Source organism: Triticum urartu, chromosome 3, assembly GCF_003073215.2.
Source record: "Triticum urartu cultivar G1812 chromosome 3, Tu2.1, whole genome shotgun sequence".
NCBI lineage: Eukaryota > Viridiplantae > Streptophyta > Magnoliopsida > Poales > Poaceae > Triticum > Triticum urartu.
Window position 1 is genome coordinate 68,366,714 of NC_053024.1, and position 72,089 is coordinate 68,438,802.

Below are 72,089 nucleotides of genomic sequence, written 5' to 3' on the forward strand. Positions count from 1 at the left end.
GTCTCGGGTCCGTCGATCGATGGCGTAGGGCTCATGACCGCTCTCGCCTCTTCGTCTAGCGTTTGGACTTTGCGTCGTTTCCCACATTCGTTCCCATGACCGTACCGCGACGCAGCGGTGATCCATCTTTCTGCCAAGTTTGCATGAGCTTTTACCGAGACAGTGATCAGATGATCGTGAGACCGAATGCCTCGGTGCCTTATTGGAGATGCAATCACTGCATGCATAATGCATTGCATGTATCCATTCATGCATGCATTCATCCACTGATGTACTAATATGGATCGATCATGGTCGCACATGCACATAAAGCTATGTGAAACGTAGACATGTCCGGGCCGGCTCAGGTCTCGAGCCACCCCCAGCACGACCCAGCAGCCGCGCCCGAACCGAGGGGGTCGCTACTGGCCAAGGAGGAGGAACAGTGGCGTCGCATACAAAACACGCTCGCATGGAAACCCGGACCGCGGGAAGAAGACACGCGAAAACAAGAACCGCCGGGCAAAAGCGCAGCGGCGCGCCGGGCGCCGGCCATATCCGCCGCTGTGGGTGCCTACGTCGACGCCGAAGCGACGCGGCCCTGTCCCCGTCTGCCACCCGCTGGCGCCGCATGCGACGACGGTGCCGGTCATGCCATGCATGCACACGTCGCGTCGATCGGGCGAGTCTCGCCCGTACGTACGTACGTGACGCGCTGACGTCCCCTCCCTGCCTAGCTCGCTAGCTCCGTAGTATCCATGCGGTCATTGGTCCGCGCGCGCGAACGTACGTAGGAGCGTCTTTATTCTCCGGCGAGCCCGGCGGTGCATGCATGCATGCAAACGCAGCGGGAGAAGCAGAATCAGCCAAGCGGCCGCTCCGGCCAGCCAGCCGGTGAACTCGGCCAGCAGGCAGGACGCGCCTCGGTCCAACCCTCTCACAACGCAACGCGACCTGCCGACCTGTGATCATATCCGACTTGACCGGCCATGGCTGCACACTGACATGTATACACACGCACGTTTCTCGAAGATACATGTACATCCCATTTGCCTCACCCGTGCCCAATGGCCTTGGCCTGGATACCCGCCGGCCTCTGCCTGCAATGCAAGACAGACCTACTCCTACTGGTACGTTCGTATTCCGCCGTATGCATGCATGCCACTGATACGCAGCAAGTTGGCGGGCGAGCACTAGTGGAGGAGTAGTAGGACGAAAGAACCCTGAGGCCGATGGGCATATTCCCTCCGCCCGTTCCTTCCCGATCCCATCGGCATCATTAAACAACAGACCCTATCTGCTGCTGCGGATGCCGCTTGTCTCTCTCGTACTACACGCATCCAACGGTCCTATCCACGGGATTCCAATTCGTCGCCCAACCACACCACACCTGCCTACCTGTCTACCTGGAAATTCCTAGATCGCATCTCCTTTCAAATTTCAAAAAGCTACCGGTATAGTACCCCCTCCGGGTCACATGCAAATTTTTAAATGAAATCACAGTGTCCCTGGATCGTAGTACCGTCTACTACTACTAAAATCTATCTATTGCCAACACCCTGGATCATCATGGTACAAACAAACAAAACGAAGGAGCCTTCCGCTCCCGATTTCTCAACGGCGCCACGATCGCGCCGCTGAATGATTTGCGGCATATGGTTCGAATTTTTGCCTTTGCGTGCTGCGTGGTTTCGTCGTATGTTACACCTGGTTTCGTCGTATTGGACCCTGTTTCTTCGTAAATCACGGCCCATGCATCTGGCGTCGCGTGCAAAGGGGTAAATTAATTAATTAACGCCACCTAAACCCTGCATCCGGGACCTGTTGAGTACAGGTTACGTACAGTAGTTTTTTCAAACAGGGGAACAGACGGACAAATGTTCTCAGAGTTGGATGCTGCCGTGCATCGAGCCCAACAATGGTTCCATCGATGAGATGTTTTTTGATGTCATGTTACGCACGCGATTCAAGCCACTGGAAGAGACACAACTAAATACACTACTCAATCAGGTGATGTTTATACTCCTGATTCAAAACTCCGATTTGATAACGTATAGTTTTCGAAATACCACATATACTCCTACTACAAATTACATCATCTACAACCGAGCGTCCCAAACCCACCACAAACACCTAGATGAACGTCCCGGTCACAAAAATACAACCCAAACTCCTTAAACAGCCTCAACCGCTCTGGCCAACCGACGCCTCTCATATCCAGCTCAAATATGAGATGGATATAGGGGCGGCCGGGCGCGTCCTTCACGTCGAACTGACGCTGAGGTCCAACAGGTAAACAGTCCGAAAGCCGACGGTCCGAAGCTCATCTCCTCTGCCGGATCAATGGCGCCGCGTGGCGCCCTTCCGGTGGGCCGTGTAAATAAGCCTAGCTCGACTATTTAAGCCGACCGCCGACACTGAAACCCTACATGTCCACATTCCCCCCTCCCAGTCCGCCGTCGTCGTCACTTTCCACTCGCCACCCGCCATCACTAGTAGCCATGCCCCCAAGTCGCCGGGTAATGAGCTACCCATACCTAACGTCGGAGCGTCAGCTGCAGCTCCTTGAGTAGATCCGGGCAAGGCGTGAAGCCCGGATCGCCGCGGGGCTACCTCTTGATGCGGTGGATCCGAAGGAGGATATGGGGGACGCCAGGGACACGGATCTGCAGGTGGAGCAGTAGGCCATCCTAAATTCCCTCTGCTCGAAGTCGGAAGTGGAGGCCAGACATCGTTGTCGGCATGAGAGCACTACTAAGGAAAACCTTATACACAGAATCTTAGCAGCAGCGCGGCACAAAAAAAAGCGCTACTGCTAATTAGCAGTAGCGCGGGGTTTTAACCCTCGCTACTACTAAGTTGATAGTAGTAGCGCGGGTTTTTAACCCTCGCTACTACTAAGCGGTCTCTATCGTGCCCCCCGACACATGCCATAGTAGTAGCGAGGGGTATAAACCCGCGCTACTACTAAGTTGATAGTAGTAGCGCGGTTTTATACCCCTCGCTACTACTAGGTAGGTGAAGTCGCCATATGCTCGGCCGAATCCCCATCTCCTCCCCCAAATCCCTCCTCTCTTCCACCACTCCCTCCTCTCACTTTCCATACGCTCTCACATGGACCTCTTGCCCATGCACCCATCCTCCTCCATGGCGCCGAAAGAGGCCGCCGCCTCGCGCCACCGGCGTCTAGGAGCTCGCCGGTCTTCCACCGACGTCTAGGAGGCCGCCGCCCCGCGCCACCACACCGGAGAACCTCGCCACCGGTGACTAGCTCCGCTGCTCCCTACATCACCTTCCTCTCTCCCTCGGTTTTCCTTTTCTCTCTCTCCCTCTGGTTTGACTCACCCTCCCATGTCCATGCCCGTGCAGGTCGTCGCCATGGATGACACGGAGCTATCTGGCATGGTTGGGAAGAGGAGCCCCACGCCGCGGCCTGGCTCTGCCATAGAAACGGGCCCTCTCCAACAGCCACTGCTAGATCTGGTCTTCCGCTGTCCGTTCATGCCTCCGGCGACGCCAATCATCGCTAGATCTTACCATTGCTGCCATTGACAGCACGCACGGGATCGAGATTTTTTTTGTTTTTGAAAGTAATAGCAGTAGCGCGGGGTATAAGACCCGCTACAGCTAATTAGCAGTAGCGTTGTTTGCAACGCACACTACAGCTAACCATGTATAGCAGTAGCGTGTGTCAACACGCGCTACTGCTACAAGTTAGCTGTGGCGCCGTATCACCCAAAACCCGCGCTGCTGCTAGGCTTTTTCCTAGTAGTGGAGGGAGGCGGAGCACGCCGTGGAAGTCGATGGCATGCTCGCGTACATGGATGATGACGACGACGATGAGGAGGATGAGGACGAGCCGGAGCCCTCCTCCGTGCCCGTCCACCCAGCGCCCGGCACCGACGTCGTAAACATTTCTGACGACGAATTGTAGCTATCGTGTCGTAATAAGTAGGTTTCTTTTGTATGCTTTGTATGGATCTAGAAGATGAAATATAAGAGGCTCGAAATGTAGAGGAACAAATTTAAGGCGTAACCGGTCACTATCCGCGGACGCGCCTGGTCGGGTATGCCGGCATTTGAGGGGTTCGATTTGTCAAGTCCGGCTCTAGATGCTCTTACCACGTTCGGTTTGTTCAATCAGCTGCCGTACATTTGCCCTGAGTTAATTGTGAAAACTGCCTGCTACTGCTACCACGTACAACTCCTCCAATTTGAAAATCTCAAGCATGTTATTGCTCCCGATCCCCTCCATGACCTCACGCTAACAAGCGCGCTTCACGAGACACGTCTTTACGCGTAGCTTCTGTAGCCGTTTGTCATTAGTCACTGCTCATCTTATCTGTGTCCTACAGTAAACACCACACTACGGCTACACCCTGCACTAATTAAACAATTAGGTAGTTGTACTGAACTCTCAGAAAGTTTGAATGCTTTTGGGTCTAGTGCACGTCCCATTAGTTTAAGTCCGATGAAGTAGCATCGGCTATATATTACTCTGATCTCATGACAGGACCGTCTACGATTTGAAATTTTGAAGTTGGCGTGTGATCCTTCTCGATACCTCTGCGCTTAGCTAACTACTTAGGTTTATTTTATTATGTCAACAACAGTGACAGAGGCGGAAATAATATTCAGGTTTGGTGGAGTTTATGAACGAGAAAACCATGTGTGATTCAACTCTGCAAGACTTTACTAGAATACTAAATGCATCTGAATTGGTAACTAGTAGGATAGAATGGTAGAAACTACATTATGCAGGTGAGGATAGTTAGAAATAATACATTACCCATAATGAAGCTTTACTTTCATTAAGTAGAACACGAACCAACGTCTGGTTGTATAGTTAGGAGCACTGTGGTATCCTTAGCCCACCATGGGTCAAGTCCTAGGCTTGAAATTGATGCTCGCATTTTTTTTTGATTTATTCCAGACCTTTTGGCGATGCGCATTCCGTGGGAGAAGATGTCCTTGTCGACTACAAAGGTGTTCGCTGCGGTTTTGTCAATCTCAAGATGATGTACCAGTTCAGTCTTTTAGAGGTGCTCATAGGGGTAGTGTGTGCACGTGTGCATTCATATAGGTGACTGTATGTTTTTATGTATGAGCGTCTGCGTCTGTACCGTGTTAAAAAAATAAGTACAACGTCGCAACGACATTCTTCTACTTGTTTTGTAATTCTTTTTTAATTTCAGTAAGTTCAATTCCTTTAAGTATCTCTCTCTCAACGTAGCACACCATCAAGTTATCAAGCCAACAACTGGACATCTTGATGCACACTCGGCCTTGATAATCTTCTTGGTTGAGAAGGCCCTTTCAACTGATGATGTGGCCGCCGGTAGAAACAACCCTAACTCAATAAGGCGAGAAACTAGTGGGAACACAATATTTCTTTCAAGTTCAAACTTTTTTTTGGCTAGGCTTGCAAGATCATAACAAACTCTAAAGTCATCATGTCTTCTCATGTCATTGGAGCTCAATTTTTACACACTTACGGTCATCATTGGAGAAATTTGCATCATAGATGTCTGTAAGCTTAGCAATTATGTCCGAATCAAACTTGGAAAATGAGTCTCTTGGGTCAAGACAAGGAAATCCAGAAAGTTGTTCTGAAGTCATGTCATTAAAGCGATGATCTAGCTCGATGGTGATATCATCTACAACCGCATAGAAGGTATCTATCTACATGAAAAAATGGTCTTGAGTAAAGCTAACCCCCCCTCCCCCCCCACCCCCCCCCCCCCCCCCCCCCCCCGCCCCTTCCTTTGTGATAGGACCCATGTTGGTACAACTTCATCCATATTCAGTAGTTTAATATCATTAGCATTATCAAAGGTTGTGACATCTTCAAATAGTAGTTCCCAACCATTGTTTATCAAGTTGGCCAAGTATGATGTCGCATCCATAAAAAAATACATGGCTTGAACAATATTGTGATTCTTCCTTTGTCAGAGAAGTGACAACTCATCTGTAATTCGAAGGATTTGTAGCATCAACCTCTTGATGAACACAAAGCTAAAATACTCCATTAACTGCACCAAACCTCCTTCCCTCGACGGATTACGCTCATCCTCATGCACAATAGCTAGCACTTATATGACTGCATCCCACATTGATTCAACACGAGCTAAAGTCTTATAATGAGAGCCCCATCTTCTATCTCTTGGTCTAGCCAATGATGTTTCTTGATTTTTTCCCCTTTCCTAAAAAATATCTCCACTCTCCAACTTAGACAACAAATTTTTGCATTGCTTATCAAGCAATAAGTCCATCCTCTTGCAAAATGAGCCAAGGTGTTCACAATCAAGGTCACACATTCGAACAAATCCTCAACAAAACAACAACATTTTGAGATAGGAACAGTACTAGCTACAACCGATGGGAAAAACAATCACTAGTGCAGAAGCACCTGGTAGGATTTTCCTAGTAGCAGCGTGTGCACAAAACCAAATGTTGTGGCTATTATGGCTAAGTACTAGTTGCGTGTGCATATATTGAAGGAAATATGCCCTAGAGGCAATAATAAAGTTATTATTTATTTCCTTATATCATGATAAATGTTTATTATTCATGCTAGAATTGTATTAAACGGAAACTTAGTACATGTGTGAATACATAGACAAACAGAGTGTCACTAGTATGCCTCTACTTGACTAGCTCGTTGAATCAAAGATGGTTAATTTTCTTAGCCATAGACATGAGTTGTCATTTGATTAACGGGATCACATCATTAGAGAATGATATGATTCACTTGACCCAATCCGTTAGCTTAGCACGATGATCGTTTAGTTTGTTGCTACTGCTTTCTTCATGACTTATGCATGTTCCTCTGACTATGAGATTATGCAACTCCCGAATACCGGAGGAACACTTTGTGTGCTACCAAACATCACAACGTAACTGGGTGATTATAAAGGTGCTCTACAGGTGTCTCCGATGGTACTTGTTGAGTTGGCATAGATCGAGATTAGGATTTGTCACTCCGATTGTCGGAGAGGTATCTCTGGGCCCTCTCGGTAATGCACATCACTATAAGCCTTGCAAGCAATGTGACTAATGAGTTAGTTGCAGGATGATGCATTACGGAACGAGTAAAGAGACTAGCCGGTAACGAAATTGAACTAGGTATTGAGATACCGACGATCGAATCTCGGGAAGTAACATACGATGACAAAGGGAACAACGTATGTTGTTATGCGGTTTGACCGATAAAGATCTTCGTAGAATATGTAGGAGCCAATATGAACATCCAGGTTCCGCTATTGGTTATTGACCGGAGACGTGTCTCGGTCATGTCTACATAGTTCTCGAACCCATAGGGTCCGCACGCTTAACGTTCGCTGACGATCAGTATTACGAGTTTATGTGATTTGATGTACCGAATGTAGTTCGGAGTCCCGGATGAGATCGGGCACATGACGAGGATTCCCGAAATGGTTGAGATGTAAAGATCGATATATTGGACGACTATATTCGGACATCGGAAAGGTTCCGAGTGATTCGGGTATTTTTCGGAGTACCGGGGAGTTACGAAAATATGGGGAAGAAGTATTGGGCCTCATGGGCCAAGTGGTGGAAGAGAGGAGGCAGGGCGCGCGGCTCCCCTAGCCCAAACCGAATTGGACTAGGGGGCCGGCCCCCCTTTCCTCCTTTCATCCCTCTCCTTCCTTCTCCCCTTCCCCCTTCCTTTCCTCCTCTTAGTAGGAGTAGGAAAGGGGAGTCCTACTCCTACTACGAGGAGGACTCCTCCTCCTGGCGCGCCCTAGGAGGGCCGGCCGGCCTCCCCCTTGCTCCTTTATATACGAGGGCGGGGGGCACCCTAGAACACACAAGTTGATCATTGATCCCTTAGCCGTGTGCGGCGCCCCTCTCCACCATAATCCACCTCGATCATATTGTAGCGGTGCTTAGGAGAATCCCTGCGTCGGTAGCAACATCATCACCGTCATCACGCCGTCGTGCTGACCGAACTCTCCCGTGAAGCTCTGCTGGATCGCAGTTCATGGGACGTCATCGAGCTGAACGTGTGCTGAATTCGGAGGTGCCGTACGTTCGGTACTTGGATCGGTCGGATCGTGAAGACGTACGACTACATCAACCGCGTTCTCATAACGCTTCCACTTACGGTTTACGAGGGTACATGGACAACACTCTCCCCTCTCGTTGCTATGCATCACCTTGATCTTGCGTGTGCGTAGGAATTTTTTTGAAATTACTACGTTCCCCAACATATATGACGAACGCTACAAATCCGTGACCGCTTGTAGCGTGCGGCACTTTGTGCGTCACAAGTGTACAGTGCCTAGAAGATTCCTTCGCTGAAAGTACTACTCGCGTGCAGAAGTTCAGAACGTTGTAGGTATCTTAAGTACTAGGAGCGTTCAGCCCCTCGGCAAGCGTCACTAGAGTTTATTTCGTGACACAAGTGTCGGGCCCGAGCGTTAGAAGCATGCATATTGTGGGCACGCGTCAACATTCTTTTCCTCGGCACGCCTCTAATATGTATGATAGGGACAACCATTGTGCCCCACTTAGAGAGTGGTCTCTCCCACTTTCTTCTCCCCCTCCCCCATCCCTCACTTTTTCTCCTCTCTCACTTCTTCTTCCTCTCCCACTTCTTTGTAGATAGCTATCTATTCTCTCTCTCTCTCTCTCTCTCTCTCTCTGTCACTCCACACGCATAGAGATGTAAGATTACTTAGTATCTTTCGTACCCTCTCCATACAATAAATTAAGTAGACCTCTCTCTCTTCCTCCACATTAGTGCATGATTACCTACCCCTCCCCCAAGTCCTCTTGAGGGACCTCCCTCTTCATTAGTAACTATGTCGCACTATATTTATGCATAGGGTTGGCCTCGACCTATCTCTTTGTCGAGCTATACACGTCAAGCTCGGACCGTCTCTTTTTTGGTGAGTTCCATCACTCTTGAATGTAACTAAATGTATGGAAATTCTTGCGGAAATATTTATCATCGATTTAAGAAACAATGTACTATACATAGAGTGTGGTACAATGCATTTTTTTAGGTATATATGCATGAGTGGCCAATATTTTGACAAAATTTTGATTCTTCATGATTTTGTCAAATTTCTGGCAAACTCAATTGTGTCGTTTACTCGTTTATTAGCAAAGGTCATGCAAAAAAATTATATGAATCATATGCTTCAATGTACGTTGGTTTTAAATGTCTTCCTTACATAATGCAAGTTAGGGATCGAGGGATATAATGGATCGAAGATTAAAGGTTATTTGTGTTTACACATGAATCAAAGGTGCCGCAAAGATTTATCTTGTCCGTGTCGTAAATGCGAAGACATGTATCTATATAAGGCCAGTTATGGCAAAGTGTGGGCTCATCTGCTAAGTATGGTTTCACGAAGAATTGTACATGGTGGAAATGTCATGGAGAGGAGGATGTTGGTGACGTGAATTGTGAAGAAGAGGGAAAATAAAAAGAAGGGATAAGTCCTGATCAGTCCGGACATGATGAAGAGGACCGACACAATGAGGAGGCCGAACTGGAGGGCACACAAGAGACGATTGCCACAATGTTGCAGAACCCGCCGTTTGTCGCGGTGCTTCGCAGGAAGACGACTAAAGAAGTAGAGGTTCATCGAAAAGAAGAAAAGTTGGCCGAATTGGAGGAAGCCTCCAAAACTCCATTATATCACCACTAATGCAAAAATGGGCCTAAGATGCAGCATTTCCATCTTTTAAAGGCCAGTGGTGGTCAACCGTGTGCCATGCCTAACTCGCGGTAACCTCTCCATGTCGATGGCAGCTAGCATAGAAGGTATGGCGGGCCTCTGTCAAATATCACTTTCATCCATCCAACAATGGTCGCTGACATTGTCTCGTCGAACCCGGATGTCTGACTCCCACAAATCGGATCAAATGGGGGAAGGGTTGGGGAAGCTCGGGCCTTCCTCCATCCGCGTAGTCGAATTTCCTAGGATAGTTGGTCGACTACACATAGTCTTTATAAGCTAGATGTCGGGCACGTGATAATTTACCCGATATGGCACCTTTTCCTTTGTCCTACCATACCGGTTTCCTGGCTATTGTATGTCAATGTCATCTATTTGATCATGATTCTCTTGTCCGTGTCTTCGATTGGGAGCCTGGTCTTTGAGCACTGCGGTCTGGATGCATAGTGTGCTCTAGGGTGTCTACCCGGACCTTCATGATGACCCACAAGTATAGGGGATCTATCGTAGTCCTTTCGATAAGTAAGAGTGTCGAACCCAACGTGGAGCAGAAGGAAATGATAAGCAGTTTTCAATAAGATATTCTCTGCAAGCACTGAAATTATCGGTAACAGATAGTTTTGTGATAAGGTGATTTGTAACGGGTAACAAGTAATAAAAGTAAATAAGGTGCAGCAATATGGCCCAATCCTTTTTGTAGCAAAGGACAAGCCTGGACAAACACTTATATAAAGGAAAATGCTCCCGAGGACATATGAGAATTATCGTCAAACTAGTTTTCATCACGCTCATATGATTCGCGTTCGTTACTTTGATAATTTGATATGTGGGTGGACCGGTGCTTGGGTACTGCCCTTCCTTGGACAAGCATCCCACTTATGATTAACCCCTCTTGCAAGCATCCGCAACTACATAAGAAGTATTAAGGTAAACTTAACCGTAGCATGAAAAATATGGATCCAAATCAGCCACTTACGAAGCAATGCATAAACTACGATTTAAGCTTCTGTCACTCTAGCAACCCATCATCTACTTATTACTTCCCAATGCCTTCCCCTAGGCCTAAATAATGGTGAAGTGTCATGTAGTCGACGTTCACATGACACCAATAGAGGAGAGACAACATACATCTCATCAAAATATCGAACGAATACCAAATTCACATGACTACTTATAGCAAGACTTCTCCCATGTCCTCAGGAACAAACGTAACTAGTCACAAATCATATTCATGTTCATAATCAGAGGGGTATTAATATGCATAAAGGATCTGAACATATGATCTTCCACCAAATAAACCAACTAGCATCAACTACAAGGAGTAATCAACACTACTAGCAACCCACAGGTACCAATCTGAGGTTTTGAGACAAAGATTGGATACAAGAGATGAACTAGGGTTTGAGATGAGACGGTGCTGGTAAAGATGTTGATGGAGATTGACCCCTTCCCGATGAGAGGATCGATGGTGATGACTTCCCCCTCCCGGAGGGATGTTTTCCCAGCAGAACCGCTCCGTCGGAGCCCTAGATTGGTTCCGCCTCGTGGTGGCGGAGTTTCATCCCGAGAGCTTGCTTATGATTTTTTCCAGGGCAAAAGACCTCATATAGCCAAAGATGGGCACCGGAGGCCTGCCAGGAGGCCCACGAGGCAGGGGGCGCGCCCAGGGGGGTAGGGCGCGCCCCGCACCCTCGTGGATGGCGGGTGGCCCCCCTCTGGTGCTTCCTTCTCCCAATATTTTTATATATTCTGAAACTGACTTCCGTGGAGTTTCAGGACTTCTGGAGTTGTGCAGAATAGGTCTCTAATATTTGCTCCTTTTCCAGCCCAGAATTCCAGCTGCCGGTATTCTCCCTCTTCGTGTAAACCTTGTAAAATAAGAGAGAATAGGCATAAGTATTATGACATAATATGTAATAACAGCCCATAATGCTATAAATATCGATATAAAAGCATGATGCAAAATGGACGTATCAATTCCCCCAAGCTTAGACCTCGCTTGTCCTCAAGCGGAAACCGATATCGAAAAATGTGTCCACTTGTTTAGAGATAGAGGTGTCGATAAAATAAAATACGGACATGAGGGCATCATGATCATTCTGATAATAGCAACACACACACACACACACATATATATATATTGTCATATGATTTCTTATGCTAAAGTAACAATTCATTCACAATTTCAAGTATGAATCAGAAACTTCATTGAAAACTAACAAACTATAATCTCAGTCACTGAAGCAATTGCAATTTATCATAACATCGGAAAGAGTCAATATAAGAACTTTTCAGCAAGTCCACATACTCAACTATCATTTAGTCTTTCACAATTGCTAACACTCACGCAATATTTATGGGTATGAAGTTTTAATCGGACACACAGAAAGATAGGGGCTTATAGTTTTGCCTCCCAACCTTTTACCTCAAGGGTAATTTCAACAATAATAGTTCATGAAAACTCACATCCAATTAGCTATATATATCAGGATCTTTCCAACACACAGTGCTTGCCAAAGGATAAAATGTAAAAAGAAAAGGTGAAGATCACCATGACTCTGGTGAAAGAACATGCGGTGCCCCCATGTTTGGTTTTGGTAATTGATGACAATCTCTATGGACTAATGGTTGCTTTGAGTTATTTGAAGGTTTTGTCCATAGGCTTTTCTTGGAGTACATGTGTTAGTTTCAAGGAGAGTTGGTGTCGAGCAAGGTGCTATTCAAGGAATTATCCAAAGAATGGTCATGTGAGTGTTGAGCATATTGCAAGCATGTCTTGAAGAAGAATATTGTGTGATCATTCATGTCTACCTTCAAGACATCATCCAAATGAAGAGAATTGGAAAGATTCAAGGTTGATCAAGATTAAGTCAAAAATGAATCAAGTTGATCAACACACAAAGCATACAAGATGTACTGAGGGATCAAGTGATCCCATGGAATGGTAAGCATTGTCCATTACGCTTTGTTTGCTAACCCATGGTTTTCATGAGAGTTCTTTGTGGGGTTAGGTTGCGATGTGCAAGTTCAAGTGGAGCATCACGAAGAGATCAAATGCTTGAAGCTTGCCGTCCATTATGGTAACAATGGATTTATGACGATGTGCCGAAGAGTGGCTCACCCATAGTGGAGTATGGGGGAGCAATCAACTAGTCTTCATCGAGACAACACAATCAAGAAAGGTGGTCCAACTTGAGGAAGTCAAGATCGTCATCATCTAGCTCAAGTGGACTATGTGCAAGACAAAGGTTTGCCCTTGATAGGTTTTCTATTTTACCGGTCTCATAGTGGTGGTTGGGAGACCGGGTTATAGGATCGGTTGCAGTACTATCAAGGGGGGCTCTCGATGAGTAGCTTGATCGTATCGTTCGTAGAGAGCTCAAACCATTACATCCTTGCATCATCTTTATTGGTTCTTGTTTGGTTCTTCTCTTTGTGAGTTTTGGAGCTTATGGTCATCTTGGTGACAAGCTCAAGTTCATGGAAAACGGAGTTCACTCGCATCTTCTATGATGTTTTCGATGTTGGAGGTCATGCTGTTTTGATGCTACTCGTCGTCTTGTATCCAACAAGCTTAAGTTTGCTCAATTCAGAGCTCGTATGAAGAAGTTATGGCAGTTCTGATTTTCTCCTTGCGGTAGTACCGCTTATAGCGTCAAGTGGTAGTACCGCTCCAGTACCGCTCTACTACCGCCTCGATTTTGGGTCCTGCACTTTTCGTGTCGGGTTTAGCAGTAGTTGCACGGCATTAAGGCACGGTAGCACCGCCTATAAGCGGTAGTACCGCTCCGGTCGGGCGGTGGTACCGCTACTGCATTACTGCCGTCGTACTCTGCTCTGCCCTGCCTCTTTTGGTCCCGTGTTCTGCTCCTCTAGCGGTAGTACCGCTGGGGTGAGCAGTAGTACCGCTTATATGCAGTACTACCGCCCCAAGGCTCATGTTTTGTTTCTCCATTTCCCTGCCTCTTCCGCCCGAGCGGTAGTACCGCTCGTGTGTGGGCTGAGCACATAACGGTTGGATTTTTCCCTTCCTATAAAAGGGGGTCTTCTTCTCCAATGAACCTTATCCTTTGAGCTCGTGTTCTTCCCCCATTGTTGACCTTCTTCGAGCTTTCTAACTCTCAATCCCTCCATGGATTCTTGCTTGTTTTTGAGGGAAAAGACAGAGGAGATCTAGATCCACATTTCCACCAATCACTTTCTCCTCTATCTGAGGGAAACCCCTTGGATCTAGATCTTGTAGTTCTTCGTGTTTTCTTCTTCGTTCTTCCTCTCATTTTCCTCCCTAGCATTTGTTGCTTCGGTGGGATTTGGGAGAGAAGGACTTGGGCACTCCGTGTGCCCTTGCCATTGCATTTGGTGCATCGGTTTGAGTTCTCCACGGTGATACGTGGAAGTTACAAGTTGAGAAGCTTATTAATCTTGGGTGCTTGGTACCCTTGAGCTTGTTCCTCTTGGGTGCTTGGGCTCCCTAGACGGTTGAGGTCACCTCGGAGCCATATTCCAATGCGGTGAAGCTTCGTGGTGTCGTTGGGGAGTTAACCCGAACCTTGGTGGTGTTCGGAGCTCAATCATTGTGGTGTAAAGCTCCGGGCAAGCGTCGGGGTCTCCAATTAGGTTGTGGAGATCGCCCCGAGCAATTTGACGGGTACCGGTGACCGCCCCCAAGGGTTGCCAAAGTGTACGGGTTCGGTGACCGCCCCCAAGGGTTGCCATTTGTATGGGTTCGGTGACCGCCCTCAAGGGTCCCTTAGTGGAATCATGACATCTTGCATTGTGCGAGGGCATGAGGAGATTACGGTGGCCCTAGTGGCTTCTTGGGGAGCATTGTGCCTCCACACCGCTCCAAACGGATATTAGCATCTGCAAGGGTGTGAACTTCGGGATACATCGTCGTCTCCGCGTGCCTCGGTTATCTCTTACCCGAGCTCTTTAGTTATGCACTTTACTTTGTGATAGCCATATTGTTTCTTGTCATATATCTTGCTATCACCTAGTAGTTTATCTTGCTTGGCATAAGTTGTTGGTGCACATAGGTGAGCCTAGTTGTTGTAGGTTTTGTGCTTGACAAATTAACCGCTAGGTTTATTCCGCATTTGTTCAAGCCTAAACCGTAATTATTTTAAAACGCCTATTGACCCCCCCCCCTCTAGGCGACATCCACGATCTTTCATCTAGTATGAAGTATAAGACAAGAATAAAAGATAGGCCCTTCGCGGAGGGAAGCAGAGGTTGTCATACGTTTTTATGGTTGGATGCACGAAATCTTAATGCAAAAGAAAATCACTTTATATTGCCACTTGTGATATGGACCTTTATTATGCAGTCCGTCGCTTTTATTTCTTCCACATCACAAGATCATATAAAACTTATTTTCTCCACACTAATAAATCATACATATTTAGAGAGCAATTTTTATTGCTTGCAACAATGACAACTTAGTTGAAGGATCTTACTCAATCCATAGGTAGATATGGTGGACTCTCATGGCAAAACTGGGTTTAAGGATATTTGGAAGCACAAGTAGTATCTCTACTTGGTGCAAAGAATTTGGCTAGCATGAGAGGGAAAGGCAAGCTCAACATATCGGATGATCCATGACAATATAATTTATTTCGAATATAAGAAAGCATAACCCATTACGTTGTCTTCCTTGTCCAACATAAACTCTTTAGCATGTCATATTTTAATGAGTGCTCACAATCATAAAAGATGTCCAAGATAGTGTATTTATATGTGAAAACCTCTCTTTCTTTATTACTTCCTATTAATTGCAACGATGACCAAAACTATGTTTGTCAACTCTCAACAACTTTTATTCATCATACTCTTTATATGTGAAGTCATTACTCTCCATAAGATCCATATGATCTCTTTATTTCTTTTTATTCTTTCTCTTCTCTTTTATTTTTATTCCCTCAAGATCATAGCAAGATAACCAAGCCCTTGACTCAAAACTAATCTTTACTATATATATATATATAGCTCACGGACTCGATTACATAGAAGGATCATAAAGCGAAACTCAAAAGTAGATCATACTAAAACTTTATTCTACTAGATCAAGATATAACCAAAAGATCGAACTAAGAAAAACGGTAAAGATAAAAGGTGTGATGGTGATACGATACCGGGGCACTCCCCCAAGCTTGGCAGTTGCCAAGGGGAGTGCCCATACCCATGTATTTATGTCTCCTTCCTCGGAGGTGGTGATGATGGAGTTGTTGATGATGTAGGCTTGTTGTCCATCTTCCAAGGCATAGGCTCACCATCATAGAAGGATGATCGAGTCTCCGGGATCCTCGAATCTGCAGCCAAACTCATCCTCTTGAATCTATATTCGTACTCACAGTTTTGGTTTTGCAGGTCATAGATCTAGGCTTGGAGATGCTCGATTTTCTCGTGAAGCTTGAAGATGGTCTCCCCGATGTTCCTGGCATCTAGCTTGGTGTTGTTGATGAACTCCGTGATCATTATGTGGTTGGCGTCGAGTCCACGTTCCACCATCTCCTGGCACTTGAAAACGTGTTGCTCCATTGATTCGAGTCTTGTCTCCACGCTTCCGGTCCTCCTTGGTCCCTCCGCATCTCAATGGTTTGAGGGTGTTGCAGCACCTCCGCGAGGTAGGGGTTGATGACGTTCTCGAAGAACTTGTCCTTGGGGGCACTTGAAGACGTCATAGCGATCTAGATCTGTCAAAAAAACAGCTCAAAACAAAGACAGGAGATATTTGCGTGATACGGTGATCAAAACCTTCGGGAGATTATATAATGAATTTTTTCCAACCAAAAGAAGTATCGCACAAGAAAACAGAGTCCAGAGGGCACACGAGGTGCCCACGAGGCAGGGGGGCACGCCCAGGGGGGTAGGCTGCACCCTCCACCCTCGTGGATGCCTCGTGTCCTTCCCGGACTGCTTCTTATTTTCCTATTTTCTTATATATTCCAAAACATAGAAAAATTGCTATTAGAACTGTTTTGGAGTTGGTTTACTTACTGTACCACATACCTCTTCCTTTTCGGAGGCTGAAACGTTCTGGGAGGTGGCCCTTATATACTCCTCCGGGGTTACGGTTTCAATAACATTAGTTTCAACATTTATAAGATTACCTGAGATACAATGTTTGATTCTTTGACCGTTCACCACCCTCGGATTTGTGCCTTCGAAGTTGTTGATTTTTATGGCACCAGAACGATAGAACTCCTCGATAACGTAAGGACCTTCCCATTTAGAGAGGAATTTTCCTGCAAAAAATCTTAAACGAGAGTTGTATAACAATACATAATCACCTACATTAAACTCACGTTTTTGTACCTTTTTGTCATGCCATCTTTTAACCTTTTCTGTAAATAGTTTGGCATTCTCATAGGCCTGGGTTCTCCACTCATCAAGAGAGTTGATGTCAAATAGTCTCTTCTCACCAGTAAGATTGAAATCATAATTGAGCTCTTTAATGGCCCAATATGCCTTATGCTCTAGTTCGAGAGGTAAGTGACATGCTTTACCATAAACCATTTTATACGAAGACATACCCATAGGATTTTTGTATGCAGTTCTATAGGCCCATAATGCAGCATCAAGTTTCTTGGACCAATTCTTTCTAGATCTATTAACAGTCTTTTGCAGAATTAATTTAAGCTCTCTATTACTCAATTCTACTTGACAACTAGACTGTGGATGATAAGGAGATGCAATTCTATGATTAACATCATACTTAGCAAGCATTTTACGAAAAGCACCATGAATAAAATGTCCATAAGCCTCGGAGTGACACTTGCGTAGGATCTGTTCCTGTTCATGCTTAGGTACAACATCTAATAACACAATCTACTCCTTCTTTATAAAGGTGTGGGTCATCCCAGAAGTAATGTCTTAAATCATAGAAAACCTTTTTCTTTTGTTGATATGTGAAACTAGGCGGTATAAATTTAGCAACAATGTAATTAGCATAATCAGCATACCATGGAGTAGTACGAGAAGCATTTATGACAGCTAATTGTTCATCAGTAAAGTTATCATCAATAGGTAGTGGGTCATTAATAACTTTCTCTAACCTAGACAAGTTGTCTACAACGGGGTTCTCAGCTCCCTTTCTATCAATAATATGTAAATCAAATTCTTGTAGCAAGAGAACACATCTTATAATTCTAGGTTTAGCATCTTTCTTTTCCATAAGATATTTAATAGCAGCATGATCAGTGTGAACAGTCACTTTAGAATCAACAATATAAGGTCTGGACTTATCACAAGCAAATACAACTGCTAAAAAATCTTTTTCAGTAGTAGCATAATTTCTTTGGACATTGTCTAGAGTTTTACTAGCATATTGGATAACATTCAATTTCTTATCAACTCTTTTTCCTAGAACAACCCCTACAGCATAATCACTAGCATCACACATAATTTCAAAGGGTAAATTCCAATCAGGAGGCTGAACAATAGGTGCATAAATCAAGGCTTTCTTAAGTATTTCAAATGCTTCTACACAATCATCATCAACGACAAAAGGGACATCTTTTTGTAAGGGATTAGTCAGAGGCCTGGAAATTTTTGAGAAGTCCTTGATGAACCTCCTATAAAACCCGGCATTACCAAGGAAACTGCTTATACCTTTAATGTCCTTAGGACACAACATCTTTTCAATAGCATCAACTTTAGCTTTATCAACTTCAATGCCTCTTTCAGAAATTTTATGCCCCGAGACAATGCCTTCATTAACCATAAAGTGGCACTTCTCCCAATTCAAGACAAGATTAGTTTCTTCACATCTCTGCAAAAATCGATCAAGGTTGCTTAAGCAATCATCAAAAGAAGTTCCATACACAGAAAAATCATCCATGAATACCTCAACAATCTTTTCACAAAAGTCAGAGAATATAGCAGTCATGCATATTTGAAAGGTAGCAGGTTCATTACATAAACCAAAAGGCATACGTCTATAAGCAGAGGTACCAAAAGAGCAAGTAAAGGTGGTCTTTTCTTGATCCTCTTTTGACACACGTATTTGAGAGAAACCAGAATAACCATCTAGAAAGCAAAAATGTGTGTGTTTAGATAATCTTTCTAGCATTTGATCAATAAAAGGTAAAGGGTAATGATCCTTTTTAGTAGCTTTATTTAGTTTGCGGAAATCAATTACCATTCTATAACCTGTAACAATTCTTTGTGGGATCAATTCATCTTTATCATTAGGAACAACAGTAATACCTCCCTTCTTAGGGACACAATGGACAAGACTTACCCAGTGACTATCAGCAACGGGATAAATTATACCTGCGTCAAGAAGCTTTAGTATTTCTTTTCTTACCACTTCTTTCATATTAGGATTTAACTATCGTTGGTGATCAACAACCGGTTTAGCGTCTTTCTCCAATTTTATTTTGTGCTGGCATAGAGTGGGACTAATGCCCTGAAGATCACCAAGAGCATATCCAATAGCTGCACGGTGCTTCTTCAAAGTTTTCAATAATCTCTCTTCTTCTTGCTCTAAAAGGTTAGCACTAATAATAACATGATATATCTTATTTTCATCAAGATAAGCATATTTAAGAGTATCAGGTAATGGTTTAAGCTCAAACACGGGATCACCCTTGGGTGGAGGAGGATCCCCTAAGATTTCAACGGGCAAATTGTGTTTAAAAACAGGTCCCTGTTTAAAGAATACTTCATCTATTTCCCTTGTTTCATTCATAAACATATCATTTTCATGGTCTAGCGAATATTGTTCTAAAGGATCATTAGGAGGCACAACAATAGAAGCAAGACAAGTAATTTCATCTTTACTAGGCAATTCTTTATCATGGGGTTGTTTATGAAATTTAGCAAAATTAAAATCATGAGACATATCCCCTAAACCAACAGAAACAATATCCTTTTTGCAGTCTATCTTAGCATTAACAGTATTCAAGAAGGGTGTACCAAATATAATGGGACAAAAGTCATCTTGTGGGGAACCAAGAACAAGAAAAACAGCAGGATATTTAACTTTCCCACACAAGACTTCAACATCTCTAACAATCCCAACAGGTGAAATAGTATCTCTATTGGCAAGCTTAATTGTAACATCTATCTCTTCTATCTCAGCAGGTGCAATATAATGCATAATTTCTTTGTATAAGGAATGAGGTATTGCACTTGCACTAGCACCCATATCACATAAGCCATGATAGCAATGATCTCCTATTTTAACAGAAATGACAGGCATGCCTACAACAGGTCTATGTTTATTTTTAGTATTGGGTCTAGCAATTCTAGCAGCTTCATCACAGAAGTAAATAACATGCCCATCAATATTATCGTCCAAGAGATCCTTAACCATAGCAACACTAGGTTCAACTTTAATTTTCTCGGGAGGGGTAGGTGTTTTAGCATTACTCTTACGAACTACAGTTGAACTTTTAGCATGATCCTTTATTCTAACAGAGAAAGGTGGTTTCTCAATATAAGCGATAGGAACAATATATAGGATCAACATTATAAGTGATAGTCTTTTATTCAACTTTAATAGGTTAAACTACTTTTACTTCAATGGGAGTATTATATTTAAACTACTTCTCCTTAGGGAGATCAACATGAGTAGCAAAGGATTCACAGAAAGAAGCTACTATCTCAGAGTCAAGTCCATATTTAGTGCTAAATTCACGGAAAACATCGGTATCCATAAAAGATTTAACACAATCAAACTTAGGGGTTATACCTGACTCCTTACCTTCGTCAAGGTCCCAATCTTTAGAGTTGCATTTAATTCTTTTCAATAAATCCCATTTGAATTCAATAGTCTTCATCATAAAAGAACCAGTACAAGAAGTATCGAGCATGGAGCGATTATTGAGAGAAAGTCGAGCATAAAATTTTTGAATAATAATTTCTCTTGAGAGCTCATGATTGGGGCATGAATATAACATTGAATTAAGCCTCCCCCAAGCTTGAGCGATCCTTTCTCCTTCGCGAGGCCAAAAATTATATATATAATTATGATCACGATAAACAAGATGCATAGGATAAAACTTCTGATGAAATTCCAATTTCAATCGGTTGTAGTTCCATGATCCTATATCATCACATAGCCTAAACCATGTCAATGACTTTCCCTTCAAAGATAAAGGGAAGACCTTCTTCTTGATAACATCCTCGGGCATACCTGCAAGCTTAAATAATCCACAAACTTCATCCACATAGATTAAGTGCAAATCGGGACGCAATGTTCCGTCTCCTATAAAAGGATTACCTAGAAGTTTCTCTATCATACCCGAAGGAATTTCAAAGTAACATTTTCAATAGGTTCAGTAGGTTGAGGGGCAACTCTTTGCTCTACTGGTCGGGGTGAAGATACCCCGAACAAACCCCTCAAAGGATTATGTTCTATAGTAACAAGTGACAGTAAATTTCAGCACACTTATATAAATTTTTCCTTACCAAAGGCGCTTCACTCCCCGGCAACGGTGCCAGAAAAGAGTATTGATGACCCACAAGTATAGGGATCTATCGTAGTCCTTTCGATAAGTAAGAGTGTCGAACCCAACGAGGAGCAGGAGGAAATGGTAAGCAGTTTTCAGTAAGATATTCTCTGCAAGCACTGAAATTATCGGTAACAGATAGTTTTGTGATAAGGTAATTTGTAACGGGTAACAAGTAATAAAAGTAAATAAGGTGCAGCAAGATGGCCCAATCCTTTTTTTTAGCAAAGTACAAGCCTGGACAAACTCTTATATGAAGAAAAACGCTCCTGAGGACATATGGGAATTATCGTCAAGCTAGTTTTCATCACGCTCATATGATTCACGTTCGTTACTTTGACTCTTTGATATGTGTGTGGACCGGTGCTCGGGTACTGCCCTTCCTTGGACTAGCATCCCACTTATGATTAACCCCTTTTGCAAGCATCCGCAACTACAGAAGAAGTATTAAGGTAAATCTAATTGTAGCATGAAAAATATGGATCCAAATCAGCCCCTTATGAAGCAACGCATAAACTAGGGTTTAAGCTTCTGTCACTCTTGCAACCCATCATCTACTTATTACTTACCAATGCCTTCCCCTAGGCCCAAATAATGGTGAATTGTCATGTAGTCGACGTTCACATGACACCACTAGAGGAGAGACAACATACATCTCATCAAAATATCGAACGAATACCAAATTCACATGACTACTTATAGCAAGGCTTCTCCCATGTCCTCAGGAACAAACGTAACTACTCACAAATCATATTCATGTTCATAATCAGAGGGGTATTAATATGCATAAAGGATCTGAACATATGATCTTCCACCAAATAAACCAATGATACGTCTCCAACGTATCTATATTTTTTGATTGTTCCATGCTATATTATATTCTGTTTTGGACATTATTGGGATTTATTATACACTTTTATATTATTTTTGGGACTAACCTATTAACCGGAGGCCCAGCCCAGAATTGTTGTTTTTTGCCTATTTCAGAGTTTCACAGAAAAAGAATATCAAACGGAGTCCAAACGGAATGAAACCTTCGGGAACGTGATTTTTGGAACGAACGTGATCCAGAGGACTTGGAACCTACGTCAAGAAAGCAACCAGGAAGGCACGAGGTAGGGGGCGCGCCTACCCCCCCCCCCCCAGGCGCGCCCTCCACCCTCATGGGGCCCATGTTGCTCCACCGACATACTTCTTCCTCCTATATATACCTACGTACCCTCAAACTGCCAGATACGGAGCCAAAACCCTAATTCCACCGCCGCAACCTTCTGTACCCGTGAGATCTCATCTTGGGGCCTTTTCCAGAGCTCCGACGGAGGGGGCATTGATCACGGAGGGCTTGTACATCAACACCATAGCCTCTTCGATGATGTGTGAGTAGTTTACCTCAAACCTTTGGGTCCATAGTTATTAGCTAGATGGCTTCTTCTCTCTTTTTGGATCTCAATACAATGTCCCCCCCCTCTATTGTGGAGATCTATTCGATGTAATCTTATTTTGTGGTGTGTTTGTTGAGACCGATGAATTGTGGGTTTATGATCAAGTTTATCTATGAACAATATTTGAATCTTCTCTGAATTCTTTTATGTATGATTGGTTATCTTTGCAAGTCTCTACGAATTATCAGTTTGGTTTGTCCTACTAGATTGATCTTTCTTGCAATGGGAGAAGTGCTTAGCTTTGGGTTCAATCTTGCGGTGTCCTTTCCCAGTGACAGTAGGGGCAGCAAGGCACGTATTGTATTGTCGCCATCGAGGATAACAAGATGGGGTTTATATCATATTGCATGAGTTTATCCCTCTACATCATGTCCTCTTGCTTAAAGCGTTACTCTGTTCTTTTGAACTTAATACTCTAGATGCATGCTGGATAGCGGTCAATGTGTGGAGTAATTGTAGTAGATGCAGGCAGGAGTCGGTCTACTTGTCTCGGACGTGATGCCTATATACATGATCATACCTAGATATTCTCATAACTATGCTCAATTCTGTCAATTGCTCAATAGTAATTTGTTTACCCACCGTAATACTTATGCTCTCGGGAGAATCCACTAGTGAAACCTATGGCCCCCGGGTCTATTTTCTATCATATTAATCTTCCATCAACAAGCTATTTCTTGCACCGTTTTTATTTTGTTTTATTTACTTCGCATCTTTATCATAAAAATACCAAAAATATTATCTTATCATATCTATCAGATCTCACTTTCGTAAGTGACCGTGAAGGGATTGACAACCCCTTTATTATGTTGGTTGCGAGAATTTTGTTTGTTTGTGTAGGTGTGAGGGACTCGTGCGTGGCCTCCTACTGGATTGATACTTTGGTTCTCAAAAACTGAGGGAAATACTTACGCTACTTTGCTGCATCACCCTTTCCTCTTCAAGGGAAAACCAACGCAGTGCTCAAGAGGTAGCAACCAACTAGCATCAACTACAAGGAGTAATCAACAATACTAGCAACCCACAGGTACCAATCTGAGGTTTTGAGACAAAGATTGGATACAAGAGATGAACTAGGGTTTGAGATGAGACGGTGCTGGTGAAGATGTTGATGGAGATTGACCCTCTCCCAATGAGAGGATCCATGGTGATGATTTCCCCCTCCCGGAGGGATGTTTCCCCGGCAGAACAGCTCCGCGGGAGCCCTAGATTGGTTCAGCCAAGGTTCCGCCTCGTGGTGGCGGAGTTTCATCCCGAGAGCTTGCTTATAATTTTTTCCAGGGAAAAAGACCTCATATAGCCAAAGATGGGCACCGGAGGCCTGCCAGGGGGCCCACGAAGCAGGGGGGCGCGCCCCCACCCTCGTGGATGGTGGGTGGCCCCCCTCTGGTGCTTCCTTCGCCCAATATTTTTTATATATTCTGAAACTGACTTCCGTGGAGTTTCAGGACTTTTGGAGTTGTGCAGAATAGGTCTCTAATATTTGCTCCTTTTCCAGCCCAGGATTCCGGCTGCCGGCATTCTCCCTCTTCGTGTAAACCTTGTAAGATAAGAGAGAATAGGCAAAAGTATTATGACATAATGTGTAATAACAACCCATAATGCAATAAATATCGATATAAAATCATGATGCAAAATGGACGTATCACTTCACCATCGCGGTTGGTTGGTAGAGGTATTTTGCTATATCTCCCCGACCTTTGAACGCTGCCGCGAGCCGGATAGTGCCTTTTGCCATGCTTGTTTGGCTTTTTGACGCTACGGCCTGGTTGGCTAGCATATATGTTGCAGGTGCTCGTTGATCGCACTCTTCCATGGACCGTCATTCGTCTGGTCGGTACACTTGGTTTCCTTCTTCTCATGTGCTTCTGAGTGGGAGTGCCCGATTCTGATGGGTTAGGTTATTTAGCGTGGAGGGTGCGGGCGGGTTTTCTATCAACCCGAAAGGAGTATGAAAAAAATTAGATTCGATTCACCTGCTCAATGAACAACTTATGTATTGTCAAATGAAAACATGACAAACATCATTGTTGTCTGATGTTAGTAAATACAAGCCAAATACAGACGCAATATGAACATAATCACTAATTCACGAAAAACATCCTTCTAATAGCTCGCCTAAATTCTTGGTTGCATTTGTTTTTGCCCTTTGCGTATCATTCATAAAATATGTTGTTTATAAATTGCTTTGCTTCTTGCCTCCAATTGGACATTGCGCCAAGGGCCTAACATGTCATCTAGTATATTTAGATGCTAATCGCATCTGCAGCACCATCCCTCAAATGCCCACATGCGTACGGACCGAGTTGTCCGGATGTAGTTTGCCATCCAACGGGAATCCGTATTTTCCCGTGGACGTGTCCGCTTATCCAAATTCTCGCAAACTAGACACAAACCGGGGGAGATTTGCAGACATTCGGACCTCTGCCACGTTAGACTTCGACACCCCCGGCTCACTCAAATCCCCCCATTGGACCACTTTTCTTCCACTCCCCCCTTGCTTTCCATCCACACCCTCCTCGTCAGTTGCCGCCGTTATACCTCTTCGGCCGTTACTCATGCATTGTTCGGACGTCCACAACCCCCACGCACGCGCCTGTCCACCTTGGACTATGCCACCGTCCATACAAGATACATCCGCAGCTAGGTACTCTTCGCCCTCCTACCAACACCTTCCATGAAGGACACCTCGCCCGACAGGTATTGGGTCAAATTCCATTGAGTGTTTGTTTACCTTCTCATTGTTTCCTAGAGTAAGCACAATGGTGGGATGCTCAGTGATGGAGGGTAGTTGATATGTGATGCGTGGTTGGTCGTATCTGCAGACTTTGTAAGCATGAGGCAAAGGGGCTCGACCTTTTGGCGAAAGATGCATTCTTTTTTTTTCATGAGCAAAAGCACTTCACGCCCTACTACTTGAACGTGATTCATGAAGGCAATGTGAACCGTGTCATGTTCTACTGCAGTGCGATTGCACGGTTGGAGAGCATATGGCCACCTGGTGCGTCGGCGTTGGATTGTAAGTTTTGCTTTTTATTGCTCTATATGTTGGTCAATTCATTGATTCACTCACTATTGTTACTTGATGTTTATTGAATAGCCCGTCCGCATTGCCGTGATGTACCACTTGAGAAAGGGCATGCCATTCATGTTGATGCATTATTGGATGGCATCGCGCGTGGAGCGACATGTGCGGATTCGGACTCGAGAATCGTTGGGTTTTGAATCGATGAATTCATAAACTTGTTGAACATCATGTTATCTCAGATGAAATATTTATATTTGAACTATTGTTGCACTAGAGATTTTTGCATGTTATTTATGGATGAATGGTGCTATTTTCTTTAGTTATTTTGAGTGTCGCGGACTTAAAAACAATGTGTCTGTTTTAAGGGATGGTGTGGAGCCTTGAGGTGCGTTAGAGTTGTGGGGGTCGCAGTGTTCTAAGTGTATATATAGTCATAATGCGCTGGCTGGTTTTCTTTGTTCTCATAAGGTTTTAGAAGAAGATATTATTTCTTTTACGTCTTCTATCTTTTTTGTGTATTTATCTACTGGCTCCAATGTTTTTTATTTTTATTTTCCTTTTCAATTTTGTTTATGTTTTTTTATTTTTTATTTTTATTTTCATTCATTATTTTCCACACCTAATTAATGAGCATTTTAAAAATCATGGCCATTTTTTAAAATCCATTCATATTTTTCCAAATCCATGAATATTTTCTACATTTACGAATAATTTTAAGTTCATAAAATTTTATAAAGTGTGTGAACATTTTTAAATTTGCAACAAATGTATGAAAATGAATTTTTTTAAAAATTCATGATTTTATAAAAAAATGGTTTCTTTAATTCTCAACATTTTATAAATATTTTTAAATCTAAGTACATCATTTGATTTAACCTTTTCAAATAAAAAATGACACCCAATTTTTCTGAGCCAGAAGAAAAAGAAAGCAAAGTGAGCGAGTGGAGCTATGATCCAACCCGAGCAAGAGCTTCATGGGCTGGCCCACGTACGTGGCATAGGAGCAATTCCATGGTTTCATCATGGAATGTGATCTCCCAAGCGCTCACACTACCACTACTTGGATACCACTCAAAAAAAAACCACTACTTGGATGACACTTAAGGCCAAAACATTTAGGGACCCAAACATTTAAGGACACAACAACAGGCAACAATCAGCTCCACTCTCATCTTACGATAAACACCGTCTCCAACAATAGCCGAACGTGATGTATATATGAATAAAAACAGTTTTGCTAAAGCACATTTAGATGTGCCATTAGTATTGTACATCTAAGTTATATATTATTGATCTTACATTGAGATTCGTGTAAATATTTTTTTTATGTTTGATTCACTAATTTAGATGTGCAATTGCTTTTATTTAGATGTGCAATAACTAAAAGAGAAAAGTATATTTTTTGTCCATCAACTTTTGGTGAAGTCTAGACTTGGTCCCTCAACTATAAAACCAGACAACTTGCACCCCCAACTCTTAAAACCGGACAAGTTTCGTCCCTTGTTTTCTACTGTCCCGGTATAGGTGCTGGCTCAGCGTGTTTTTGACCTGTCTTCATCCACATGGCGCTATTTTTCTCTCATATGTTGCTCTTCTTCCTCCTTACTACCCGGGCATTCCATCGAACATTTGGCGCGCGCCTGCTCCCATGCTCAAGGCCGTCGGTGGTCTCGTATGGCTCTTATACTGCTAGCCGGAACCATGCTACAATGCTTCGAAATACACATCACCAGTATAACCGTTGCCGCTCTCGGTGCTCCATCTGGACACGGTCTCGCCGCTGCTAGTCGCCCTCTTGCCGCTGGTCCGCACATAGTCGTGGGGCCTTCTCTTACTTCAGCAAACGCGTCGGCAGACTCGCGGTCCTGCGTTATGTACTCAGAGTACATTGCACGGAACGTCGGCGACAATGACCATGACCATGCTGCTTTCGCCACCGTCTGTAGGCTGCACCGCCGCGCGTCGAGCGCTACTGGCGCACGGCTCAATCGCCACTCCCTTCAACATGAACATGGACGACACGTTTTTGTGGGCATGCATCAACTCGTGCAACTGGTGACATGCGTACGTGTGCTACTCGTGTGTTCTGGCCAGAATGAATCGAGCGATAAAGGTTCTGTACGTGCGTGTCTATGGCGGATGGGTGAATCAATCAGCTAGAGGTGAGCAATCATCCAGAGCAACGCGCGACCGAGCCTGGTTGGTGAGCACCAGCACCCGTCGTTGATGACCGTGCTATGATCGTTCACCCCATGCTCACCGTACTTCGCATGCTTGTGTAGCCTCCATGCTTCGCGCTGTCGCGCGAGCTGCGCCCCGCCATGGCCAATCCGCAAGCAACCGCCATCTGTTGTCCTGCTGGCCACCATGCCGTTGGCTGCTCCCCTGAACACCGGCGCGCCGAGCCTACCACCTCAACGCTACCGTGGTCTCGCCGCAGCTCTCGTGCCGCCAGAGACCGTCCATTCCACGAGGTGCCCCAGGCCGGCAAACTGGTCACAAAGCCAACGTGGTCCATCCCGGCAACGAGCAGGTCGAGCAACGGCGATCTCCCATCTCCTCGCGCCGCGCTCACGCTGTTGAGATCACCACCACCGATAGCTTGCTCCTCGCTGCGCTCCCTGCCCGCAGACGCCGCGTGAGAGAGCGGTGGAGTAGAGAGAGAGAGAGACAGGAACCGGGACATGTCAATTTTGGGGTCTTCTTTGCCAGGTTGGCATGGACAGGTCAAAACCGGAGTGAGTCATCATCAAAACTGGTCAAAATCAAGATTAGGGACAAAACTTGCCCGGTTTCAAGAGTTGGGGGTGTAAGTTATCCGGTTTCGTAGTTGAGGGACTAAATCTAAACTTCGCCCAGAGTTGAGGGACGAAAAGTATACTTTTCTCTAACTAAAACATACTCCCTCTGTAAACTAATATAAGAGCGTTTAGATCACTACTTTAGTTATTTAAACACTCTTATATTAGTTTACAGAGGGACACACGTGAATAAAAAACACCGCCATTACCAGCATGCACTGCACCCAACGAACAACACATGCTAGAACCCACAACACCCACAGCCGTGCATGCATGGGAGCGCCCGCCGTGCCGCCTCGCGGCTGCTCTCCCGGCGCCGGCAGCGCCGTACGCCTGCGGGAATTCATGCCCCGCCGTCGAGTGGATAAGCCGCTGCACCGTCCAACCGCGCCTGCCGTATGTATTGCGCCGCAGCGCGCGTGTCCCCTCCCCTCCTCCCCGGTACAGTACGTACAGTGCGTACGCACAAGCTCTGAATCCGCGGCGTTATGGCGCGGGTGCCTCGAGCCAGCCTAAGGCCCTGAGCCCGTGGCATGCATGCGTTGCATGCGACGCAGCTTCACTTGTCGCCTCGTCTTGGCGGTGAGATGAACTGCGCCGCGGGCTGGGGTCATGGGGGACCTTGCCTGCCTGCCTGCTTGCTTGTATCTCTTCACGGCGTATCACTTGGCGCCAACTCCGGCCTCAGAGTGAGTGATGGCACGGCCAGGTCGGGCCTGGCACGCGTCTGCTGGCACCAAATTTGCTCGTCACTTATGTCTCAGAAAGAGTAAAAATGCCTCAGACAGAGTAAGGTGGCAAACTACCCTAACCCCATAACCCCATACTCTCTCTGTCCGGTGAAGAGTGTACATCTAATTTCAAAATTTGTTCATAAAAAATGTATTTCTATCTTCCCAATGCATTTTAAAGTAGGAAAAAAAATACTTCTATCCATCACACGGTAATCAAGATCAATAGCAATTTACACATGGTCTTCTTAATTTTTACATGCACTTACTCCCTCCGTCCGGTGAAGAGTGTACATCTAGCTTCAAAAAATTTCCACAAAAAGTGTATTTCTATCTTCCCAATGCATATTAAATTGGGAAAAAAATACTTCTCTCTCATCACACGGTAATCAAGACCAATAGCAATCTTCACATGGTCTTCTTAATTTCTATGCACTTAGCTCATTGGGGATTGGGTAATTAAAGAGGTAAGAGATGGTGGCTTGCACATTTCCAATGCATTTTTTCCTCAACTTCATAATTTGTCCTAAAATTTCTTGATGCACACTCTTCATCGGACGGAGGGAGTAGCTCATTGGAGATTGGGTAATTAAAGAGGGAAGAGATGGTGGCTTGCAAATTTACAATGCATTTTTTTTATTCAACTTCATAATTTGTTCTAAAATTTCTTGATGTACACTCGTCACTTGATGGAGGGAGTAACTCTGATGAGTAGACCAAGAACTTGCTTTAAAAAGATAATCTACCACCGGCACACCCACTGGCGGCACTCAAGATAAAAGGCAGCAAGCAATGTGACGGAAGCGCTACTCAGAGCCCAAGGAAATTCCCCAGAGGGGGGGAGGGGGGGACACCTGAGCCATTCAACCCCAGCGCTGCGCTCTCTGCTACAGCAATCGCGCTGGGGCTCTGTGCGCATTCACGCTAATAACTCGCAATCAAGGCCTCCTCAGCGCGAGAGTGCCCAGCACGCACTGCGCTTAGCATAGGACCACCACCTCACCCACAGACACATCTCGCGGGAATAATTCAAATCGCCAGTGGTACCTCACTGCCTCGCCGGGACACTGGCGCCCCCATTATTCAGAGCTGAACAATCTTCACACATTTGGCTATTCAGGGAAATGGAAGGAAATTGGGTACAGTAGCGCAGAAGGGGCAAGGGAGAGGATCTCTGTCACTTTCATTTTACTACATGGATTTGCTCGCTGTTGGTGAAAGGTCAGGGAAAATTGGCCACAAGTGGCTCCGAGAACGTCAGAGTTTTTGCCCGCCTCGGTTTCTTCTCGCCATCCGAAAACGGTAGCGAATTCGAAAGCGCGCAGGTTCGGTCCGGTCCCTCTCACGGCCCATAATCTCGCGCCTTGTTTGAATCGGAAACACGCCACGTAAAGGAACTGTCGCCGGGTGATTCATGTGACTCTCTGTACTCTACTCCACTCCCTGAGAGGATGCAAACGGTTTAAGTTGGAGACTATTTAAGCTGCTGGATTTAAGAGGGATGGCACTGGTGAGGTGGGACGACAGCAGCAACCGGAATCAACGTATGTTTGATGGATTGGAGCATTCGGTAAATATGGGCCTGTGGATGGCACTGGCAGACAGACATCCTTGAGCTTGTTCAGGTATGAATAGTTATGAAACAACGACATGGTTGCCACGTGTTTAGGTACTCAATCATTGTTTGTTTTCTACTCCTTCCGTTCCATATTTAGTACAAAAATATACTAAATCAGCGACACTTAATTTGAAATGGAGGGAGCACATAGTAAGACGGAGGCAAAAGATTTATCTCATGTTTTAAAAGGATTTATCATATTTTATTTATGAAGACGTGGAATCAGAGTTTTAAGTAGCTAGACCAACAAAGGTGGATACAATTGGATTACTCTACCGGAATTCACGAGGTCACATGTTTTGCTCTTGCGAAATCCTAAATACATGCATCGCTTCTAACCTTCGATATCACAATCACCGGCATCCTAGGTTTGGCATGGAAGACTCGTCCATTCGCGCATTCTACAATTCCCCGAGCGAGCTCATGGCCTTGCATTGAGAACCATGGAGCCAAACCTTCTCGTACCACCAATCTTTGACTGAATACAGTTCACTCCAAATTGCTGTGCCAAGCTGATGAAGACCTAAGCACTCCCAAATCATATTCCATCGCCACACGGTGTAGCGGCATTTGAAGAGGTCCTAGGCAGATTCCGGCTCGCACTTGCACAATTGACATAACCTGCAATTCGTGCGACCTTGCCTATCTGCTCTTTAGACTATTTTGCACGATGGGCCACCAGAACAATTTCAACTTGGGAGGTGCCTAACATTTCACCTCTCTCTGGCTCTCTGCTCGACCTGTGTGTTCGGTTTATTCGGTTTATATGGGTTTTTGGTTTGTACGGTATTAATACTTCGGTAATTACGGCATGAAATTAAAATACGGTTCGGTTTCGGTATATACCAAATTATTTTGGTATGGTTTCGGTATATACCATAAAAACCAAAGTTGACGCGAATTTAAAAATGACGTAATAATAATTTACAAATTTATGACTCAAAACACATACTATTTTACATAAAATAGTATATGACTATATATATAAGTATATATGCATGCATTGAATCATTCGTTGATGGTTATGGACGTGGTTAGCATTTTAAAAAGAGAAAAATGACTATTTACAAGAAAATTTTATGTGCTTAGTAGTGAATTTGACTCATGTACAAGAAAAATGACAACTTGTATGGTTGTTCATCTCAAGAAATATAAATTTATGTTTTACTTCGTTTTATTCGGTTAATCGTTCGGTTTTTTGATATATACCATAAAAACCAAAGTTCAAATCGGTATGAAAAGTTCATACCATACCGAAACCAGAAACCATAAAATCGGTTCAGTTCGGTTTATTTCCGGTATGGTTTTTCAGTTCGATTTTCAAATGCACAGAGTACTCTCTGCATCCCGGAAGCAGTGGGCGGTCTAGAGGGTGGACAGGGTTGTTTCAACCCATCCTTAGATTACACAGTAGTCTATATATTATACTCCCTCTAATCCATATTGATTGTCGCTAATTTAGTAAAACTTTGTACTAAATCAGCGACTACTAATATGTAGTGCCGAGCGAACAAACACGCACCCCATTCCCTCCCTTGCATGCTTCTGGGCCGGCCCATGTTTAGTCTAGGCGCCCCTCTTTTATTTCCTCTTGTTTTTTTCTAATTTGTTTACTTCATTAAAAATGTTCATGATTTAAAAAAATCAAATTTCAAAATTTCACGAATGTTTTCAAACATTCTAGTTTCGGAAAAAATATTCCTGAATTTGTAAAATATATTCTTAATTTTAAAATTTGTGAATTGTGAAATTGTTTGTGAATTCGTAAATATTCATGATTAAATATTTTTGCATGAATTCATTAAATATTCATGATATAAACAATGTTCATATTTTTTTTAATCGCGTGTTGAAAAAATGTTCACAAATTTCATTAATTAAATATTTTCCAGAACTTATAAAAATATTTGCAAATTCTTCACGATTTTCAGAAAATTTAATGAATTCAAAAAATGTTTCTGATTTCTAAAAAAGTTTAATTATTTTTTAAATTACAAATTTGACAAATAAAAGAAGAAATGTTGAAAAAAAGAAAAGGAAAGGAAAAATAGAAAACAAAATAAAAACGAAAAATAAAATAAATTTAAAAGAAAAAGAAAAACCTGGTGTGGGAAGGTTCTAGAACCTTTTGAAACCGGAAGAGGGAGCGTCCGGTTGGGCCATCCCAAATTCACCTAAGCCAGCACGGCGGGCGGGTGTCGTCCCAAATTTACCTACGTGATGAATAGGGATCCCGGTCACCAGCAGGGAATTTCCAGCTTACCTCATTTTTCATATCTCCAGTCAAGCATATTCCCGCGCTATGCAGTGTTGAGCTTCATACAACAACTTGGTCTCAGGACATTTTGTGTGACTCCAGATTTGATGAAGATGACCGCACAAAAGTTATTACGGTAATGTAAGCAATCTGGACGTCCAGAAACAACATTACTTATGACAAACAAAGCTTGGATCCAATGGTGTTGATGAAGAAAACCAGGAAAGCTCTGGCGATTCTGGAACTTCCTAGGGACCAAGCTAAGATCTTGCGTGGACATGGCTGGCGACCTGCTGAAGAAGACTACATCAAGATTAATGTTGATGCGGGTATATCAATGAAAGTCAGGCTCACGGGAGTAGGTGGAGTTGCTCGATCATCCACGACTTACCTCGGTGCCTGGTGCAAGCCGATCCATGACGTCATTGACTCGCTTGTTGCAGAGGCTCTTGCTGTCCGTGAAGGTGTAGTCTTCGCAAAGCTTCGTGGCTTTGAGCGAGTGCAAATGAAGACTGACAGTCAAGATGTGGTCGATCTCTAGAACTCGCGCCGTTCTCCGCGCTCTTTGATAGCGCCGGTGCTTCTAGATATTGAAGGGTTAGCAGATAGTTTTTTCTCTTTTAGTATTCATCATGTAAAGAGGCATTCTAATGTACCTGCCCACCTGCGTGCGAAAAATGCTTGCACACTGAAGGTGACAGATTGTTGGATGTACTCTTCCCCTGGGTTTCTGGTGACTAGCCTGATGGCGGACACTGCTGAAGCCCGTTTGATTGAATAAAACCCTCCAGTTCCACGCAAAAAAACGTGCACCCCACTCCCTCTCCCTTGCATGCTTTTGGACCGGCTCATCTGTGGGGTGGGCACCCCTGTTTTATTTTCCTTTGCTTTTTTCTATGTTTTTTCTTCATTAGAAAATGTTCAGGATTTCAAAGAAAAATTAAATTTCAAAGACATCATGAATTTACAAAATCTTCTTTAGTTCAGAAAATGTTTGTGAGTTCGAAAAAATGTTCTCAAATCTGAAAAAAAATCGTTAATTCGAAATATGTTCCTGTATTTGAAAAAATGTTCTCAAATATTTGAATTCAGGAGTTTTAAAAAAATGTTCATAAATTTCAGAAAATGTTCTAATATTTTTAAAAATGTTTGTGACTTGTGAAGTTGTTTGTGATTTCGAAAATATTCCTGATTTCAAAAATTCTTCATGATTTCAATTTTTTTCCTGAATTAAAAAAACTTTCCTGCACTTCAAAAAATGTTCTCAAATATGTGAATTCATCAGTTAAAAAATAATTCACAAACTTCAAAAAAATATGCACAGAATTGTAAAAATCTTCTTGACTTCTGAAATTGTTTGTGATTTACAAAATATTCATGGTTTTAAAAATTGGTCATGATTTCAAAAAATGTTTGTGAATTCAAAAAATGTTGACAATTTTGTTTTCATAGTTTTTGTAAAATGTGCGTAAGTTTGGAAAAGTGTTCACAAATTTCATAAATAGTTCTAGAAATTCAAAAATTGTTCACAAATTTTGAAATTTGTTGCGATCTTTAAAATAAAACACGAACTAAAAAATGTATCATGATTTATAAAACGGTTTACCAATTTTTTAGAACTTGGGAATTTGATTAAAAAATGAAAAGTAGAAATGGTTAGGGAAAATGGAAAAAAAATAAAATAAAACCGGAGGTAAAAACCCGTTTTCCAAAACCAGAAGGAAAAAACCGTTTCCCAAATTCACCTGGTGAGCCAGGCGGGCAACGGGGATGCGCATTTGGACCTACGCGATGAACAGGATCCCAGTCATCAACAGTGAATTTCCACCTTATCTCATTTTTCGTATCTCCAGTCAAGCTTATTTCCTGTAAAGTGTACCAAAGATTGAAGACTTCTTGTATGTGCATCGACGAAATGCCATGTTGCACGTCAGTGTATCTGATTCAGCCGTTGTTCCGCATAGCCTTACGAACTTTGCATTTCTTGCGTTTGGATAACTCGGCTTGCATCCATGAAACCAAGGCGAGTGCCAACAAAAAATGGCAGTCTTCTCGTCCCTAACTGTAACGATGACTTCCGTGTAAAATAGATCCATGTCCTGATCGTCACAGGCAGTGTTAAAGCCTACCCAGGCCCTTCCAAGCAAACCAGGGCCACCCTAGGCGCAATGTGGTACTGTACTTCTGAAATTGCACCTGCCCGAATTATATTTTGTAATAAGACATAAAATTGTCTCATCAGAACTATTATGTGAATTTTGCAACAGATAACATTTGATAAAGCAATCATCGTCAACACATTTTCATCCACTGCAGGGTATCATCGGTAAGATGAAAGCTACTAGATGCGCAAAAATATGACAACGTTTAAAGATTACATATAAGCCCCATGACATATAGGAAGCAACTCCAACATAACGAGTAACCACCACTTGTTCAAACATATCCGGATGTGTGCTAATTATTCATGGGGTATGCGGTAGTACATTTCGATAGGCATAAGCCCAGTTGGCCCAGACTAGGACTCTGAGTTCAGAAGCCCTGCTCAAGAAGGTAATCGCCGAGCCTCTCAACCACCATGTTGCACTGTCCAGGAGTCATTGGTTCCTCGTAGATTCCAATGATAATGGCTAGACTCGTCTTCTTGATTGTAACCCCTCCTGACCCCTGCAGAGAAAGCACCATTGATGAGATATAAGATGCAAAATGTTCGACATTAGGGAACAGCCCGTAGCCCGTACTAACACATCTTACTTTGAAGTAAACTTGTCAACTTTCTTGTGCTGAAATACTACTGCATTAATTTAGTTTCAGGAAAAATAGAAGTGTGATCAGTCAACTTCCAGTTAAAGTTTGGATTGATCATATAAGCTGAAATACTGACCACCACTAGAGGGAAACTGTAGAACAACTTACAAATCTAGATGATTCTTAAGACGCTAAAACTATTAACAGAAGAAATGATCTTTTATCATCACTAAAATACCAAGGCAGAGCGAATTAGAGACTAATCAATGCATACATAATTTGTTTGTGACCCAACTTAAACTGAATGAATATTTTTGCTATCCGAAGTCAGGGACTTCTGCATGCTTGTAACCCACTTGTCAACCATAGGTGTGACCGTGTGAGGTTCATGATGATAACATTTTTCTTTCGTGCAATCTAGGCAGTGTGCCTTGTGTACTAGTGAACGCATTCCTAGTATATTGTGCACACGGTAATTTTTCAGTTTCCCTCTAGTGCCTGGTGACCAGTAGAGCTGCTATTTTAGTCAGTATTATTATTGACACCAGTATGAAAACCTTGCTTGTAACTTGTAAGCAACAGAATGGTAGATTGAAGCTTGTCAAGTTGCAAGAGAGTATGTTAAACTCAATATTTTCTGACTAGTAAAGAATTGTCACTGAATATCAGAGATGTTTCAACTGTCTGACAAATGTAGCAGGTGGTGGTGAGTTTTACTTGCATTTCAACTCTTATTTCTCAACCCTTTACAACAGAGTGGCTATTTTGTGCAAAAAAAAGAGTTAAGTACAAATGTATATATAACATGCTTCCTATGTAACATCCAGTCATCATCTTTTATTTGAAAGGCAGAGTGATATTGTTATAGCTTTGTTCTTAATCGGAAAGCATGTTGCAATTGTATTCCATTACGCTGTGGGTAAGATAGATTTCAAGTTAACTTTTTCTCCAAAAAAGTCAAATTTTCCCTGAGTGTCCAGCTCCTGGGTGGCTTGCTCAACATTTTATATGGTACAAGAAGGATTCATATGAACGATGTGACCATACAGCTACAGAAGCTAACTCATACAGCTAGTAATTCCTTTGCCCAGGAGAGCCAAGACCAAAGAGCAAGACCAAGGATTCGTATGAACAATTTGACCATACGGCTACAGAAGACCAGTGTCTGATTCATAAGTATTTAAGACATGATTACAGTCCATGTTCCGATGTTAATTCTTTATTTCTGCATGCATTATAAGCCGATATAATGAAGTCTGCTCTCCTACTTTCGAAGAAACTTTGTAACACCATGGTTTCTTTAAAGGAGTCTAGTGGTAGAAAATGGAATGCCAGGTCCTAACCTTTTTGCCCCGAATGACAGCCCCAGGTTCACCTTGAATAACCATGTACTTTGTACCACCAAGGAATAATCCAGTTGGTGCTAAAGAGCCTGGTTCATCGAAGTCATTTAGTACTGCAGTAATTTCTTCAGGTTTGACCTGTGGAATGTAGAAACACACTGATCATAAGTCATGAGAATGATGCAATATAATCTTTCAAAACCGTAAAAAGTAACGCTGTAAGATAAAGAGAGCAAAGGTTTGCAAACTGAACATACAAACTCATGGATTGACAAAAAAGCATACTGAAGATGCAAACTAATGGTGTCACAAAAAAAGCATACTGAGCAGTGGATCTTCCTTCCCCAACAATTAAAAATTACGAAGCCACGGCCCAATACAGTTCGAAATAGTAGTTAGCACAAACAAACTTTATGCTCCCTGCAATCTGATGATCCAAGCCATGTCTCTAGAAGAATTACTTCTACCACCAATTTGATACATTTTATTTTGGTAATTATTATGTGTTTTAGGCTAGCCGGAAAATAAACTTTTGGTCCGTATGGCCACATAGATATCACCGGGCAATGTGCTTCTATCTATTGATAGTTTCGGATGCTTATATATAACAAAAATTTCATCAGAAGTAAGCACATGTGTACTTGAAACCTAGCCCTGAAGGAGCCGCGTTAACCACAGGAGGTAGAACCAACCAACTGCATTGGTACTTTGTAATACATCCTAGATTACGATTGCGACAAGCAGGTAAAATCGATTCCCCAGCGGATCAGGCCCGCGGTAACCCAGACAAGCGAGATCTTAGCCGAGTCAAACATATATTGACCAGGTAAAACTAAGTAAAACAGAGCAGGGAGCATCAACGGGTAGACAATCTAAAGGGAGGAGAAGGAGGACCTCAGGGAAGGGCTCGGACTGCGCCCAGACGGCGCCGTCGTGGCCGAGGATGGCGGCGGCGGTGAGGCGCTGGCCGTCGATGTCGCAGAGCAGCTGCTCGTCAACGTACGTCTGCCACGACATCCTCCTCCCTCCTCGCTCGCCTGCTCGCGGGATCTTTTTTCTCTCCCGAGATTTTTGCTCGCTCGTGGGGTGGCAGTGGCAGTGGCAGGCAGGTTGTGATGCTGCTGGTTTTCTCCTGCGAGTCGCGTACTTATGCGACGCCCGCGAAGACGTGTGTCTAGTCTTAGTCTACAGGTTGGCACGACTCCTCCGTCCAATGTGGGAATCCATTCATTCGTTCGCTCCCTGGCGACAACGAAGCGGAATTGTTTTCCTTCCAAATATTTTTACGATTCGATGCTTCTTCCCTGGAGTGGACGGCCTCAAACGTTACCTGGCCTCACGTCGATTGACATTAGTGATGTTATACAGTGCTATTTTAGTGTTTTTTTGCGTCACCTTTGGCCAAGATATGATCCACTTTTGCGTCGCATCAGATCTTCGTCGAGCCTGTCTGGTGCTTGGCTTGCTCTGCTTTTGATGTGGTGTGTTTGTTCGACGCGTGGTGCGTGGCACGACCTCCTTTGTGGAAGGGACAAGGCGTAGAAGCTTCGGTTGGAGCATGACCTCGTAGCGTATCTGCTCCTTGCTGTCGGCCAGTGTTCCTTCCAGCGCTCGAGATAGACCTTCTCCTGCTCCGGCGTCGCGGCGAAGTAGACGGGAGGCGTGCTCACCCTCTCGCGGTACTGGCCCGTCCATGAGTAGGCCTCCTCCGGCCAAGTGGGTGGAGGCGGGGAGCGCTTACGCGTCGGCTCCGGCTCCGGCCCCGGCTTGGGCTAGACGGGCGGCGACAATGGCGGTGGCAGCACGAAGAGCGGAATGTGGACGGAGTCCCCCGCCGCCAACAGGACAAGGACTTGCCCCAGCCCATCCCAGTGCGTGTCCTCCTCGAGGCGGCTAGCCTCCATCGCGTGCTGCAGGGCCTCCTCGAGGGCGGCTTGGTACTCCGCCTCCGCCTCCATGTCCTCCGGATCTACCTGCGGGGGCGGCGGTGGGAACGGCGACGGGACGACGTCGACACCCGAGCGCCGTTGCTCCTCGTGTTCGAGGGCGAACCACGCCTCCCAGTTGGGGGAGTCGGCGGCGTACTCTAGCAACCGACGCTGCTCCGGCGGGAGCTGCGCGCGGCGCCTGCGTACCTCGTTGTCGTGCGCTGGCTACGCGGAACCGTCGGCACGGGGATCCGCTGCGGATCCAGATGCCAATGGTGCAGCAGCGTGACATCGGGGTACGACAGTGGTTGCCTGTACTCCCAGTGCCATCACGCTTGGTGCACCGGGATGTGCAGGCGCCGACGACCATGGCGACAACGCGGCGCCGCCGGAGGAGGAGGGAGAAGGGGAGCACGAGAGGACAAGGCGCCGGGGGTGCCCTTGCCCTTGCCATTGTTGCTGCCGAAGAGGCCCATGGGCGCGCTAGGGTTTGCGGTCGTCAGTGAGGAAGCAAAGGGAGTGATAGGGGGCTAGATGTGGACGGGAGAAGTGGATGAGGCCGACCCCGCCGCACGCGTAGTTAAAAAAGGACGCTTCCACTGGTTGACGCGTGGGCCCGTTGTCGGTGCTCGTCATAAATCAGATGATCGATGGCGGTTGGGTGGCCTACAAGTGGGGACACGGCGGACGGCGAGGGGACGCGTGGTGCGTCCACTTCGCGTCCGCGCCGATGCATTCCACGCACAATTTTGGGCCGGAAATGGGTCGGCGCGGACGCCAGGCGGACACGATTTGAGCTTGGGTCGGCGCGTTGGGCCTTCACTTTTGTCCGCGCAGACCCAAACGGACGCGGGCGAACGAAATGGATCGCCCCATTGGAGTTGCTCCAATCTACATGTAAAGGTTAACGTGTGTGTCATTTTTGATCGTACAACCTTACTACTGTGAGAAAGCAATCCTATTTACGGATATTCTTTATGACTAGATCCACATATCCTCTCTCTCCTATACCTGGCCATCCCTTGGGCCGGGCCGGGCCTGAGCAAGCCTGATGTAGAAATCCCAGGCCCGGGCCTGGCATAGGCGCGTGCCTAGAAATCAGGCCCAAGCCCGGCCCGTCAACGCAAAAGCCCGTCGGGCCTTTTTGTTAACACGCAAATATGACGGGTCCGGGCCTGGCCCGGCCTTTGGGCTCAATATCTAGGCCCAGCCCCAGCCCATGAGGAGCGTCGGGCTGGGCTTTTTCGGGCCGGGTCGTGTCAGGCTGCCCATGGCCAGGTAGGCTCCCTCCCTCTCTTCAACCTAATAATCCTGTAAATCCAACTCATTAGAAACTCTTTGTATGTGTAACTTTACTCGCTATGAAATGAGTAATGCTAGACACCCGATGAGTGTACAAAGTATTAACTGAATGGTTAGGAATGAGTGAAACAAATTAGAAACATAAGCTCGATATATGTGAGTGTGTAGAAGGGATCCCAACGCCCATCCCCAAACGGACATGTAAAAGTCAGCATGTGTATTATGTAAAGGACATGTAAAGGGCAGGTTTAATGAGAAGGAAGGAACCAATAATTTACATATAAAGGTCAGCGTGTGTATCATTTTTGGTCATACAACCTTACTACTGTGAGAAATCAATCCTATTTACGGATATTCCTTACCGACTAGATCTACATATCCTCTCTCCCTCCTATACCTGGCCATCCCTCGGGTCGGGTCGGGCTATGGACAGGGCCTGACCAAGCCCGACATAGAAATCCCAGGCCCGGCCCAGGCGTCGGGCCTAGAAATCAGGCCCAAGCCCCGCCCGTCAACGTAAAAGCCCGTTGTGCCTCTTCGTTAACTCACGAATATGACGTGCCTGGGCCCGACCCGGCCTTCGGGCTCAATATCTAGGCCCAGGCCCGGCCTGTGAGGAGCGTCGGGCTGGGCTTTTTTGGGTCGGGTCGGGTCAGGCTGCCCATGGCCAGGTAGGCTCCCTCCCTCTCTCCAACCTAATAATCCTGTAAGTCCAACTCATTAGAAATTTATCGTATGTGTATCTTTGCTCGCTGTGAAATGAGTAATCCTAGACACACGATGAGTGTACGAAGGATTAACTGAATGGTTAGAAATGAGTGAAACAAATCAGAAACAGAAACTCGAAATCTGTGAGTGTGTAGAAGGGCATTCCAACGCCCATCCCCGAACGAACATGTAAAGGTCAGCGCGTGTATCATGTAAAGGACATGTAAAGGGCAGGTTTAATGAGGAGGAAGGAACCCATAATCTACACGTAAAGGTCAGTGTGTGTATCATTTTTGGTCATACAACCTTACTACTATGAGAAAGCAATCCTATTTACGGATATCCTTTACCGACTAGATCTACATATCCTCTCTCCCTCCTATACCTGGCCATCCCTCGGGTCGGGCCAGGCTTCGGGCCGGGCCTGACCAAGCCTGACGTAGAAATCCCAGGCCCGGGCCCGGCCCAGGCATCGGGCCTAGAAAACAGGCCCAAGACCGGCCCGTCAACATAAAAGCTTGCCGGGCCTCTTCGTTAACTCGCAAATATGACGGGCCCGGGCCGGCCTTCGGCCTAGGTATCTAGGCCCAGTCCCGACCCATGAGGAGCGTCGGGCTGGGCTTTTTCGGGTCGGGTCGGGTTGGGTCAGGCTGCCCATGGCCAGGTAGGCTCCCTCCCTCTCTCCAACCTAATAATCCTGTAAGTCCAACTCATTAGAAATTTTTCGTATGTGTAACTTTGCTCGCTATGAAATGAGTAATGCTAGACACACGATGAGTGTACGAAGGATTAACTGAATGGTTAGGAATGAGTGAAATAAATCGGAAACAGAAGCTCGAAATATGTGAGTGTGTAGAAGGGCATCCCAACGCCCATCCCCAAACGGACATGTAAACGCCAGCGTGTGTATCATGTAAAGGACATGTAATGGGCGGGTTTAACGAGGAGGAAGGAGCCCATAATCTACATGTAAAGGTCAGCGTGTGTATCATTTTTGGTCATACAACCTTACTACTTTGAGAAAGCAATCCTATTTACGGATATTATTTACTGACTAGATCTACATATCCTCTCTCCCTCCTATACCTGGACATCCCTCGGGCCGCGTCGGGATTCGGGCCGGGCCTGACCAAGCCCAACGTAGAAATCCCAGGCCTGGGCCCGGCCCAGGCGTCGGGCCTAGAAATCAGGCCCAAGCCCGGCCCATCAACGTAAAAGCCCGCAGGCCTCTTCGTTAACTCGCAAATATGACGGGCCCGGGCCCGGGCCCGGCCCATGAGGAGCGTCGGGCTGGGCTTTTTCGGGCCGGGTCGGGTCACGCTGCCCATGGCCAGGTAGGCTCCCTCCCTCTCTCCAACCTAACAATCCTGTAAGTCCAACTCATTAGAAATTTTTCGTGTGTGTAACTTTGCTCCCTATGAAATGAGTAATGTTAGACACACGATGAGTGTACGAAGGATTAACTAAATGGTTAGGAATGAGTGAAATAAATCAGAAACGGAAGCTCGAAATATGTGAGTGTGTAGAAGGGCATCCGAACGCCCATCCCCAAACTGACATGTAAAGGTCAGCGTCTGTATCCTGTATAGGACATGTAAAGGGCAGGTTTAATGAGGAGGAAGGAGCCCATAATCTACATGTAAAGGTCAGCGTGTGATCATTTTTGGTCGTACAACTTTACTACTGTGAGAAAGCAATCCTATTTACGGATATCCTTTAGCGACTAGATCTACATATCCTTTCTCCCTCCTATACCCAGCCATCCCTCGGGTCGGGCCGGGCCTGACCAAGACCGACGTAGAAATCCCAGGCCCGGGCCCGGCCCAGGCGTGGGGCCTAGAAATCAGGCCCAAGCCCGACCCGTCAACGTAAAAGCCCATCGAGCCTCTTCATTAACTCGCAAATATGACGGGCCCGGCCTTCTGGCTCAATATCTAGGCCCAGGCCCAGCCCATGAGGAGCGTCGGGATGAACTTTTTTGGGCCGGGTCGGGTCAGGCTGCCCATGGCCAGGTAGGCTCCCTCCCTCTCTCCAACCTAATAATCCTGTAAGTCCAACTCATTAGAAATTTTTCGTATGTGTAACTTTGCTCGCTATGAAATGAGTAATGCTAGGCACGCGATGAGTGTACGAAGGATTATTTGAATGGTTAGGAATGCGTGAAATAAATCGGAGACAGAAGCTCGAAATATGTGAGTGTGTAGAAGGGCATCCCAACGGCCATCCCCAAACGGACATGTAAAGGTCAATGTTTTTATCATGTAAAGGACATGTAAAGGGTAGGTTTAATGAGGAGGAAGGAGCCCATAATCTACACGTAAAGGTCAGCGTGTGTATCATTTTTGTTCGTGCAACCTTACTACTGTGAGAAAGCAATCATATTTACGGATATTCTTTGCCGACTAGATCTATGTATCCTCTCTCCCTCCTATACCGGGCCATTCCTCGGGCCGGGCCGGCCTTCGGTCCTGGCATGACCAAGCCCAACGTAGAAATCCCAGGCCCAGCCCCGGCCCAGGCGTCAGGCCTAGAAATCAGGCCCAAGCCCGGCCCGTCAACATAAAAGCCCGCGGGCCTCTCCGTTAACTCGCAAATATGATGGGCCCGGGCCCGGCCCAGCCTTCGGGCTCAATATCTAGGCCTAGGCCCGGCCCTGAGGAGCGTCAGGCTGGGCTTTTTCGGGCCGAGTCAGGTCAGGCTGCCCATGGCCAGGTAGGCTCCCTCCTTCTCTCCAACCTAATAATCCTATAAGTCCAACTCATTAGAATTTTTTTGACTACATACTGCAAGGCAACAGCCTCACAGTCCTTTATTGAACCACAATATCAAAGTATTACAAGTTACAAAGGTGAGGGAAGGGAGGAGAAAAAAAACTTACAGGAGAAGTGATTAGGGTAATGTAGCTATCCAAGAGATTAATCTATTCCTATATTTACATTTGATTCTATGAGCTAAAAGAGAGATGTCATGCAGAAAATTTCTCCTCCATGATCTGAATGAAGGTGGTTCATTTCTGAAAATCTTCCCATTTCTTTGTGTCCAAATATTCCAAGTGGCGGTGAAGACTACTTCTGAGAAAAAAGGTTGGCCAAAATCCCTCCTAGCATCAGAAGCCATGTCATAAGTGGTCTGGTTAGGTTGAGGATTCCATGTAATACCCAAATAGTTCCAGACACGCTGACTAAAATTAGAAGCAAAGAAGAGATGTGCTCTGTCTTCATGAGAGGCCAAGTGACATAGAACACAAGTGTCATCCTGGATAATCCAATGTCGCCGCTGCATCATGTCTCTAGTGTTCAGGCGATCCATCAAAAGGAGCCAACCAAAAACCTTAAACTTCAGAGTACAAGAACATTTCCAGATCCACCGGAATATGGGATCAACAACTGTGTCCGAAAAGCATGACAAGTAATAAATCCTGGACTGATAGTCGCCAGACTTGGACGGCCATTTCCAGACATCCTTTTCCCCATCGTGAAGGTTGACCAAGGGAAGTAATGCCTGGAGTTGATTAAATTCTTCAAAGGCCTCAGCAGACAGTGGTAGATGGAGATTGTCTGTTAGGTCCGATAGCTCCATCATATCCTTGACTGTGAAAGAGTCATCAATCACAAAAGAGTGAAGCCTCGGAAACTGATGTTGCATGATAACTGTATTATTGCCAAGCTGCCAACGGTCTAGCCAGAAGATCACCGTATCTCCCGTTCGAACGTGTGGAACTGCCAACTTGCAAAACTTATCATATAACTTGAATACGTCCCTCCACCAGAAAGAACCGCAGCTTTGAGTGACTTGGGGAGGCGCGGCAGCATAATAAGTGTCCCACATAAGAGACACCCATGGCACGTCCCTCTTATTAAAGAACTTGAAAAGATGCTTGATCAACAAGGCATCATTCTGAATGCTCAAGTCCAGAACGCCCAGACCTCCAAATGATTTAGGACGACATACCAAGTCCCAAGCCGCCAATGATTGCCGGGGCGTATCCGAGTTCCCTCTCCACAAGCATTGCCGCATGATGCGCTCAATCTGCTTTAAGATGCCCTGCGGTAGTGAAAGAGTGCACAAGAAATATATTGGCATAGAACTTGGAACAGATTGAAAGAGCTGAAGCCGGCTTCCTTGGTTCAAAAAGCAAGAAGACGCAGATAATCGTCGCTTAATACGATCCACCAAAGGCAACAGATCATAAATTGTTGGCCGGGTGGTACCCATTGGTAGTCCCAGGTAAGTGAATGGCATGGAACCAACATCACACCCAAGTATGCAAGCAACACGTTTTCCCTCGTCATCACTCATATTGATGGGTATCAAAGAGGACTTACTAAAATTTACCCTCAGACCGGTTGATTTAGCAAAGACTTCAAGCATGTCTTTAAAAGCAATGAGCTGATTGTCAATAGCTGGAAGAATGATGAGGGTATCGTCCGCATACTGAATGATCGGATAGTCCCTCGAGGCAGTTGGGATTGGCAAGGTGAGAATATTCCTTGAGCACATTTCATTTACGACTGACTGAAGTAAGTCCACCGCAATCACAAAGAGCAAAGGAGATAGCGGATCTCCTTGACGAACACCCGAACGACAGACAAAATGATTACCAGGCACTCCATTCAAAAGAACCGAAGAAGAGCCCGTGGACAAAATGCTCTGAACCCAACTTGTCCAACGATCATCAAATCCCTTACATTTCAGAATTCTAAGAATAAGTTCATGCTCAATGGTGTCGAAAGCCTTGGTGAAGTCAAGCTTAAGAAGAATGATATGCCTCTTGGAAGCTTTGCATTGGTGGATGTACTCAAAACACCAGGCTAGACAGTCCTGAATGGATCTACACCGAAGAAAACCATATTGGTTGCGGTGGATACATTTCAAGATCACACCCTGAAGACGATTTGCCAAAAGCTTGGTTAAAAACTTCAAACATGTATTAGTCAATGATATGGGTCGGAAATCACTGACATATTCAGGGCTCAGCTTCTTCGGAATGAGGGTGATAAGAGATGTGTTGAGACACTCCAAATTGCACTTCCCTTCATAGAATTCTCGCACAAGCTTCATAAAGTCCTCCTTCAAAATAGACCAACATTTCTTTAAGAAAAGGCCAGTGAACCCGTCTGGTCCCGGAGCACGATCAGCAGGCATATTCTTAATGATCGCATCCACCTCAAAGTCCGTGAACGGTAAAGACAACTCCTCTAGACCATTGATCCTGGGAATTAATGTGTCTAGGTCAAATCCCATTTGAATCCCTTTCGATTGGCCCATTCGTTGGTTGAAATCAGCCCAAAACATCCCTGCCAGCTGTTGGTGATCTGTGACCACATCACCCTGCACAGACTTAATTGAGGAGATAGTGTTCCTGCGATATCTTTCCGTAGCCATGGCATGAAAAAATTTCGAATTCTCCTCACCAACTTTGATGTTTCTGATCGTGCAACGCTGCTTCCAGTAGATAAATTGCCAATGTAATATATCCTCAAGGTGCAATTTAACAATTGTACGAAAATTGAACCCCGGCCAACTCAAAGCCCTAATTTCCTCAAGATTATCAAGAAAAATAATCACTTTATTACAATCAGCAATTAGAGCTTTGACTGTGGATAGGTTTAAATGCCATTTCTTGAGAGCATAACGAAGAGACTTAAACTTGGCCGAAATTGTTAAGGCAATTGACGATTTTGCCACTGGCCTATTCCAAACCTTAGAAACACAGTCTGCAAAACCAGGCAAATCAACCCAATAATTCTCAAAGCGGAAAACCTTTGCCTTGGGGATACATGTGGCAATCGAGACCACACACGGAACATGGTCAGAGGCAGTGCGTGCAAGAGGAAATACCATCGTGTTGGGGTGGTCCGATGTCCAAGCAACCAACGTGAAGAACCAATCAAACTGTTCGAGAAGCGGTGAAGTTTGCATATTCGACCAAGTATATTGATGACCCTTTATTGGCAGCTCAACAAGACCCAAATGACCAATTATTTCATTAAACACGAAGATATCATTAACATCGCCACCCGGAAGATTGCGGTTCTCAAGTGATCGCGTGAAGTTGAAGTCACCCAAAAGCAACCAATTGACACCAAACTGAATATCAAGGTTATATAACCACTGAACAAATTCGTCACGGGCAGGTCCATGACACGGGCCATAAACGGAAACTAAATACCATGTTTCAGAAGTATGCTTGGATTTGAACTCCACAATTATCCCATAGGATTTTGCCTCAATTAAAGAACCTATGAAAAAGGATGAATTCCAAATAACCACCATACCAGCAGACGCACCAGTCGAGGGAACATAAACAAAATTATCAAAACGCCTCGGGCAGAACTTCCTAATGAAACGTTGATCCATATGCATACATTTAGTTTCCTGAAGACAAATAACAGAGCAACCACTTTCATTGATCTTTTGTCTAACCGCAAGCTGACGCGCTTCAGAATTGAGGCCCCGAACATTCCAACATAGAACTTTCCACTCCTTAAACCTTGTCTGATTCATTACAAACCAAAAGTAAAAGCATAAAAGGTAGGCCACGCAGTGACCTAGACTGTCCCATAGAGAAAACAAGCTGCACATAGTTCCAAACATAGAAAGAAAGATAAATGGTGATTATGGTACGCCATAGACCAGAACCCTGCATGAAGTAACTAATCATCACAACCCACACTTCTGTTGGACTTGGCAGGATCAACAACAAGCTTATCTATAGAGATCTTCTCGAGTGCAATGCGAAGACGAGCGCCAATGCGTTGAAGGTCTGCAATAGCAGTTGGTGGGGGCACAGAGGGACTATCTTCAGACTGGAAACTGCTAGTCTTGCGCTTCTTCAAAGTGTGAGTCTTCTTGGACGAAGTGCCACTTGTTACTTTGCGGTAGCCATCACGGAGAGCGCTGAGACGTGCACTGCGCCGAACATCAGTGTCAATAATAACTCTTGGGGCTTTAGGTTTCCTTGCTCTCTTCAGAGGTACTTCAGGCACAGCTGAGAATTCAAAGACTTCAGAAACTGGCTCATCGAGGTCCTCGAAGCAGAGAGCCCGAGCAACTGGCCTTTTAACAGGAGAAGTTGGCACATCCAGAGCAGAGGTGATCGAGGAGGCAGGTGCAGGCAGGAGCTTAAGAGTGGAAGCTGGGGCATTGCAGAGGACCTCCAAGGACTACTTGCTGAGCATGTCACCAATGTCAGACTTAAAAACAAGCTGGGGACTGTCCGAAGACCACATAAGCGACAACATCTTCTCGAAAGTACGCTGCCACTTTATCATAGGCGGCAAAACCGGTCCATAGAAAGTGAAAACTTGCCCAATCAGAAGAGGAGGTTGCTGTGGTCCCATTGGGGGCAGGAAGACAACTACCTCTACAACATTGTCAGTATTGTTAACTGAATCATCAGAAAGTTGTAGAACTATAGACTCCTGAGACTGAATCTCCTGAAGTTCCTCTTGCTGCACAGCTTCCTGGACCGGATGTACATCATTGTGTTGTTGCTCATTGACAGGATGTGGCACATCATTCTAACCTAGCTCAGGAAATTCTGGCAGAACCTAATTGTGATTATCAAACTGCAAATTGCCATGGAGGGGGTGCGGATTGCCATTGAAGGGCATGGGGTCTTCATCTGCTGGCAAGATGTCTGCAAAATCTACTGAGAGAATGTATACAGGCGCAGACCAAGAGATTTTAGCACCACCAAAGTCTGCATATTCTCTGTAAGTCACAGAGCATGGAACCAAAGTCGGCGCAGGGAAAGACACATAAACCAAGGAGCGGACAAGCATTGGATCATCTTGGTGCCAATGGTGAAATCTACCAAACGTGCTAATCACATCCGCGAGGTACTGTGTGCGCCTATAATCCAAAGGAACACCAAGCAACATAATCCATCCACGGCGAAAACCCTGCGTTGCTCTATAATTTATGCCCACATCATGCAGAATAAATCTAACAAATCTATCATTACCCAGATTGAAGGGTGGATGATCAACTAAGGCTTGACGAGCCAGAGCACTTCTAAAACGGAACAACCCAACTCCTTTGATCCATGGCTGGGCATCCAGAACAACTCTACCGAGATCATTGACAACAAAGTTACTGACCATGTTCGGCTGGGCTTTTTCGGGCCGGGTCGGGTCAGGCTGCCCGTGGCCAGGTAGGCTCCCTCCCTCTCTCCAACCTAATAATCCTGTAAGTCCAACTCATTAGAAATTTTTCGTCTGTGTAACTTTGCTCGCTATGAAATGAGCAATGCTAGACGCACAATTAGTGTACGAAGGATTAACTGAATGGTTAGGAATGAGTGAAATAAATTGGAAACAGAAGCTCAGAATATGTGAGTGTGTAGAAGGGCATCCCAATGCCCATCCCCAAACGGACATGTAAAAGTCAGCGTGTGTATCATGTAAAGGACAAGTAAAGGGTGGGTTTAACAAGGAGGAAGGAGCCCATAATCTACATGTAAAGGTCAGCGTGTGTATCATTTTTGGTCGTACAACCTTACTACTGTGAGAAAGCAATCCTATTTACGGATATTCTTTACCGACTAGATCTCCATATCCTCTCTCTCTCCTATACCTGGCCATCCCTCGGGCCGCGTCAGGCTTCGAGTCGGGCTTGACCAAGCCCAATGTAGAAATCCTAGGCCCGGGCCCGGCCCAGGCGTCGGGCCTAGAAATCAGGCCCAAGCCCGGCCCGGCAATGTAAAAGCCCACTGGGCCTCTTCGTTAACTTGCAAATATGATAGGCACGGGCCCGGCCCGGCCATCGGGCTCAAATATAGTCCTAGGCCCGGCCCATGAGGAGGGTCGGGCTGGGCTTTTTCGGGCCGGGTCGGGTCAGGCTACCCATGGCCAGGTAGGCTCCCTCCCTCTCTCCAACCTAATAATCCTGTAAGTCAAACTCATTAGAAATTTTTCGTATGTGTGACTTTGCTTGCTATGAAATGAGTAATACTAGACACACGATGAGTGTACGAAGGATTAACTGAATGGTTAGGAATGAGTGAAACAAATCAGAAACAGAAACTCGAAATATGTGAGTGTGTAGAAGGGTATCCCAATGCCCATCCCCAAACGGACATGTAAAGGTCAGCATGTGTATAATGTAAAGGACATGTAAAGGGCAGGTTTAATGTGGAAGGAGCCCATAATCTACATGTAAAGGTCGGCATGTGTATCATTTTTGGTCATACAACCATACTACTGTGAGAAAGCAATCCTATTTACGGATTTCTTTACCGACGAAATCTACATATCCTCTCTCCCTCCTATACCTGGCCATCTCTCTGGCCGGTCCTGACCAAGCCCGACGTAGAAATCCCAGGGCTGGGCTCGGCACAGGCGACGGGCCTAGAAATCAGGCCCAAGCCCGACCCATCAATGTTAAAGCCCACGGGCCTATTTGTTAACTTGGAAATATGATGGGCCCAGGCCCGGCCCATGAGGAGCGTCGGGCTGGGTTTTTTCGGGCTGGGTCAGGTCACGCTGCCCATGGCCAGGTAGGCTCCCTCCCTCTCTCCAACCTAATAATCATGTAAGTCCAACTCATTAGAAAATTTTCATATGTGTAACTTTGCTCGCTATGAAATGAGTAATGCTAGACACGCGATGAGTGTACGAAGGATTATTTGAATGGTTAGGAATGAGTGAAACAAATCGGAAACAGAAGCTCGAAATATGTGAGTGTGTAGAAGGGCATCCCAACGGCCATCCCCGAAAGGACATGTAAAGGTTAGCGTGTGTATCATGTAAAGGACATGTAAATGATAGGTTTAATGAGGAGGAAGGAGCCCATAATCTACACGTAAAGCTCAGTGTGTATATCATTTTTGGTCGTACAACCTTACTACTGTGATAAAGCAATCCTATTTACGGATATTCTTTGCCGACTAGATCTACATATCCTCTCTCCCTCCTATACCAGGCCATCCCTTGGGCCGGGCATGACCAAGCTCGACGTAGAAATCCCAGGCTCGGGCCCGGCCCAGGCATCATGCCTAGAAATCAGGCCCAAGCCCGGCCTGTCAACATAAAAGCCTGCCGGCCTCTTCGTTAACTCGCAAATATGACGGGCCCGCACCTAGCCCAGCCTTCGGGCTCAATATCTAGGGCCAGGCCCGGTCCATGAGGAGCGTTAGGCTGGGCTTTTTCGGGCCGAGTCGGGTCAGGCTGCCCATGGCCAGGTAGGCTCCCTCCCTCTCTCCAACCTAATAATCATGTAAGTCCAACTCAGTATGTGTAACTTTGCTCGCTATGAAATGAGTAATGCTAGACACACGATGAGTGTATGAAGGATTAACTGAATGGTTAGGAATGAGTGAAACAAATCGGAAACAGATGCTCGAAATATGTGAATGTGTAGAATGGTATCCCAGCGCCCATCCCCAAACGGACATGTAAAGGTCAGCGTGTGTATCATGTAAAGGGCAAGTTTAATGAGGAAGGAGCCCATAATCTACATGTAAAGGTCAACGTGTGTATCATTTTTGGTCATACAACCTTACTACTGTGAGAAAGCAATCCTATTTACGGATGTTCTTTACCGACGAGATCTACATATCCTCTCTCCCTCCTATACCTGGCCATCCCTCGGGCCGGGCCTGACCAAGCCCGGAGTAGAAATCCGAGGCCCGGGCCCGGCCCAGGTGTCGGGCCTATAAATCAGGGCCAATCCCGGCCCGGCAACATAAAAGCCCACGTGCCTCTTCGTTAACTTGCAAATATGGCGGGCCTGGGCCCGGCCCATGAGGAGCATCGGGCTGGGATTTTTCGGGCCGGGTCGTGTCACGCTGCCCATGGCCAGGTAGCCTCCGTCCCTCTCTCCAACCTAATAATCCTGTAAGTCCAACTCATTAGAAATTTTTCATATGTGTAACTTTGCTCGCTATGAAATGAGTAATGCTAGACACGCGATGGAATGGTTAGGAATGAGTGAAACAAATCGGAAACAGAAGCTCGAAATATGTGAGTGTCTAGAAGGGCATCCCAACGGCCATCCCCAAAAGGACATGTAAAGGTTAGCGTGTGTATCATGTAAAGGACATGTAAAGGATTGGTTTAATGAGGAGGAAGGAGCCCATAATCTACACGTAAAGCTCAGTGTGTGTATCATTTTTGGTCGTACAACCTTACTACTGTGAGAAAGCAATGCTATTTACGGATATTCTTTGCCGACTAGATCTACATATCCTCTCTCCCTCCTATACCGGGCCATCCCTCGGGCCGGGCATGACCAAGCTCGACGTAGAAATCCCAGGCCTGGGCCCGGCCCAGGCGTCATGCCTAGAAATCAGGCCCAAGCCCGGCCTGTCAACGTAAAAGCCTGCCGGCCTCTTCGTTAACTCGCAAATATGACGGGCCCGCACCCAGCCCAGCCTTCGGGCTCAATATCTAGGGCCAGGCCTGGCCCATGAGGAGCGTCAGGCTGGGCTTTTTCGGGCCGAGTCGGGTCAGGCTGCCCATGGCCAGGTAGGCTCCCTCCCTCTCTCCGACCTAATAATCATATAAGTCCAACTCAGTATGTGTAACTTTGCTCGCTATGCAATGAGTAATGCTAGACACAGGATGAGTGTACGAAGGATTAACTGAATGGTTAGGAATGAGTGAAACAAATCGGAAATAAAAGCTCGAAATATGTGAATGTGTAGAATGGTATCCCAACGCCCATCCCCAAACGGACATGTAAAGGTCAGCGTGTGTAAAGGACATGTAAAGGGCAGGTTTAATGAGGAAGAAGCCCATAATCTACATGTAAAGGTCAACGTGTGTATCATTTTTGGTCATACAACCTTACTATTGTGAGAAAGAAATCCTATTTACGGATGTTCTTTACCGACGAGATCTACATATCCTCTCTCCCTCCTATACCTGGCCATCCCTCGGGCAGGGCCTGACCAAGCTCGACGTAGAAATCCGAGGCCCGGGCCCGGCCCAGACGTCGGGCCTATAAATCAGGGCCAAGCCCGGCCCGGCAACGTAAAAGCCCACGTGCCTCTTTGTTAACTCGCAAATATGGCGGGCCCGGGCCCGGCCCATGAGGAGCATCGGGCTGGGATTTTTCGGGCCGGGTCGGGTCACGCTGCCCATGGGCAGGTAGCCTCCGTCCCTCTCTCCAACCTAATAATCATGTAAGTCCAACTCATTAGAAAATTTTCATATGTGTAACTTTGCTCGCTATGAAATGAGTAATGCTAGACACGCGATGAGTGTACGAAGGATTATTTGAATTGTTAGGAATGAGTGAAACAAATTGGAAATAGAAGCTCAAAATATGTGAGTGTGTAGAAGGGCATCTCAACGGCCATCCCCGAAAGGACATGTAAAGGTTAGCGTGTGTATCATGTAAAGGACATGTAAATGACAGGTTTAATGAGGAGGAAGGAGCCCATAATCTACACGTAAAGCTCAGTGTGTGTATCATTTTTGGTCGTACAACCTTACTACTGTGAGAAAGCAATGCTATTTACGGATATTCTTTGCCGACTAGATCTACATATCCTCTGTCCCTCCTATACCAGGCCATCCCTCGGGCCGGGCATGACCAAGCTCGACGTAGAAATCCCAGGCCTGGGCCCGGCCCAGGCGTCATGCCTAGAAATCAGGCCCAAGCCCGGCCTGTCAACGTAAAAGCCTGCCGGCTCTTCGTTAACTCGCAAATATGATGGGCCCGCACCTAGCCCAGCCTTCGGGCTCAATATCTAGGGCCAGGCCTGGCCCATGAGGAGCGTCAGGCTGGGCTTTTTCGGGCCGAGTCGGGTCAGGCTGCCCATGGCCAGGTAGGCTCCCTCCCTCTCTCCGACCTAATAATCATGTAAGTCCAACTCAGTATGTGTAACTTTGCTCGCTATGAAATGAGTAATGCTAGACACACGATGAGTGTACGAAGGATTAACTGAATGGTTAGGAATGAGTGAAACAAATCGGAAACAGAAGCTCGAAATATGTGAATGTGTAGAATGGTATCCATGCCCATCCCCAAAGGACATGTAAAGGTCAGCTGTGTAAGACATGTGAAGGGCGGTTTAATGAGGAAGGAGCCCATAATCTACATGTAGAGGTCAACGTGTGTATCATTTTTGGTCATACAACCTTACTACTGTGAGAAAGCAATCCTATTTACGGATGTTCTTTACCGACGAGATCTACATATCCTCTCTCCCTCCTATACCTGGCCATCCCTCGGGTAGGGCCTGACCAAGCCCGACGTAGAAATCCGAGGCCCGGGCCCGGCCCAGGCGTCGGGCCTATAAATCAGGGCCAAGCCCGGCCCGGCAACCTAAAAGCCGCGTGCGTCTTCGTTAACTCGCAAATATGGCGGGCCCCTGGGCCCGACCCATGAGGAGCGTCGGGCTGGGCTTTTTCGGGCCGGGTCGGGTCACGCTGCCCATGGCCAGGTAGCCTCCGTCCCTCTCTCCAACCTAATAATCATGTAAGTCGAACTCATTAGAAATTTTTGTAGGTGTAACTTTGCTCGCCATGAAATGAGTAATGCTAGACACACGATGAGTGTATGAAGGATTAACTGAATGGTTAGAAATGAGTGAAACAAATCGGAAAGCAGAAGCTCGAAATATGTAAGTGTGTAGAAGGGCATCCGAACGACATCCCCAAATGGACATGTAAAGGTTAGCGTGTGTATCGTAAAGGACATGTAAAGGGCAAGTTTAATGAGGAGGAAGGAGCCCATAATCTACATGTAAAGGTCAGCGTGTGTATCATTTTTGGTAGTACAAGCTTACTATTGTGAGAAAGCAATCCTATTTACGGATATTCTTTGCCGACTAGATCTACATATCCTCCCTCCCTCCTAGACCTGGCCATCCCTCGGGCCGGGCCTGACCAAGCCTGACGTAGAAATCCCAGGCCCGTGCCCGGCCCAAGCATGGGGCCTAGAAATCAGGCACAAGCCCAGCCTGTCAATGTAAAAGCCCGGTGGGCCTCTTCGTTAACTCTCAAATATGACGGGCCAGGGACTGGCCGGCCTTTGGGCTCAATATCTAGGCCCAGGCCCGGCCCAAGAGGAGCGTCGGCAGGGCTTTTTCGGGCCAGGTCGGGTCAGCCTGCCCATGGCCAGGTAGGCTCCCTCTCTCTCTCCAACCTAACAATCATGTTAGTCCAACTCATTAGAAAATTTTCGTGTGTGTAACTTTGCTCGCTATGAATAGAGTAATGCTAGACACACGATGAGTGCACGAAGGATTAACTGAATGGTTAGGAGTGAGTGAAAGAAATCAGAAACAGAAGTTCGAAATATGTGAGTGCGTAGAAGGGCATCCCAACGCCCATCCCCAAATGGACATGTAAAGGTCAGCATGTGGATAATGTAAAGAACATGTAAAGGGCAAGTTTAATGAGGAGGAAGGAGCCCATAATCTAGATGTAAACGTCAGCGTGTGTATCATTTTTGGTCGTACAACCTTACTACTATGAGAAAGAGGAGGAAGGAGCCCATAATCTACATGTAAAGATCAGCGTTTGTACCATTTTTGGTCATACAACCTTACTACTGTGAGAAAGCAATCCTATTTACGGATATTATTTACCGAATAGATCTACATATCCTCTCGCCCTCCTATATCTGGCCATCCCTCGGGCCGGGCCGGGCTTTGGGCCAGGCCTGACCAAGCCCGATGTAGAAATCCCAGGCCCGGGCCTGGACCAGGTGTCGGGCCTAGAAATCAGCCCAAGCCCAGCCCGTCAATGTAAATGCCAGTCGGACCTCTTTGTTAACTCGCAAATATGACTGGCCCGGGCCCGTCCCAGCCTTTGGGCTCAATATCTAGGCCCAGGCCCGGCCCATGAGGAGCGTTGGGCTGGGCTTTTTCGGGCCGGGTCGGGTCAGGCTGCCCATGGCCAAGTAAGCTCCCTCCCTCTCTGCAACCTAATAATCTTGTAAGTCCAACTCATTAGAAATTTTTCGTATGTGTAACTTTGCTCACTATGAAATGAGTAATGCTAGACACACGACGAGTGTACGAAGGATTAACTGAATGGTTAGGAATGAGTGAAACAAATCAGAAACAGAAGCTCGAAATATGTGAGTGTGTAGAAGGGCATCCCAACGCCCATCCCAAACAGACATGTAAAGGTCAGCGTGTGTATCATGTAAAGGACATGTAAAGGGTAGGTTTAATGAGGAGGAAGGAGCCTATAATCTACATGTAAAGGTCAGCGTGTGTATCATTTTTGGTCGTACAACCTTACTACTGTGAGAAAGCAATCCTATTTACGGGTATTCTTTACCGACTAGATCTACATATCTTCTCTCCCTCCTATACCTGGCCATCCCTCGGGCCGGGCCAGGCCTGACCAAGCCCGGCGTAGAAATCCCAGGCCCGGGCCCGGCCCAGGCATCGGGCCTAGAAATCAGGCCCAAGCCCGGCCCGGCAACGTAATAGCCCGTTGGGCCTCTTCGCTAACTCGCAAATATGACAGGCCCGGGCTCGACCTGGCCTTTGAGCTCAATATCTAGGCCCAGGCCCGACCCATGTGGAGCGTCGGGCTAGGCTTTTTCGGGCCGGGTTGGGTCAGGCTGCCCATGGCCAGGTAAGCTCCCTCCCTTTCTCCAACCTAATAATCTTGTAAGTCCAACTCATTAGAAATTTTTCGTATGTGTAACTTTGCTCGCTATGAAATGAGTAATGCTAGACACACGATGAGTGTACGAAGGATTACCTGAATGGTTAGGAATGAGTGAAACAAATCGAAAACAGAAGCTCTAAATATGTGAGTGTGTAGAAGGGCATCACAACGCCCATCCCCAAACGGACATGGTATCCATCCACGGACAGTGATGCAGGAGCCGACAATCCAACCGTGCTCGCATCCATCTCGAAACAAATTTAAACAAACCAGATGAATTTCAACAAACACAACGAAATTCCATAAAATTCGGACATAATTTACATAAAACAGACGATATTTCATCCGCTTAATTAAAAACTTAGAAAACTAGGAGGCTAACTTGTAGTGGATGGTGACCTCGTACGCGTGGCCACCCTGGCCGGCCCCACCATCATCATCGTCCGGGTCATCTTCATGGTCGAAGTTGTACTTCCAGAAGCGGAAGGGTGTGGAGCCGTGACACCGTTGCTCGTCCACCACCTGTCGCTCGCAGAGGGCCACTTCGGCCACTGCCCTTGGGATGGCCTTGCCCCTATCGCCGGCAGCGAAGGTGTCGCTTAGCGACCAGTCTTGTCGATCTTGGCGAGCTCCTTGTTCAGGCAATGACGATGCCATGCACCGGGGGTGGCTTATCCAAAGGGAAACCCGATGGCTAACCCAACGGGGGGAGGCTGAGCCCCACCAAGAAGACAAGGACATGATGAGGGCCTGGCGCGACTTAGGCAGTCCTAGGAACTTCGTGGACTCCAAGCCAAAAGGGCAGCTAGATAGATTGCATCTTCCTTATGTATACCTTAGCTCGCACCGTGTATATAAGGTGGAGCCGAAGGCCCTTAAACGCATCTACTTTCCAGTAGAATAGCTCTCGGTAGCAATATCACCTACACCATTGTAATCCCTCGCACGAGGTAACCCCACCATGAATAACAACAACGAGTAAGACTTAGAGTATTACTCTCCGAAGGCCTGAATGTTGGTAAATTGTGCATGTGGGCTCTGTCCCAGTACTTCGGACCTCACCAGGCACCCTACCGATGGTACTGACAATTTTTTGCTCTATCGGTTGACGCGTTGGGCACGGGCTACATTAGGCGGAGACCGAATCAGGGGAAGAGATCCAAACAAGCCGACGAGTTCACGATGGGCCAGACCTTCACCTTTGGCTCCTTTGAGCTAGAGGCTGGCGGCTGGGAGCGACTCTTCGACATCACGCCTCCATGCTACATCGACCATATGCGCTTCAGCGCGATCGAGTTTCTTTTGGGTGGGAATACTATGGCGTGCCACGCTAACCCTACCCACGTGGCGAGGAAATACGCGGAGACCTCTGCTGGATGTAGAAAATGTTGGGAAACGTAGCATGCAATTTCAAAAAGATTCCTACGCTCATGCAAGATCTATCTAGGAGATGTATAGCAACGAGAGGGAGAGTGTGTCCACGTACCCTCGTAGACCAAAAGCGGAAGCGTTTGACAACGCGGTTGATGTAGTCGAACTTCTTATCATTCCAACTGATCAAGCACTGAACGTACAGCACCTCCGAGTTCTGCACACGTTCAGCTCGATGACGTCCCTTGAACTCTTGATCCAGCAAAGTGTTGAGGGAGAGTTCCTTCAGCACGACGGTGATGGTGAATAGATCCACGTAGGGCTTCGCCTAAGCACTACGAAGATATGACCGGAGGTGTAATCTCTTGAGGGAGGCGCCGCACACGACTAACAGATGTTGTTGTGTGTTCTAGGCGCCCCCCCTTATATATATAGGTGGGAGGGAGAGGGGGCAGCCAAGGGGTCGCCCAAGTAGGAGGAATCCTTCTTGGGGCCCTAATCCTATTCGCCCCCTTACCATAATTCCCGGAGGAGGAAGGAAGGAGGAGGGAGGAGAGAAGGAAGGGGGAGGCCGAATCCCTCCCCTTCCTTTCTCTTTTCTCCTCTTTCCTTCCCCCTATTTCGGCCTACATGGGGCGCACCAGCCCCCTAGGGGATGGTATGTCCCCTTCTTGGCCTATTAGGCCCGTGTATTTACCGGGGGATGCCCGGAACCCCTTCCGGTGACCCAATATGTACCTGGTACCCCCAGAACACTTCCAGTGTCCGAATACCATCATCCTTATATCAATCTTTACCTCTCGGCCAATTCAAGACTCCTCGTCATGTCTGTGATCTCATCCAGCAAAATCGTCTTCGAACATTAAGCGTGCGGACCCTGCGGGTTCGAAAACTATGTAGACATGACCGAGACACCTCTCTGATGAATAACCAACAGCGGAACCTGGATGCTCAAATTGGTTCCTATATATTCTATGAAGATCTTTATCGGTCATACCGTAATGACAACATACGTTATTCCCTTTGACATTGGTATGTTACTTGCCCAAGATTCGATCGTCGATATGTTCAGACCTAGTTCAATCTCGTTACCGGAAAGTCTCTTTACTCGTTCTGTAATGCATCACCCTGCAACTAACTCATTAGTCACATTGCTTCCGTGATCAGATCATATAAACTTTATTTTCATGTGATGTTTATCTTTTATGCATCTTATTTTGCTTAGTATGGCGGTAGAATTATAAGATGATCCCTTACTAAATTTTCAAGGTATAAGTGTTCTCCCTGAGTATGCACTGTTGCGATAGTTCATCATGCTGAGACACCACTCACTCCGCAATCAGATCGTAGAAACTATATTTTCTTGTTACGACGATTCTCCACTTCACTTTGAAAATCTTTGAACTTTTCAAATGTTTCAGACTTGTGTTTCATCAACTAGATATACACATATCTGCTCAAATCATTTGTGAAGGTCAGAAAATAACGATACCCGTCGCGAGCCTCAACACTCATCGGACCGCATACATCGGTATGTATTATTTCCAATAAGTCAGTGGCTCGCTCCAATGTTCTGGAGAACAGAGTCTTAGTCATCTTGCCCATGAGGCATGGTTCGCAAGCATCAAATGATTCATAATCAAGTAATTCCAAAAGTCCATCCGCATGGAGTTTCATCATGCGCTTTAACCAATATGACCTAAACGGTAGTGCCACAAATATGTTTTTTTGAACATCAGTACAGAAAAATATGTTGCACTATCATTATCAACTTTGCATCTTTTGGCATCAATATTACGAATATGTGTATCACCAGGATCGAGATTCAACAAAAATAGACCACTCTTCAAGGGTGCATGACCATAAAAGATATTACTCATATAAATAGAACAACCATTATTCTCTTATTTAAATGAATAACCGTATCACATTAAACAGGATCCAGATATAGTGTTCATGCTCAACGCCGGCACCAAATAACAATTATCCAGGTCTAAAACTAATCCCTAAGGTAGATGTAGAGGTAGCATGCCGACATCGATCACATCGACCTTGGAACCATTCTCGACGCGCATCGTCACCTCGTCCTAGCCAATCTGAGTTTAATTCGTAGCCCCTGTTCCGAGTTACAAATATGAGCAACCGAACCAGCATCAAATACCCAAGCACTACTACGAGCATTAGTAAGGTACACATCAATAACATGTATATCAAATATACCTTTGTTCACTTTGCCATCCTTCTTATCCACCAAATACTTGGGGCAGTTCCGCTTCCAGTGACCAATCCCTTTGCAGTAGAAGCACTCAGTTTTAGGCTTAGGTCCAGACATGGGCTTCTTCCCGGGAGTGACAACTTTCTTGCCATTCTTCTTGAAGTTCCCCTTATTTCCCTTGCCTTTTTTCTTGAAACTAGTGGTCTTGTTAACCATCAACACTTGATGCTCCTTCTTGATTTCTACCTCCGCAGGTTTGAGCATAGCGAAGAGCTCGGGAATTGTCTTATGCATCCCTTGCATATTATAGTTCATCACGAAGCCTTTGTAGCTTGGTGGCAGTGACTCTATCAATACCACTATCATCTGGAAGATTAACTCCCAGCTGAGTCAAGTGGTTATGATACCCAGACATTCTGAGTATGTGTTCATGGACAGAACTGTTCTCCTCCATCTTGCAGCTATAGAACTTGTTGGAGACTTCATATCTCTCAACTCAGGCATTTGCTTGAAATATTAACTTCAACTCCTAGAACATCTCATATGGTCCATGACGTTCAAACATCTTTGAACTCACGATTGTAAGCCGTAAAGCATGGCACACTGAACTACTAAGTAGTCATCAGATCGAGCTTGCCAGACGTTCATAACATCAGCATCTGCTCCTGCAGCAGGCCTTTCACCTAGTGGTGCATCAAGGACATAATTCTTCTATGCAGCAATGAGGATAATCCTCAAGTTACGGACCCAGTCCGCGTAGTTGCTACCATCATCTTCAACTTAGCTTTCTCTAGGAACACATTAAAATTCAAGGGAACGGTAGCACAGGCCATTGATCTACAACATAGATATGCAAAAACTATCAGGACTAAGTTCATGATAAATTAAGTTCAATTAATCATATTACTTAAGAACTCCCACTTAGATTGACATCCCTCAAGTCATCTAAATGATTATGTGATCCAAATCAACTAAACCATGTCCGATCATCACGTGAGATGTAGTAGTCTTCAATGGCGAACATCTCTATGTTGATCATATCTACTATATGATTCACGTTCGACCTTTCGGTCTCCAGTGTTCCAAGGCCATGTCTATACATGCTAGGCTCGTCAAGTTTAACCCGAGTATTCTGCATGTGCAAAACTGTCTTGCATCCATTCTATGTGAACGCAGGGCTTATCACACCCGATCATCATGTCGTGTCTCAACATGATGAACTGTCGCAACGGTGCATACTCAGGGAGAACACTTATACCTTGAAATTTTAGTAGGGGATCATCTTATAAATCTATCGCCGTACTAAGCAAAATAAGATGCATAAAAGATAAACATCGCACTTATACCTTTAAACAAAGATTGGCTAAGGACGAGGTGACGATGCGCATCGGGAATGGTTCCAAGGTTGATGTGATCGCCATCGGCACGCTACCTCTACATCTACCTTCGGGATTAGTTTTAGACCTGGATAATTGCTATTTGGTGCCAGCGTTGAGCATGAACATTATATCTGGATCTTGTTTAATGCGAGACAGTTATTCATTTAAATCAGAGAATAGTGGTTGTTCCATTTATATGAGTAATATCTTTTATGGTCATGCACCCTTAAAGAGTGGTCTATTTTTGTTGAATCTCGATCATGGTGATACACATATTCATAATATTGATGCCAAACGATGAAACATTGATAATGATAGTGCAACATATTTGTGTCTATATTGATCTTAAAAAACATATTTGTGGCATTGCCGTTTAGGTCATATTGGTGTAAAGCGCATGAAGAAACTCCATGCTGGTGTACTTTTGGAATCACTTGATTGTGAATCATTTGATGCTTGAGAACCATGCCTCATGGGCAAGATGACTAAGACTCTATTCTCTGAAACAATGGAGAGAGCCATTGACTTACTAGAAATAATACATACTGATGTATGCAGTTCGATGAGTGTTGAGGCTCGCAGCGGGTATCATTATTTTCTAACCTTCAAAGATGATTTGAGCAGATATGCGTATATCTACTTAATGAAACACAAGTCTGAAACGTTTGAAAAGTTCAAAGAATTTCATAGTAAAATGGAGAAACATCGTAACAAGAAAATAAAGTTTCTACGATCTGATCGCAGAGACGAAATATTTGAGCTACGAATTTGGCCTTAAGTTGAAACAATGTCGAATAGTCTCGCAACTCATGCCACCTAGAACACCACAGCGTAATGGTGTGTCTTAACGTCATAACCATACTTTATTAGATATGGTGCGATCTATGATGTCTCTTACCGATTTACCACTATCATTTTGGGGTTATGCATTAGAGACAGCTGCATTCACGTTAAATAGTGCGCCATCTAAAAATCCGTTGATATGACACCGTATGAACTGTGGTTTAGTAGGAAACCTAAGTGTCATTTCTTAAAGTTTGGGGTTGTGATGCTTGTGTGAAAAAGTTTCAGCCTGATAAGCTCAAACCCAAATCGGAGGAGTGCGTCTTCATAGGATATCCAAAAGAAACTGTTGGGTACACCTTCTATCACAGATCTGAAGGCAAGATCTTTGTTGCTAAGAGTGGATCCTTTCTAGATAAGGAGTTTTCTCTCAAAAGAAGTAAGAGGGAGAAAAGTAGAACTTAATGAGGTAATTGTACCTTCTCCCGAATTGGAAAGTAGTTCATTAGAGAAATCTGTTCCTGTGATGCCTACACCAACTAGAGAGGAAGTTAATGATAATGATCATGAAACTTTGGATCAAGTTACTATAGAACTTCGTAGGTCAACCAGAGCACGATCCGCACCAGAGTGGTACGGTAATCCTGTACTAGAAGTCATGTTAATAGACCATGATGAACTTACAAACTATGAGGAAGCGATGATGAGCCCAGATTCCGCAAAATGGCTTGAGGCCGTGAAATCTAAGATGGGATCCATGTATGAGAACAAGTATGGACTTTGGTGGACTTGCCCAATGATCGGCAAGCCATAGAGAATAAATGGATCTTCAAGAGGAAGACGGATGCTGATAAGTAGTGGTACTATCTACAAAGCTCGAATTGTCGAAAAATAGTTTTTGACAAGTTCAAGGTGTTGACTACGATGAGATTTTCTCATTTGTAGCGATGCTTAAGTCTGTCCGAATCATATTAGCAAATTGCCACATTTTATGAAATCTAGCAAATGAATATCAAAACTACATTCCGTAATGGATTTCTTAAAGAAGAGTTGGATATGATGCAACTAGAAGGTTCTGTCAATCCTAAAGGTGGTAACAAAATGTGCAAGCTCCAGCAATCCATCTATGGACTGGTGCAAGCATCTCGGAGTTGGAATATATGCTTCGATAAGTTGATCAAAGCATATAGTTTTATACAAACTTGCGGTGAAGTCTGTATTTACAAGAAAGTGAGTGGGAGCACTACAGCCTTTCTGATAAGTATACGTGAATGACATACTGTTGATCGTAAATGATGTAGAATTTTCTGGAAAGCATAAAGGAGTGTTTGAAAGGAGTTTTTCAAAGAAAGACCTCGGAGAAGCTGCTTACATATTGGGCATCAAGATCTATAGTGATAGATCAGTACGCTTGATAAGATTCTTCAATGAGTACATACCTTGACAAGATTTTTGAAATAGTTCAAAATGGAACAGTCAAAGAAGGAGTTCTTTCCTGTATTGCAAGGTGTGAAGTTGAGTAAAGACTCAAAACCCGACCACGGCAGAAAATAGAAAGAGAATGAAAAGTCATTCCCTATGCCTCAGTCATAGGTTCTATAAAGTATGCTATGCTGTGTACCAGACCTATTGTGTACCTCACCATGAGTTTGGCAAGAGGGCACAATTGTGGAGTGGATCACTAAACAACAGTCAAAATTATCCTTAGTGGAATAAGGAAATGTTTCTCGGTTATGGAGGTGACAAAGAGTTCATCGTAAGGAGTTACGTCGATGCAAGCTTTGACACCGATCTGGATGACTCTAAGTCTCGATCTAGATACATATTGAAAGTGGGAGCGATTAGCTAGAGTAGCTCCGTGCAAAGCATTGTAGACATAGAAAATTTGCAAAATACATACGACTCTGAATGTGGCAGACCCGTTGACTAAACTTCTCTCACAAGCAAAACATGATCACTCTTTTGGTGTTAATCACATAGCAATGTGAACTAGATTATTGACTCTAGTAAACCCTTTGGGTATTAGTCACATGGAGATGTGAACTAATCACATAAAGATGTGAACTATTGGTGTTAAATCACATGGCGATGTGAACTAGATTATTGACTCTAGTGCAAGTGGGAGACTGAAGGAAATATGCCCTAGAGGTAATAATAAAGTTGTTATTTATATTTCCTTATATCATGATAAATGTTTATTATTCATTCTATTATTGTATTAATCGGAAACTTAGTACATGTGTGAATACATAGACAAAACAGAGTGTCCCTAGTATGCCTCTACTTGACTAACTCGTTAATCAAAGATGGTTAAGTTTCCTAACCATAGACATGTGTCATTTGATGAATGGGATCACATCATTAGAGAATGATGTGATGGACAAGAACCATCCGTTAGCTTAGCATAAATGATTGTTTAGTTTTATCGCTATTGCTTTCATCATGACTTATACATGTTCCTCTGACTATGAGATTATGCAACTCCCGAATACCAGAGGAACACCTTGTGTGCTATAAAACGTCACAACGTAACTAGGTGATTATAAAGATGCTCTACAGGTGTCTCCGATGGTGTTTGTTGAGTTGGCATAGATCGAGATTAGGATTTGTCACTCCGATTGTCGGAGAGGTATCTCTGGGCCCTCTCGGTAATGCACATCACTATAAGCCTTGCAAGCAATGTGACTAATGAGTTAGTTGCAGGATATTGCATTACGGAACGATTAAAGAGACTTGTCGGTGACGAGATTGAACTAGGTATGATGATACCGACGATCGAATCTTGGGCAAGTAACATACCGATGACAAAGGGAACAACGTATGTTTTTTTTGACTATGTACTGCAAGGCAACAGCCTCATAGTGCTTTATTAGAAAAAATTAATAGGTCTACATAATTACAGAGAACCAGGAAGCAAAGCAAAGAAATACTTACAAGAGATCTATGAGAGAGAGGCTATCCAGGAGACTAGGCTATCCTTATATTTACATTTGGTTCTATGAGCTAATAAGGAAATATCATGTATGGAGTTCCTCCTCCAAGAAATGAAGGTAGGTCTCTCATTTCTAAAGATTTTCCCATTCCTTTGAGTCTAGATGTTCCAAGTAGCAGTAAACACCACCTCCGTGAACAAAGGATAACCAAAGTCCCTCCTAGCACCAAGAGCCATGTCATATGTATTCTGGTTGTGTTGAGCATTCCAAGAAATCCTAAGGTAATTCCAAACCCTCTTGCTGAAGTTGCAAGCAAAGAAAAGATGTGCACGATCCTCATGTGTAGCAGAGAGGCAAAGAACACACGCATCATCCTGGATGATCCAGTTCCTGCGCTGCATCATATCCCTAGTGTTTAAACGGTCCATTAAAATAAGCCATCCAAACACTTTAAACTTTAGCGTACAAGCACACTTCCAAATCCATTTGAAGATGGGATCAACCACCAAATGGGAGAAGCAAGATTCATAATATATCTTCGATTTAAACTCCCCAGATTTGGATGGCCACTTCCATATGTCCTTACCCTCCTCATTCAAGTTGACTAAAGTGAGCAAGTCTTGAAGCTGAGCTAGTTCAGTATATGCTTCTTGCGACAGAGGCAGATGGAAGTGCTCCGAGATCTCCGGAAGCTACAAAAACTCTCTGACTGTGATTGTGTCATCAATGACAAAAGAATGAAGCCTAGGGAATTGCTCGCACAAAAGGACCACATTATTACCCAGCTGCCAGCGATCAAGCCAAAATACCACCGTGTTGCCAGCCTAGGGAACAACGTATGTTGTTATGCGGTTTGACCGATAAAGATCTTCGTAGAATATGTAGGAGCCAATATGAGCATCTAGGTTCCGCTATTGGTTATTGATCGGAGATGTTTCTCGGTCATGTCTACATAGTTCTTGAACCTGTAGGGTCTGCACGCTTAATGTTCGATGACGATTTGTATTATGAGTTATGTGATTTGATGTACCGAAGGTTGTTCGGAGTCCCGGATGAGATCACGGACATGATGAGGAGTCTCGAAATGGTCGATACGCAAAGATCGATATATTAGAAGTTTATATTCGGACATCGGAAATGTTCCGAGTGATTCAGGTATTTTTTGGAGTACCGGAGAGTTATGAGAATTCGCCGGGGGAAGTAGTGGGCCTTAATGGGCCATACGGGAAAGGAGAGAGGGGCCTCAAGGGGTGGCCGCGCCCCCCCATGGGCTGGTTCGAATTGGACTAGGAAAGGGGGAAACCTACTCCTACTAGGAGTAGGAATCCTCCCTTTGGGCGCGCCCCTTGAGGCCGGCCCTCCTCCTCCTCCTCCTCCCCTCCTTTATATACGGGGGAGGGGGCACCCCATAGACACACAAGTTGATCTTTAGCCGTGTGCAGTGCCCCCTCCACAGATTTCCACCTCGGTCATATTGTCGTAGTTCTTAGGCGAAGCCCTGCGTCGGTAACTTCATCATCACTGTCAACATGCCATCGTGCTGACGAAACTCTCCCTCGACCTCAGCTGGATCTAGAGTTTGAGGGATGCCACTGAGCTGAACGTGTGCAGATCGCGGATGTGCCGTGCGTTCGGTACTTGGATCGGTTGGATCGCGAAGACGTTCGACTACATCAACCGTGTTACTAAATGATTCCGCTTTTGATCTACGAGGGTACATGGACACACTCTCCCTGCTCGTTGCTATGATTCTCCTAGATAGATCTTGCGTGATCGTAGGAATTTTTTTGAAATACTACGTTCCACAACAGCAAAAACAAGTTAGACGTCCTCTACTTTGTTGTTGCAAGTTCTATGTGGTTGCTACGGGCTTCTAGCAAGAACCGTTCTTACCTACGCATCAAAACCAGAATGGTGATTTATCAAGTTTGTTGTTTTAACCTTCAACAAGGACTGGCCACATTCTTTGATTCAACTAAAGTTGGAGAAACAGACACCCGCCAGCACCTTTATGCAAAACTAGTAGCATGTATGTCAGTGGAACCGGTCTCATGAACGTGGTCATGTAAGGTTGGTCCGGGCCGCTTCATCCAACAATACCGCCGAATCAAAATAAGACATTGGTGGTAAGCAGTATGACGATCACCGCCCACAACTCTTTGTGTTCTACTCGTGCATATCATCTACGCATAGACCTGGCTCGGATGCCACTGTTGGGAAACATAGCATGCAATTTCAAAATTTTCCTATGCTCACGCAAGATCTATCTAGGAGATGCATAGCAACAAGAGGGGTGGAGTGTGTCCACGTACCCTCGTAGACCGAAAGCGGAAGCATTTGACAAAGCGGTTGATGTAGTCGAACTTCTTCTCGTTCCGACCGATCAAGCACCGAACGTACGGCATCTCCGAGTTCTGCACACGTTCAACTTGATGACGTCCCTCAAACTCCTGATCCGGCAAAGTGTTGAGGGAGATTTCTGTCAGCATGACGGCGTGGTGACGGTGATGGTGAAGTGATCCACGCAGGGCTTCGCCTAAGAACTATGAAGATATGACCGGAGGTGTAATTTGTGGAGGGAGGCGCCGCACACGACTAACAGATGTTGTTGTGTGTTCTAGGCGCCTCCCACCCTCATATATATAGGTGGGAGGAAGAGGGGTCAGCCATGGGGGCGCCCAAGTAGGAGGAATCGTACTTGGGGCCATAATCCTATTCGCCCCCCTTACCATAATTCCCGGAGGGGGAAGGAAGGAGGAGGGAGAAGAGAATGAAGGGGGAGGCCGAATCCCTCCCCTTCCTTTCTCTCTTCTCCTCTTTCCTTTCCCCCTATTTCGGCCTACATGGGGCGCACCAGCCCCCTATGGGCTGGTTTGTCCCCTTCTTGGCCCATTAGGCCCATGTAGTTGCCGAGGGGATGCCCGGAACCCCTTCCGGTGACCCGATATGTACCCCGTACCCCCAGAACACTTCCGGTGTCCGAATGAAGGAAATATGCCCTAGAGGCAATAATAAAGTTGTTATTTATATTTTCTTATATCATGATAAACGTTTATTATTCATGCTAGAATTCTATTAACCGGAAACTTAGTACATGTGTGAATACATAGACAAACAAAGTGTCACTAGTATGCCTCTACTTAACTAGCTCGTTGAATCAAAGATGGTTAAGTTTCCTAGCCATAGACTGAAGGAAATATGCCCTAGAAGCAATAATAAAGTTATTATTTATTTCCTTATAATCATGATAAATGTTTATTATTCATGCTAGAATTGTATTAACCGGAAACATAATACATGTGTGAATACATAGACAAACAAAGTGTCACTAGTACGCCTCTACTTGACTAGCTCGTTAATCAAAGATGGTTATGTTTCCTAACTATGAACAATGAGTTGTTATTTGATTAACGGGATCACATCATTAAGTGAATGATCTGATTGACATGACCCATTCCATTAGCTTAGCACCCGATCGTTTAGTATGTTGCTATTGCTTTCTTCATGACTTATACATGTTCCTATAACTATGAGATTATGCAACTCCCGTTTGCCGGAGGAACACTTTGTGTGCTACCAAACGTCACAACGTAACTGGGTGATTATAAAGGAGCTCTACAGGTGTCTCCAAAGGTACATGTTGGGTTGGCGTATTTCGAGATTAGGATTTGTCACTCCGATTGTCGGAGAGGTATCTCTGGGCCCTCTCGGTAATGCACATCACATAAGCCTTGCAAGCATTGCAACTAATGAGTTAGTTGTGAGATGATGTATTATGGAACGAGTAAAGAGACTTGCCGGTAACGAGATTGAACTAGGTATTAAGATACCGACGATTGAATCTCGGGCAAGTAACATACCGATGATAAAGGGAACAACTAAAGATTGATATATTGGAAGCCTATGTTTGGATATCGGAAGTGTTCCGGGTGAAATCGGGATTTTACCGGAGTACCGGGAGGTTACCGGAACATCCGGGAGCTATATGGGCCTTAGTGGGCCTTGGTGGAAAAGAGAAGGGGCTGCCCAAGATGGGTTGCACGCCTCCCTCCCTCCCCTAGTCCTATTAGGACAAGGAGAGGTGGCCGGCCCCCCTCTCTCTTTTCCCCCTCCGCGAATCCTATTCCAACTAGGATTGGGGGGGGGATCCTACTCCCAGAGGGAGTAGGACTCTCCTGGCGCGCCCTCCTTGGCCGGCCAGCCTCCCCCCCTTTAGTCCTTTATATACAGAGGCAGGGACACCCCAGAGACACACAAGTTGATCCACGTGATCTATTCCTTAGCCGTGTGCGATGCCCCCAGCCACCATAGTCCTCGATAATACTGTAGCGGAGTTTAGGCGAAGCCCTGCTGCTGTAGTGCATCAAGATCGTCACCACGCCGTCGTGCTGACGGAACTCTTCCCCGACACTTTGCTGGAGGGGGGATCCTACTCCCAGAGGGAGTAGGACTCTCCTGGCGCGCCCTCCTTGGCCGGCCAGCCTCCCCCCCTTTAGTCCTTTATATACAGAGGCAGGGACACCCCAGAGACACACAAGTTGATCCACGTGATCTATTCCTTAGCCGTGTGCGATGCCCCCAGCCACCATAGTCCTCGATAATACTGTAGCGGAGTTTAGGCGAAGCCCTGCTGCTGTAGTGCATCAAGATCGTCACCACGCCGTCGTGCTGACGGAACTCTTCCCCGACACTTTGCTGGATAGGAGTCCGGGATCGTCATCGAGCTGAACGTGTGCTCGAACTCGGAGGTGCCGTAGTTTCGGTGCTTGATCGGTCGGATCGTGAAGACGTACGACTACATCAACCAAACGCTTCCGTTGTCATTCTACTAGGTATGTAGATCATACTCTCCCCTCGTTGCTATGCATCACATGATCTTGCGTGTGCGTAGGAAATTTTTGAAATTACTACGAAACCCAACAGTGGCATCCGAGCCTAGGTTTTATATGTTGATTATATGCACGAGTAGAACACAAGTGAGTTGTGGGCGATATAAGTCATACTGCCTACCAGCATGTCATACTTTGGTTCGGCGGTATTGTTGGACGAGACGACCCGGACCAACATTACGCGTACGCTTACGCGAGACCGGTTCTCCTGACGTGCTTTGCACATAGGTGGCTTGCGGGCGACTGTCTCTCCAACTTTAGTTGAACCAAGTGTGGCTACGCCCGGTCCTTGCGAAGGTTAAAACGGAGCCAAATTGACAAACTATCGTTGTGGTTTTGATGCATAGTTAAGATTAGTTCTTGCTTAAGCCCGTAGCAGCCACGTAAAACTTGCAACAACAAAGTAGAGGACGTCTAACTTGTTTTTGCAGGGCATGTTGTGATTGATATGGTGAAGACATGATGCTGATTTTATTGTATGAGATGATCATGTTTTGTAACCGAGTTATCGGCAACTGGCAGGAGCCTTATGGTTGTCGTTTTATTGTATGCAATGAACTCGCGATGTAATGCTTTACTTTATCACTAAGCGATAGCGATAGTCGTAGAAGCACAAGCTTGGCGAGACGACACCGATGCTACGATGGAGATCAAGGTGTCACGCCGGTGACGATGGTGATCACGACGATGCTTCGAAGATGGAGATCACAAGCACAAGATGATGATGGCCATATCATATCACTTATATTGATTGCATGTGATGTTTATCTTTTTATGCATCTTATCTTGCTTTAATTGACGGTAGCATTATAAGATGATCTCTCACTAAATTATCAAGAAGTGTTCACCCTGAGTATGCACCGTTGCGAAAGTTCTTCGGGCTAAGACACCACGTGATGATCGGGTGTGATAGGTTCTACGTTCAAATACACGGGTGCAAAACAGTTGCACACGCGGAATACTCAGGTTATACTTGACGAGCCAAGCATATACAGATATGGCCTCGGAACACGGAGACTGAAAGGTCGAGCGTGAATCATATAGTAGATATGATCAACATAGATGTTCACCATTGAAAACTACTCCATCTCACGTGATGATCGGTTATGGTTTAGTTGATTTGGATCACGTAATCACTTAGAGGATTAGAGGGATGTCTATCTAAGTGGGAGTTCTTTAAGTAATTGGTTTAATTGAACTTAAATTTATCATGAATAGTACCTGATAGTATCTTGCTTATGTATGTTTGATTGTAGATAGATGGCTCGTGCTGTTGTTCCGTTGAATTTTAATGCGTTCCTTGAGAAAGCAAAGTTGAAAGATGATGGTAGCAATTACACGGACTGGGTCCATAACTTGAGGATTATCCTCATTGCTGCATAGAAGAATTACGTCCTGGAAGCACGCTGGGTGCCAGGCCTGCTGCAGGAGCAACATGCCAGATGTTATGAACGTCTGCAGAGCAAAGCTGATGACTACTCGATAGTTCAGTGTGCCATGCTTTACGGCTTAGAATCGGGACTTCAACGACGTTTTGAACGTCCGAACAAGACTATTCCGGAGCTCTTCGTAGTGCTAAAAGCTGCGGAGGTAGAAATCAAGAAGGAGCATCAAGTATTGATGGTCAACAAGACCACTAGTTTCAAGAAAAAGGGCAAAGGGAAGAAGAAGGGGAACTTCAAAAAGAACGGCAAGCAAGTTGCTACTCAAGAGAAGAAACCCAAACCTGGACCTAAGCCTGAAACTGAGTGCTTCTATTGCAAGCAGACTGGTCACTGGAAGCGGAACTGCCCCAAGTATTTGGCGGATAAGAAGGATGGCAAGGTGAACAAAGGTATATGTGATATACATGTTATTGATGTGTACCTTACTAATGCTCGCAGT

General features: G+C 45.3%; 1 protein-coding gene across 1 annotated transcript; it reads right to left on the bottom strand.

Moving 5' to 3' along the window:
• Positions 1-35,349: 35,349 nt before the first annotated feature.
• On the bottom strand, positions 35,350-38,251 carry LOC125542911 (profilin). Its single transcript, XM_048706135.1, has 3 exons — positions 38,008-38,251; positions 37,114-37,251; positions 35,350-35,689 (listed from the first exon to the last, which is right to left on the bottom strand). The coding sequence occupies exons 1-3, from the start codon at positions 38,128-38,130 to the stop codon at positions 35,555-35,557; spliced, it is 396 nt and encodes a 131-aa protein (XP_048562092.1). The 5' UTR covers positions 38,131-38,251; the 3' UTR covers positions 35,350-35,554.
• Between the last annotated feature and the right edge of the window lie 33,838 nt (positions 38,252-72,089).

Excerpts from the sequence above, each read along its gene's own strand:
- LOC125542911 (XM_048706135.1), bottom strand. The coding sequence starts at position 38,130 with ATGTCGTGGCAGACGTACGTTGACGAGCAGCTGCTCTGCGACATCGAC. Across the intron at positions 37,252-38,007 it reads AGTCCGAGCCCTTCCCTGAG|GTCAAACCTGAAGAAATTAC; the intron begins GTCCTCCTTCTC and ends TACATTCCACAG. Across the intron at positions 35,690-37,113 it reads CTGTCATTCGGGGCAAAAAG|GGGTCAGGAGGGGTTACAAT; the intron begins GTTAGGACCTGG and ends CTTTCTCTGCAG.